This window comes from Anomaloglossus baeobatrachus, chromosome 1, assembly GCF_048569485.1.
Source record: "Anomaloglossus baeobatrachus isolate aAnoBae1 chromosome 1, aAnoBae1.hap1, whole genome shotgun sequence".
Taxonomy (NCBI): domain Eukaryota; kingdom Metazoa; phylum Chordata; class Amphibia; order Anura; family Aromobatidae; genus Anomaloglossus; species Anomaloglossus baeobatrachus.
In genome coordinates this window covers 634344294-634416382 of record NC_134353.1, presented here as the reverse complement: position 1 = coordinate 634416382, position 72089 = coordinate 634344294, and the positions used below count along the sequence as shown (strand labels likewise).

Below are 72089 nucleotides of genomic sequence, written 5' to 3'. Positions count from 1 at the left end.
GTCAGGAGTGCAGGACTTCATCACCACAGGTAATGAACTTTACTAACCTCCTGACGGCAACGCACATCATCCCCACTGCTGTGCGGGCAGATGCTGACACACTGCAGCGCGGGCAGCCGCGAGGCTGGCGCGGGACCAGGACACAGACTGCAGAGGCACCCGACGGAAAGTCACACGGAAGTCCTTCCGTGTGGCTTCCGGGGATTTTGCAGACCCATTGACTTGTTGAGTCATAGTCCGTTATCACGAAACAGAATAGAACATGTTCCATAATAACGGAACTGACCTACGGCATCCGATGTGTTTTTTTGTAGGATCGGATGCACACGGAAGTGCTTCCGTGTGTCATCCGATCCTACACAAAGGACATTAAAAAGATGGTCCGGTCAGTAGGTTCACAAAAAAACAGGAACTAACCAGGACAAACAGAACGGTCATGTGAATGAGCCATTAAAGGAAAGGAAAAAAAAACAAAAAAACACTCCGCCACGTACCGTGGAGGTAAGCCACCTCCACACCCTGGCTTCTGCCAGTGCACACCTCTCGCCTGTGGTTTGTCCTTGCAGCCCCAGCTCTCTCCAGTCGGCTGCAGTCTTTTCAGTCTCCACCAGACTGACTTCCAGAGCATTTTCTGTCTGCTCTTCACCATGGCTGCACGTTCTTTCCAGTCTCTCTCCAGACTGTCTCCCAGAACACGCTCACAGAGCATGTGTCAAACACCGGACTCCATTACATGCCTGTGTAGACCTCCCATGGGCGATGCTATGTAGGTGGCCAGACCCGCCCATCTCTCAGCCACCTGTGAGCCTGCCCTGTGAATACTGAAGCAAAAAGGAAAAAAAAAAAAAAATATGTTGCACTAAAGTGCCAGCATTTTTGAGGCTCACACCACTTGTGTGGTACATACCTCCCATTAATATCACCAGTCACTTTCTTACATTACATAGAAAATCAGTGCATGCAATATGGATTGGCTAATTTATCCCTATGCATCTCAGGAACAGATTATAAAAAAGCTAATGGGTGTAATGCATTCACGTTAAATATTAGAGAAGTACACACACAGTCTAATATATACAATGTCTGAAACGCTTCAAACTAATGTGCGTGTTTAAGGCTAGGATCACACTCATATGGTTGTCTCTGCTGAGCACTATGTCAGGGAACTCTGACGGGGCCATTTAATTAAATTCATTGAAGCTGACAGGGTCACTGTGGACACTGGCCTCCTTTCTGGCAGCACTCACACTTTTTTTGACTTGAAAAGTGGCAGACCATGTTTTTGAGCCTGTTTGAAAAACCGGGTATATTAAAAATGTGTCTTTATTAAAATCTGTTAAAACATACAGACAATATGGAAGCTTGAATGGTACAAGACAACAGATGTTTCACGTGTTCTGGTCTAAATCCATAAGTCTGCAGCCACTCCATGTGTCACTCCACGTCACTGCAGACTTAGGAATCCTCATATCGCACGCACTGCACTATGCGTATTCTCTGATTTCGGCCCCGGGAAGGGCGGTCACGTGGCCACGAGAATGTGCTATACATACTTCTGACCACATTCTATCTAGATCATGGGTCCCCAATTCCAGTCCTCAAGGGCCGCCAACAGTGCATGTTTTCAGGATTTCCTTAGCATTGCACATGTGATAATTTAATCACCTGCACAGTTGATGATTCCAACACCCATGCAATGCTAAGGAAATCCTGAAAACATGCACTGTTGGCGGCCCTCGAGGACTGGAGTTGGGGAACCCTGATCTAGATGGACGCAGTCTCACTCAGTGCAAGTGAATGAGACCGGACAACCCCTTTAGACCCGCAACAGACATCCGTTTAATTTGTACGTGTGCGGTACATATTTGCACGTACCGGAGACACGTACACACGGAGACCCATGTTATTCAATGGTAGATGGCACACACATGTAAAATCACACTGAACGTGTGTCCGTGTGATAAGTACGTGTGTGCGCTTTTCTGCACGGACCACATGTCCGTTTTTGGCCGGCAGCACGCAGGCACGGAGGCGAGGAAGCAAGGCGAGGAACAGCTGTGCAGAGAATGCGCGGCAACAATTACTTTGAATATGCCGGCCGCTCATTAATCAATCTCGTATTCCCTGCTTTCCCCACCCACAGACGCCTGTGATTGGTTCCAGTCAGACACGCCCCCCACGCTGAGTGACAGGTGTCTCACTGCACCCAATCACAGCAGCCGGTGGGCGTGTCTATACTGTGCAGTAAAATAAATAAATAAATAATTAAAAAAAACGGCGTGCGGTCACCTCAATTTTAATACCAGCCAGATAAAGCCATACGGCTAAAGGCTGGTATTCTCAGGATGGGGAGCCCCACGTTATGGGGAGCCCCCCAGCCTAACAATATCAGTCAGCAGCCGCCCAGAATGGCCGCATAGATTAGATGCAACTGTTCTGGGACTGTACCCGGCTCTTCCCGATTTTCCCTGGTGCGTTGACAAATCGGGGTAATAAGGAGTTAATGGCAGCCCATAGCTGCCAATAAGTCCTAGATTAATCATGTCAGGCGTCTCCCCGAGATACCTTCCATGATTAATCTGTAAATTACAGTAAATAAACACACACACCCGAACAATCCTTTATTAGAAAAAAACACTAACAAATTGCCTTGTTCACCAATTTTATAAGCCCGAAAAAGCCCTCCATGTCCGGCGTAATCCAGGATGGTCCAGCGTCGCTTCCAGCTCTGCTGCATGAAGGTGACCGGAGCTGCAGAAGACACTGCCGCTCCTGTCAGCTCCATGCAGCTAATGAAGGGAATAGCGCGATCAGCTGAGCGGTCACTGAGGTTACTCGCGGCCAATGCTGAATACAGCTGATCGCGCTATTCCCTTCATTAGCTGTGTGGAGCTGACAGGAGCGGCGGTGTCTTCTGCAGCTCCGGTCACCTTCATGCAGCAGTGCTGGAAGCGACGCTGGACCATCCTGGATTACGCCGGACATGGAGGGCTTTTTCGGGCTTATAAAACTGGTGAACAAGGCAATTTGTTAGTGTTTTTTTTTCTAATAAAGGATTGTTCGGGTGTGTGTGTTTTTTTACTGTAATTTACAGATTAATCATGGAAGGTATCTCGGGGAGACGCATGACATGATTAATCTAGGACTTATTGGCAGCTATGGGCTGCCAAAAACTCCTTATTACCCCGAATGCCAATGCACCAGGGCAAATCGGGAAGAGCCGGGTACAGTCCCAGAACAGTCGCATATAATATATGCGGCAAATCTAGGCAGCTGCTGACTGATATTGTTAGGCTGGGGGGCTCCCCATAACGTGGGGCTCCCCATCCTGAGAATACCAGCCTTCAGCCGTATGGCTTTATCTGGCTGGTATTAAAATTGGGGGGGACTGCACGCCGTTTTTTTTAATTATTTATTTATTTTACTGCACAGTATAGACACGCCCACCGGCTGCTGTCGTTGGGTGCAGTGAGACAGCTGTCACTCAGCGTGGGGGGCGTGTCTGACTGCAACCAATCATAGGCGCCAGTGGACGGGGAAAGCAGGGAATATGAGATTGATTAATGAGCGGCCGGCATATTCAAAGTAATTGTTGCCGCGCATTCTCTGCACAACTGTTCCTCGCCGCGCTGGTGATCGGGGAGCGGTGAGTATGAGAGACGGCTGCTCACTTCAGTCACTCGGGGGATTAGCGGTCACTGGTGAATCCTTCACAGGTGACCGCTAATCAGTACGCGGCACACAGACAGAGCAGCGGCATGACAATGAAGTCGGGTGAAGTTCACCCGAGTTCATTCTCATCGCGCAACTCTGTCTGCTGTCAGCCAACATGTAGCAACGACATTGTGCAACACACAAACGGACATTCCACATGGACATTCCACGTACACATACACGGGCATTTTACACACAAACACGGACATTTTACACGTACACATGGTTCGCATACGCCATCACACGGATGCAATACGTACCGGAGAAACGCCCCAAAAAAACGGAACACGGACCCGAAAAACGGACCGTGTCACACGGACGTTTTTTATGCGGAAGTGTGTTTTAGGCCTTAAAAGAAGTGCAACTACATCATAGTGCAGTCAGAATCGTAGCAGTGTACTAACACTGGGAACGGTCGTCTGGTTGCACCATTCAAGTTCCCATACTAATGGTACCAAGCCGTCTTTTTTTTTTTTCCTTCTTGTTTTTACACATTATTGTGAAACTAGCTCAAAGCTGTGTGCACATAGATTTTTTGCTGAGGTTTTGGAGCAGAAACTCCAAAAACCATGAGTTTTGATTGGGGAATGTCTGCTCTGAAAACGTGGCAAAACCCTCAATTTGAACAGATTCCTATGGTGCGTGCACACTGCATCTTTAGGTACCCAAACGCCAAAACGCCAGCGTTATTTTTCCTGAAGCGTCTTTGTTGGCTTTTACTCCATTGTTTTTGCAGCTCTGCCACCGGCCTCTTCTTCTTTTTGTTTTTTTCTTTCCTTTTCTATTAATGCTTTACATAATAGGAGGTTTCCATGCAGAAGCCTCCCAAAAATGAATGTGCATCTTATTTTAACCACTTCCTGGCTACTGAAATCTTAAGCGGAAAAAAGTAGTGACAAAAGACGGAAAATATACACAGTAAGGCTGTATGTACACAGTGCGTTTTTTTTTGTTTTTTTTTAGTGCAGTTTTGTCACTAAACTGGATGTAAAGCCTCATGCCAGCAAAGTCAATGAGAATTCTGAATAATTGTGCACATGTTTTTTTCCCTTGCAGATTTCGTGCAGAAATAAATCTACAGCAGGTCAATTCTTTCAGCGTTTTTGCAGCGGTTTTCCACCCCAGAATGCATAGAAAACGCATGAAATAAAAGTGCAGCAAAAATTATATTCCTGTGTATTATGTTCATTTCTTGTAATATTTTTCAGCAGGAATCATACCCTTAGGCTACATGCGCATGCTGCAGTTTTTTCTGCACACAAACCGCAACCAAAACCGCAGCTTGTCACAGAAAGCCTGGAAATGTAAACAAAAACCCGCTTGTAATGTAGGTGCATTTTTGATGCGTTTTTGTTATTGCGTTTTTTAAAGGAGAAACAAAATATGATAGGATAGGATCATTGATAGATAGCTAGAATAGATAGAAAAAAATAGAAAGATACACTCCCTGACAGAAGTTCTGTCGCTTATCGATATTATGTAGATAAAAGCTTATAACCTGACTTTAAATTCATCCATTGGTTTTATAAATTACTCTTTTGAAAGCTGAAACCCTCCCAAATTTGGTTTAGGCTATGAAAATAAAGTTGCTGCAAAGTTGAAATATTGATCATTTAATGAACACAGAAAGGTCAGATTTTGTCAGGTCAAAAGTTTTGTCGCCTTGTCATATAATGCACCCAATCCTAGTTTACATCCTCACCTGTGCTCACTAAATGATCGCTTAATTAGTGGGTGTGTATAAAAAGAAACCCAGCACCCCAGACCTTCACTTGAACTGCAACTTGACCTCTGACAACATGCCAAAAATCCATCCTGCGACCAAAACCTTGATTATCAAGAGGCTGAAGACCAGATCCACTGCAGAGGTGGCTGGCACCTTTAATGTGTCTCAGCGTTAAGTACAAAGAATTAAAAAAAGATTTGCAGAGACTGGAGATGTTTTTGACAAGCCCAGGTCCGGCAGACCCCGCAAGACAACTGCTCAGGAGGAACGTTTGTTGGTTAGAAAATCCAAAGCCAGCCCCTCTTCCACTGCAGCAGAGCTCCAACAGGCCTGGTCACCTCAAGTCCCTGTGTCAACTAGAACAGTTTGTAGGATTCTGTCTCGAAATGGCCACCATGGTCGAATCAGTGCCCAGAAACCATCACTAAACAAAAGGCAATTAAAAAAACGTGTGGCATTTGCCAAGTCCCACAGCCTGCTAAACAGATGGACGCTGGAAAAGTGGCAGAAGGTGGATTTCTCTGTTGAATCTTCAGTTGATTACACTACAGCCACTGCAAATACTGCAGGAGACCTACTGGAGCCCGTATGGATACAAAATACACCCAGAAAACAGTTAGTTTGGTGGTGGAAAGATCATGGTCTGGGGTTACATTCAGTATGGCGTGTGCGAAACATTTGCAAGGTGGAAGGCAATATTAATAGCCTAAAATATCAAAAAGTATTAGCTACCTCTTACATTCCCAATCATAAAAGGGGTCAAATTCTGCAGCAGGATGGTGCTCCATCTCATATATCCATCTCTACAACAAAGTTCCTTCTGGCAAAGAAGATCAAGGTGCTCAAGGACTGGCTAGCCCAGTCACCAGACATTAACATCATTGAGCATGTTTGGAGTAGGATGAAAGAGGGAGCTTGGAAGACAAAACCAAAGAATCTAGATGAACTCTGGGAGGCATGTAAGACTGCATTCTTTGAAATTCCTGATGACTTAATCAATAAATTGTTTGAATCATTGTTGAATCGCATGGATGCAGTCCTTCAAGCTCATGGAAGTCACACAAAATATTAAATATGGCTCTAATAGCACTACAACTTCATTCACCAATGTTATGCAACATATCTTTGTATTAGAAGTTAATTATTTGTTTGAATTTCATATTACTTTCTGTGGGCGACAAAACTTTTGTCTTGCCAAAATCTGACCTTTTTGTGTTCATTAAATGATCAATATTTCAGCTTTGCAGCAACTTTATTTTCGTAACCTAAGCTAAATTTGGGAGGGTTTCAGCTTTCAAAAGAGTAATTTATGAAACCAATGGATGAATTTAAAGTCAGGTTATAAGCTTTTATTTACATAACATGGATAAGCGACAGAACGTCTGTCAGGGAGTGTAGATAGATTGAACATATAGAATAGATAATAAGAAAGAACAGAATACATAGAAAGAAATAACAGAATAGCTTGATAGAGCGATAGCTAGCTTTTTTTTTTTATTTTTGGGGAGAAAAAAAATGATGTGGCGTGCCCTCCATTTTTCATATCTAGCGCAGAAACAGCAGCAGTTGCAGGCTGCAACCCTCAACTGTGTGCTGTACGTTGGATGATTATGAAAAATAGAGGGTATCCCTCACTTTGTTTATAATTATTTGATTTATTTAAAAAAAATAAATGAATTAAAATATATATATATGTATATATATATATATATATATATATATACAGTGCCTACAAGTAGTATTCAACCCCCTGCAGATTTAGCTGGTTTGATAAGATGCAAATAAGTTAGAGCCTGCAAACTTCAAACAAGAGCAGGATTTATTAACAGATGCATAAATCTTAAAAACCAACAAGTTATGTTGCTCAGTTAAATTTTAATAAATTTTCAACATAAAAGTGTGGGTCAATTATTATTCAACCCCTAGGTTTAATATTTTGTGGAATAACCCTTGTTTGCAATTACAGCTAATAATCGTCTTTTATAAGACCTGATCAGGCCGGCACAGGTCTCTGGAGTTATCTTGGCCCACTCCTCCATGCAGATCTTCTCCAAGTTATCTAGGTTCTTTGGGTGTCTCATGTGGACTTTAATCTTGAGCTCCTTCCACAAGTTTTCAATTGGGTTAAGGTCAGGAGACAGACTAGGCCACTGCAACACCTTGATTTTTTCCCTCTTGAACCAGGCCTTGGTTTTCTTGGCTGTGTGCTTTGGGTCGTTTTCTTGTTGGAAGATGAAATGATGACCCATCTTAAGATCCTTGATGGAGGAGCGCAAGTTCTTGGCCAAAATCTCCAGGTAGGCCGTGCTATCCATCTTCCCATGGATGCGGACCATATGGCCAGGCCCCTTGGCTGAGAAACAGCCCCACAGCATGATGCTGCCACCAACATGCTTGACTGTAGGGATGGTATTCTTGGGGTCATATACAGTGCCATCCAGTCTCCAAACGTCACGTGTGTGGTTGGCACCAAAGATCTCGATTATGGTCTCATCAGACCAGAGAACCTTGAACCAGTCTGTCTCAGAGTCCTCCAAGTGATCATGAGCAAACTGTAGACGAGCCTTGACATGACGCTTTGAAAGTAAAGGTACCTTACGGGCTCGTCTGGAACGGAGACCATTGCGGTGGAGTACGTTACTTATGGTATTGACTGAAACCAATGTCCCCACTGCCATGAGATCTTCCCGGAGCTCCTTCCTTGTTATCCTTGGGTTAGCCTTGACTCTTCAGACAAGCCTGGCCTCGGCACGGGTGGAAACTTTCAAAGGCTGTCCAGGCCGTGGAAGGCTAACAGTAGTTCCATAAGCCTTCCACTTCCGGATGATGCTCCCAACAGTGGAGACAGGTAGGCCCAACTCCTTGGAAAGGCTTTTGTACCCCTTGCCAGCCTTGTGACCCTCCACAATCTTGTCTCTGATGGCCTTGGAATGCTCCTTTGTCTTTCCCATGTTGACCAAGTATGAGTGCTGTTCACAAGTTTGGGGAGGGTCTTAATTAGTCAGAAAAGGCTGGAAAAAGAGATAATTAATCCAAACATGTGAAGCTCATTGTTCTTTGTGCCTGAAATACTTCTTAATACTTTAGGGGAACCAAACAGAATTCTTGTGGTTTGAGGGGTTGAATAATAAATGACCCTCTGAATAAACTTTTCACAATTTAAAAAAAAATAAAAAAAGAAATAACATTCTTTTTTGCTGCAGTGCATTTCACACTTCCAGGCTGATCTACAGTCCAAATGTCACAATGCCAAGTTAATTCCGAATGTGTAAACCAGCTAAATCTGCAGGGGTTGAATACTACTTGTAGGCACTGTATATATATATATATATATATATATATATATATATATATATATGTATATATATATATATATAAAATGTGGGGTCAGCCCCATTTTTCTAATACCAGCCAACGTACAGCGGACAACTGGGGGCTGATATTATTAGGGTGGGAAGAGCCATCGTTATTTGGCCCTTTTCAACCTAACAATAGCAGCCCACAGCTGCCCCAGAAGTGGCGCATCCATAAGATGCTCCAATTCTGGTGCTGGACCCAGCTCTTCACGATTGCCCTGGTGCAGTAGCAATCAGGGTAATAAGGAGTTAATGGCAGCCCATTGGTGCCACTAAGCCCTAGGTTAGTGATGGCAGGTGTCTGAGACCCCCATCTCTAATCTGTAAGTGAAAGTAAATGACCACAAACAGACAAAAAATCCTTTATTTGAAATAAAATAAAAAGCACCCTCTTTCAACACTTTATTAACCCCCAAAACCCCTCTAGGTCCGAAGTAATCCACAAGAGGTCCCACGGCAATTCAGATGTGCTACATCCCTGTCCTGTCACAGTGAGCGCCATAGAACATGACTGCCCGCTGTGAGTGCAGACAGAGCTGCAGTGATCAAACTGGGGTGGACCCCTGACATCACAATTACGGGTCCCACAGTACGGCGTGTGTCCCAGCAGTAAGTTCCCGGGTTCACTGCTGTGAGGTTCAGGCCGCTACTGAAGTGACCTGCGCGATCAGCGGTGCCGTCACTCACGTGAGTCCTCCAGCTGCAGCTCACTTCAGTCGTGGCCTGATTTGCGCTCACAGGTGGAGGACTCCAGCTGTGACCACAAATCACCTGACGGCACCGCTGATCGCACTGCTCACTTCAGTCACTCTGGTGATTTGCTGTCACAGGTGGAGGACTCCAGCTGTGGCTGAGGCTAACCTGAGTGATATCATTACTGATAGCGTGACTCACTTCAGTTGCTGCGTGGAGCTCACAGCGAGCAGTCTTGTTCTATGGCGCTCGCTGTGTCAGATATAGCAGTGCTGGAAGCGTCATAGGACTTTGTGTGGATTACAGCGGACCTGGAATGTTTGGGGTGTTAATAAACTGGTGAAAGAGGATTTTTTTTGTCTTTTATTTCAAATAAAGGATTTTTTGGGTGTTTGTGTTTATTTACTTTCACTTACACATTAGTAATGGGGGGGTGTCTCATAGACACCTGCCATGACTAATCTAGGACTTAGTAGCCGCTATGAGCTGCCATTAATTTTTTATTACCCTTATTGCCACTGCACCAGAGTAATCGGGAAGAGCCAATGGATGCGGCAATTCCGGGCGGCTACTGACTGATATTTTTAGGATGGGGGCTCCCAATAACATGGGTTTCCCCAGCCTGAAAATACCAGCCCTCAACTTTAAGGCTTTATCTTGGCTGGGTATCAAAATTGCAGGGACCACAAGGCTTTTTTTAATTATTTATTTATTGTACTGTACAATGTAGACACGCCCATCGGCGGCTGTGATTGGTTGCAGTCAGACAGCTGTCACTCACCATGGGGGCGCGTCTGACTGCAACCAATCACAGATGGGGAGGAGTGAATATGTATGAACCTAATAAGCGGGTGCAGTGAATATGTAATGAGGCTAATGAGCAGTGTGACAGCCGCGTGCGCCGGTGATCGGTGAGTATGAATCGCTTGGAAAGAAAGAGGGAGAGAGACAGAGAGACAGAGAGAGATCAGTGCAGTTTTTTGAGCCAAAAGCAAAAATGGACTAAAGCGGAATGGGAAATATAAAGTAAGGACCCATATACTTCTCCTTTATGCTGGATTAACTTCTGACTTTGACTCAAAAGACTGCATTGGCATTTTTCCAATAAGCCTTGAGTTTATGTAGCCTGACCTGCAGACTTTGTTATGGATTTTGTGTCGGATTACAACCCAATGGATTTCAATTAACTTAAATAATTCTGTACTGGGTTTTAGAATTCTGTTCGTATACTTAAATTGTAAATCAGAGCTTACATGTTGGTTTCCAGTTTTCAATCAATTGTTCCAAACTGGCTCGAAGTTATCTAAACAGGATAGGTAAGTGTCTAGCTGCTAGGAGACCCACCCCTTGGATTTACCATGAAATTTACAACTGTTGTCCTGAGCCCACTATTTGACTGCAAGGGGTATTCCCATGTCATACATACAGTTGAAACCAGAAGTTTCCATCCACTATCTAAAAAGACATATCTGCATTTTTTCTCACTATTTGACATGTAATCAGAATAAACCTTTCCCGTAAGAATTTGAGCTAATTCCTCCTGACAAAAATGGTGTAACTGAGCCATGTTTGTAGGTCGGCCTGCACCTCGCACCTGCCTCTTCAGCTTTGCCCAAAAATGTTTAATAGGATTGCGATTGGGGATTTGTGATGGCCACTCCAAAACATTGACTTTGTTATCCATAGAGAAACTCAACTATCAGGATTTTCATATATAAAGCTAAGCCAGTGTTATACTGGAGCTTGGATGCTGAATCTAAGCATACCTTTTGTTCAGAGATTGGTTGTTTTATTTTAAAAATATGTGCAAGTAAAGTTCCAGCAATGTACTGCTATTTGATTGACAGGTGCAACAGGAAGAAACATTCTAGGTTGTATCTTGCTATCTATTCCCACCCATGTCTGTTTGCCTGCACCGGAATTATTGTCTATGACGACGACAGAGGGAGGAAGACCAAGCAGGCAGACAGGGGCGGGAATAAATAACAAAATCCGGCTCACATATTCCCTTCCTGTTGCACCTGTCAAATAGCAGTGCATTGCTGTTAGAATTAGCATACAGTGCTGGCCAAAAGTATTGGCACCCCTGCAATTCTGTCAGATAATACTCAGTTTCTTCTTGAAAATGATTGCAATCACAAATTCTTTGGTATTATTATCTTCATTTAATTTGTCTTCAATGAAAAAAAAAAAAGTCATAAAGCCAAATTGGATATAATTCCACACCAAACATAAAAAAGGAGTGCACAATAGTATTGGCAATGTTTGAAAAATCATGTGATGCTTCTCTAATTTGTGTAATTAACAGCACCTGTAACTTACCTGTGGCACCTAACAGGTGTTGGCAATCACTAAATCACACTTGCAGCCAGTTGACATGGATTAAAGTTGACTCAACCTCTGTCCTGTGTCCTTGTGTGTACCACATTGAGCATGGACAAAAGAAAGAAGACCAAAGAACTGTCTGAGGACTTGAGAATCCAAATTGTGAGGAAGCATGAGCAATCTCAAGGCTACAAGTCCATCTCCAAAGACCTGAAAGTTCCTGTGTCTACGGTGCGCAGTGTCAACAAGAAGTTTAAAGCCCATGGCACTGTGGGTAACCTCCCTAGATGTGGAAGGAAAGAAAAATTGACGAGAGATTTCAACACAAGATTGTGTGGATGGTGGATAAAGAACCTCGACTAACATCCAAACAAGGTCAAGCTGCCCTGCAGTCCGAGGGTACAACAGTGTGAACCCGTACTATCCGTCGGCGTCTGAATGAAAAGGGACTGTATGGTAGGATACCCAGGAAGACCCCACTTCTTACCCCGAGACATAAAAAATCCAGGCTGGAGTTTGCCAAAACTTACCTGAGAAAGCCTAAAACGTTTTGGAAGAATGGTCTCTGGTCAGATGAGACAAAAGTAGAGCTTTTTGGGAAAAGCCATCAACATAGAGTTTACAGGGAAAAAAAAGAGGCATTCAAAGAAAAGAACACGGTCCCTACAGTCAAACATGGTGGAGGTTCCCTGATATTTTGGGGTTGCTTTGCTGCCTCTGGCACTGGACTGCTTGACCGTGTGCATGGTATTATGAAGTCTGAAGACTACCAACAAATTTTGCAGCATAATGTAGGCCCCAGTGTGAGAAAGCTGAGTCTTCCTCAGAGGTCATGGGTCTTCCAGCAGGACAATGACCCAAAACACACTTCAAAAAGCACTAGAAAATGGTTTGAGAGAAAGCACTGGAGACTACTAAAGTGGCCAGCAATGAGTCCAGACCTGAATCCCATAGAACACCTGTAGACAGATCTCAAAATGGCAGTTTGGAGAAGGCACCCTTCAAATCTCAGGGACCTGGAGCAGTTTGCCAAAGAAGAATGGTCTAAAATTCCAGCAGAGCATTGTAAGAAACTCATTGATGGTTACCGGAAGCGGTTGTTCGCAATTATTTTGGCTAAAGGTTGTGCAACCAAGTATTAGGCTAAGGGCGCCAATACTTTTGTCTGGCCCATTTTTGGAGTTTTGTGTGAAATGATCAATGATTTCATTTTTGTTTCATTCTCTTTTGTGTTTTTTCATTGCAAGCAAAATAAATGAAGATAATACCAAAGAATTTGTGATTGCAATCATTTTCAAGAAGAAACTGAGTATTATCTGACAGAATTGCAGGGGTGCCAATACTTTTGGCCAGCACTGTAAGTATTATACCATCGATTTAACTTTTCATGAGGAAGGACCTGAGTGATGTCATACCAATGTGACCTGGTATCCATCTTTGTTGGCTGAGGCCACGCCCCTTCTGGTCACATGGGTATGACCTCACACAGGTCCTGTAACAGTGAATCATTTGTATAATACTTATTCTAACAGAGGGAGGGGATAACTATGAATATATTATCTGCTCCATTGCAACTGCCACTCAACAAGCAGCTAATTTTATAAACTTTACTTTTTTGGATTTCAAAACTGAAACATCCGAGATGACCACTAGAGGTATGTAAAGAATCAGCCTGATAGTGCCAGTATAGCACTGGCTTTAGCTTATACACTGTGTGCAAAATTATTAGGTAAATGAGTATTTTGATCACATGATAATTTTTATACATGTTGTCCTACTCCAAGCTGTATAGGCTTGAGAGACAACTACCAATTAAGTAAATCAGGTGATGCATCTCTGTAATGAGGAGGGGTGTGGTGTAATGACATCAACACCCTATATAAGGTGTGCTTAATTATTAGGCAACTTCCTTTCCTTTGGCAAAATGGGTCAGAATAGAGATTTGGCAGGCTCTGAAAAGTCCAAAATTGTGAGATGTCTTGCAGAGGGATGCAGCAGTCTTGAAATTGCCCAACTTTTGAAGCGTGATCACCGAACAATCAAGCGTTTCAATGCAAATAGCCAACAGGGTCGCAAGAAGCATATTGGGAAAAAAGGGCGCAAAATAACTGCCCATGAATTGAGGAAAATCAAGCGTTAAGCTGCGAAGATGCCATTTGCCACCAGTTTGGCCATATTTCAGAGCTCCAATGTTACTGGAGTATCAAAAAGCACAAGGTCTGCCATACTCAGGGACATGGCCAAGGTAAGGAAGGCTGAAAAACGACCACCTTTGAACAAGAAACATAAGATAAAACGTCAAGACTGGGCCAAGAAATATCTTAAGACTGATTTTTCAAAGACTTTATGGACTGATGAAATGAGAGTGACTCTTGATGGGCCAGATGGATGGGCCAGAGGCTGGATTAGTAAAGGGCAGAGAGCTCCACTCCGACTCAGACGCCAGCAAGGTGGAGGTGGGGTACTGGTATGGGCTGGTATCATCAAAGATAAACTTGTGGGACCTTTTCGGGTTGAGGATGGAGTGAAGCTTAACTTCCAGACCTACTGTCAGTTTCTGGAAGATAACTTCTTCAATCAGTGGTACATGAAAATGTCTGTATCATTCAAGAAAAACATGATTTTCATGCAGGACAATGCTCCATCACATGCATCCAACTACTCCACAGCGTGGCTGGCCAGTAAAGGTCTAACAGATGAAAAAATAATGACATGGCTCTCTTGTTCACCTGATCTGAACCCCATAGAGAACAAGTGGATCCTCATAAAATGTAAGATCTATAGGGAGGGAAAAGAGTACACCTCTCAGAACAGTGTCTGGGAGGCTGTGGTGGCTCCTGCACACAATGTTGATCGCAAACAGATCAAGCAACTGACAGAATCTATGGATGATAGACTGCTGAGTGTCATAATAAAGAAAGGTGGCTATATTGGTCACTAATGTTTTTGGGTTTTGTTTTTGCATGTCAGAAATTTTTATTTCTAAATTTTGTGCAGTTATATTGGTTTACCTGGTGAAAATAAACAAGTGAGATGGGAATATATTTATTTTCTATTAAGTTGCCTAATAATTCTGCACAGTAATAGTTACCTGCACAAACAGATATCCTCCGAAGATTGCCAAATCTAAAAAACAAACTTCTGTTGGGTCTTTTGGGTTAATTGAGAACATAGTTGTTGATCAATAATAAAAAAAATCCCCTAAAATACAACTTGCCTAATAATTCTGCACGCAGTGTATACGAAAATCCTGGTGATTGGTTCCCTTTCAGCCACTTTGTAACCAGTTTTGCAGTATGCTTCAGGTCATTGTCCATTTGGAAGACCCATTTCCACCCAAGCTTTAAGTTCCTAGCTGATGTCTTGAGATGTTGCTTCAGTATTGCCACATAATCTTTCCTTATGATGGCATCTATTTTGTGAAGTCGACCAGTCCCTCCTGCAGCAAAACAACCCCACAACATAATGCTGCCACCCCCGTGTTTCACAGTTGGGATGGTGTTCTTAAGCTTCAAAGCTTCTCTCTTTTTCCTCCAAACGAAACGATGGTCATTATGGCCAAACAGTTTCAATAGACCACAGGACATTTCTCCAAAAATTAAGGTCTTTCTTCCTGTGTGCATTTGCAAACGTTAATCTGGCTTTTTTAGTTTCTTTTGGAGTAATGGCTTCTTCCTGGCAGAGGTGGCCTTTCAGCCCATATTGAAATAGTACTCATTTCACTATGGATAATGACACAATCTTACCAGCTTCCCCGCCAGCATCTTAACTTAGTCTTTTGCTTTTGTTCTTGGGTTGATATGCACATGTCTGACCAAAGCACATTCATCTCTGGTACACAAAACTCGGCTCCTTCCTCATTGGTATGATGGCTGTCCATTCCCACCTTGTTTGTACTTGCATATAATTGTTTATACAGATTGAATGAGGCACCTTCAGGTATCTTGAATTTGCACCCAAGGATGAACCAGACTGGTGCAAGTCCATAATTCTCTTCCTCAGATCTTGGCTGATTTATTTTGACTTTCCCATGATCCTACACAAAGAAGCAGTGTGTTTCAGGTGTGCATTAAAATATATCCACAGTTGTGTCTGTAATTAACTCAGATGTTGTCAATAAACCTATCAGAAGCTTCCAAAGACATGACATCATCATATGTCCCATATTGTTTAAAGGCATAGTACTCTTAGTGTATGTAAACTTTTGGCTTTGCAGAAAGTAATAAAAATGCCTTAAAACATTCTCTCTCTCATTATTCTGACATTTGGGAAATATAAATAATTTTGGTTCCTAATTGACCTAAAACACGAAAGGTTTATTATGATTTCATGTCAGATAGTGAGGAAAACATGCATATGTGTCTTTTCAGATAGTGTATGTAAACTACTGATTTCAACTGCACGTATAACCCCAGGATAGGCCATAACTATATAGCAGATACACATCCCACCAACAAAACCAGCATCTCTCCTTAGAATGGGGCCCAATGTCAATGGAGAGGGGCTCAGAATTCCCACTGGTTTGGGAATTTCCACCACTACTGATGAGCAAGCACTACCATGCTCAGGTGCTTGGTAGTTGAAATGAGCAGTTGGACAGGCTCGACTCAAGTACTGAGCACAATGGAAATTCATGGGAAATTCAAACATTTTTCTGGAAGATTTACTTCCATTATATTGGATAGTCGAGTCGAGCCCATCCGACTGTCCAACTACTAATTACAAGTACTGAGCATGGTGGTGCCATCATTACCCACCAGCTGGTCCTATTGGTGGGACTTGCATCTACCACACATGTGACATTTCCTGTCAAGGCACCATAAATCTCTGAACACCCCTTTCCCTATGTGACTACAGTGATAACGTTGGGGCCGCCATCAATCGTGCACAACACTGCACCAAAGAAATGTTAAGGAACAGGTGGAGACTCCCCAACAGTGCGCATGCATGAAGTATAACCGTCATCTGTACGGTGCCGCTGTGTGATAAATGTCTATTGTGGGACCACCGCTTTACACGGTATTATTCTAGGAAAACTGTAAAGACAAGCACTTGGATATGGTTTCCATCAGTTCCAGCTTTGCTCGGGCTGAGCTGCCTCTGTGTACACGTATCTGTCCCTCCGTCTGACTTTGGAGAGGCCCTCTCCCCGCTGACCATGATGGCACTTCTGCTGGGGACATGTTTGGACCTGCCAATCATACTGTAGCTCAGAGCCAGGGCTTGAGTCCTGTGAGCTCATGAGAAGACAAGGTTTATCAGTCAGTTTGGCCAGTAGACATTTTACTCCTTTGGAATCCATTAAGGGTGTCTCTGGAATCATACAAGACTAGGTATATAAGAGGAATGTAATACCAAGTGCTCAGCCCCTGAATCCCAGCACTTCATCACCACTGGCGTTACCCTGTACCCTCACTAGGTGATGACGTCATGTCCATCAGTCACTTGACCACTGCAGCCAAACATCACCAGAGGTGAGTGATTGGCTGTAATGGTCAGGTGACTGCTGGACGTGACGTCATTATTTCGTTACTAGGGTAAGGCATTAGTATCACCCACATTTTCCTTCGTTAGGACCCATTCCAGTGAAACTCCTCTAACATAATGTAACTGCAGTTCATGTAGTGAGTCACGATATTAGTGTATTATGAGACTGAGCTGACAACACTGCCGTGACTCACAATGTGAACACACTGGACCTCCCGAATGAACACGCAGCGCTGCAGGCTGCCGCCATTTTTCCGTAGTGCAGGAAGGGACATAACAGTTGCCGGTAGCGCTCCCTCTAGCGACCATGCTCGGAGAAGTGACGTCAGTTTGAATCTTTCCCGCCGCTTGTGTGTAAATGGTCCAAGATGTATAACTAATAACGGGGGAAAGTGAGAGAAGTGCGAGCAGACCCGGCGGAGACTGCGCAGTGTGGAGATGGCGTCCCGGAGCCTGCAGTACGGTGAGGACAGATATGCTCCACGTTCGTTATGTGTCTGGGTGTCCTTATTTCAAAGAAAGTCCCATATGCAAAAAAGCTGTCATACGCCCTGCGGTCAGGTGACCTGCATCGCCTATGCATCTACCGATTACTGTAAGGTGGAGTGAGTGCGCATGCGCGGCCACTTCTCATGGATCATCTGGGCATCAGCTGAATGTAGCTTTCCTCCCAGAATGGATTGGTCCCTGTGGACAAGGACTCTCCATGTATTATGACAATCGGCCATCCATTTTAATGCTGGCTAGTTGCTGAGGATGATGAGTGGGCTGTGACCACGCTGATTTCCATTAAAAAGTGTGTCTTCATCAGATCATCTCTTTACTGTGACTGATATATGAAATACCACTGCAAAACTCAGCAGCGCCACACTTCTTCATGTGGCAATGTCTGGTACTGCGCATTAGCTGCAAATAAATCCCAGTTATATCAATGGGGCTGAGATCCAGTACCAGACACCACCCCATGATGGCGTTACACTGTTGTGCTTCTTGTTGTGCACTGAGGCTAGTTATTTGTGAATCACAAAAATGTTTTTCAGCTCACCTGCAACCCGGACTGCTGTTCCTTGCGGGTGCCTGGAATCCACCGGTAAGTCCAACCGGTAAAGGCAGAAACATAGAAAGAAAGGAAAGGATCCGGCACCAATTTCTTCTTAAAATCATGCAAAGTTTATTGGATTCTTAAAAAATTCCTGTGGAAACCAAGGGAGGGGGGGTACCAGGCATGGGAACTTTACGCGTTTCGGACTCACATTAAAAACACAAAAAGTCCTTATTCAACCAAGGGAGGGGGGGTACCAGGCATGGGAACTTTTACGCGTTTCGGACTCACATTAAAAACACAAAAAGTCCTTATTCATAATGAATAAGGACTTTTTGTGTTTTTAATGTGAGTCGGAAACGCGTAAAGTCCCCATGCCTGGTACCCCCCCCTCCCTTGGTTTCCACAGGAATTTTTTAAGAATCCAATAAACTTTGCATGATTTTATTTTAAGAAATTGGTGCCGGATCCTTTCCTTTCTTTCTATGTTATTTGTGAATCAGCCTCTGATGATGGGGTTGGAGTGACTCAAATTGTGCGTCTTCTTCCTTTGGCCATCACAGAGGTCTGTGGCTGCAGCAGAGTGGTTCTTTATTGATTAGCTGGCCCGGTGTGACCTCACTTTCGGTAGACCGCACTAATGACATCACGGTAGGCCAACTAATCCAAGAGCGGTGGATGTCGGCAGGTAAGAGGCGGTACTGCTAGCCACAGACCAGTGCCATGGCTATTGGATTGGCTCGTGGGAATCTATTTGAACCAATTCTAGCCTGTGTTACCTGGAGGTCATGGAAAAGCTCAGCTCTTTCCACCAGTCCCACTGATGGCCAATGTAAAGTGCGGAACGTCGGCTTCTTCATTCAAACCCTTCTCAAGGCTTTGGACCCCAGACACTGACACATCCTGCGAATACAAACACTGCTTCTACAACCTCCCATTTTCAATAAAAAGCACAGGTGTGGGATTTTAGGTCGTCCAGAAGTTGCCATCTTACTAATAAAAGTATCTTTCCTTTTAGTGAATTCCCGTATCCCAATGCTTCACTTAGTGGAAGAAGATCTGGAGAGGAATCCTCTGTTTAGTAAACTACTACTAGAGTTATGCCAAATTGTGGATCCAAGTGGGGCTAGTGCCAGTCTCTGCCATCAGCTGGAGGAGGTAATCACACCGCTGACCCCGCGCCCCCTGAGAATGTACCTGACCCTCCACAGGATGACGTACTCACTGTCATGGAGTAAACCTTCCACCTTTATATTAGTGGATTGATTAGATGGGGGTTTTTGGTAAATGTTTTTCCATTGTTTTATGATCCTTTTTAGGTAATTTTGTTGCTGATCCTTTCCATTTTGGTTAGAAATGACCCAAGCTAGTTATTACGGTTAAACATGGCACAAATGGTAACATCACAGTTGTACATTGGAGATTGTGGTAGGCATCTGTCTTATGGATATTTCCTTGGTGCCAACTGCCAGCGATGTGATCCTGACCTGGTAAATGCTAATTTTTAGCACCATATTTATAAAATAGTGCAGCTGCCAATAGCTGAGAGGATTCTGATGTATGATCATTAAAGGGAACCAATCATCAGGATTTTCGTATATAAGGTAAAGCCAGTGCTATACTGGCACTATCAGGCTGATTCTATACATACCTTTAGTCGTCAGCTCGGATGTTTAGGCTTTCAAATCCAACATAGTAAAGTTTAAAAAAATCAGCAGCTGCTTGAGTGGCAGCTGCAATGGAGCAAATTATATCTGGGTGGGTATTCATATGGATTCCCGCCCTCTGCCTGTTGTTCCTCCCTCTCTCTGTTCTCTATGCTAAGTTTACTATTCACTAATTTCATCACTAAGATGGCGTCGGAGTTGGCGCCTGCGCATAGCTCTTATCTCTGGTGCGATCTTTGTGAAGAATGTGTTACCTCCTGCTATTCTATTCTTGCGGCTGAGAGGGCGGCGCATGCGCCCTCGCTTCTGCTCTCGTGCCCACGGGAGTGTGCACGTTCACAACAGAAGTGGAGAACAGCTGATCGGAGGATGCGATTAGCTGCAGAAGAGGACACCGTGCCAGTACAGCGGCACTGACGTCACGGGGTTAGGTGAGGCCATTGTGAACTTACCTCCCCTGACCCCGTGCGATCCGATGTCTCTGGCATGCTGCTGTCGGCTTGTTCCGCCGGTTTGTTGCGTCCTCCGATCAGCTGTTTCAGGGGGCAGTCTCCACTTCTGTTTTGACCGCGCGCGCTCCCGCAGTCACAACAAGAGCAGAAGAAGCGAGGGTGCATGCGCCACCCTTTCAGCCACAAGATTAGAATAGCAGGGGGTAACACGATCTTCACAAAGATGGCGCCGGAGATAAACGCTATGTGCAGGCTCCAACTCCTATGCCATCTTAGTGAAGAAATTAGTGAATAGTAAAATTAGCATAGAGAACAGAGAGAGGGAGAAACAGGCAGGGGGTGGGAATCCATATGAATACCCACCCAGATATTATCTGCTCCATTGCAGTTGCCACACAAGCAGCTACTGATTTTTTAATCTTTACTTTGATGGATTTGAAAGCCTAAACATCCGAGCTGACCACTAAAGGTATGTATAGCATCAGCCTGATAGTGCCAGTATAGCACTGGCTTTAGGTTATATACGAAAATTCTTTGTTGGTTCCCTTTTAAATGGGTATTTCTATCTCTTACATTTATTATATACTAGCTGTAGTACCCGGGCGTTGCCCGGGATCGTAACTGTCTCTTTGTCTCTCTCCCAGTCTCTGTCTGTGTGTCGCTGTCTGTCTCTGTCTCTGTCTGTCTGTGTCTATCTGTGTGTGTGTCTGATCTGTCTCTTTCCCCGGTCTGTCTCTCTCTCTCTATCCATCTCCCCACCGACATCATATTACCTCACACATAAGCTTCTTATACTAAAACTCTTTTGTTCCTATAGCAACCAATCACAGCTGCTATTAAAACCAGTAGTTCCAGGCTCCATTTACTTTAATGGAGGCATGTTTTTTAGGAGAGTAAAGGGTGCTTTACATGCTGCAACATCGCTAATGATATATCGTCTGGGTCACGGTGTTTGTGACGCACACCCAGCGTCGTTAGCAATATCACAGCGTGTGACAGCTAGGAGCGACGATCAATGATCACAAAGACGGCAAAAATCGTTGACACGTCGCTCCTTTTCATAATATCGTTGCTGCTGCAGGTACGATGCTGTTCGACGTTCCTGCGGCATCACACATCGCTATGTGTGACACCGCAGGAACGACAAACATCTCCTTACTTGCATCCACCGGCGATGAGGAAGGAAGGAGGTGGTTGGGATATTCCGCCCGCTCCTCTCCGCCGCTGCGCTTCTATTGGACGGCTGCCGTATGACGTCGCTGTGATGCCGCACGATCCGCCCACATAGAAAGGAGGCGGTTCGCCGCCTACAGCGACGTCGCAGGAAAGATAAGTCCGTGTGACGGGTGTAAGCGATGTTGTGCGCCACAGGCAGCGTTTTGCCCGTGTCGCACAATCGACGGGGGCGGGTACGCTCGCTAGCGATATCGATTGCAATATTGCAAGTCTAATGCCCCCTTAACTGTAAAGCGTGGGGTTATATTTTCCTGTCAAAACATAGTTTACGACGTTCCCTGGGTCACATGTGGCGTCTGTGCAAAATTTCGTGATTGTAAATGCGACGGTGCAGATTCCTTTAGCAGACACACACACACCTACCTTTATATATTAGATACCATAAATGTATAGAATATATCTCAAGATCAGGGCCTCCTTGGGAGGTGTTTGTTTTTTTTCGGTGGAAGGAGCTCTTAGGGTACGTTCCCACGGTCAGTGTCCGCAGCCTAGAATGCATTGTCATCCGGATCGTGGTCACCTATCCTTATAGTTCTGAGCACCTTCTCCGTTGACTGCAGCATGCATCAGGAACCCGTTCTAGGTCTTGAGATGCAGGCTTCGTTGGTGGGATCTGCATTTCCTATATATTCATGGCATATCCTGTGGATATATCATATATGTATGAGATGGCAATACCGCCACATCTTCAACCATAAGCAAAACTTCAGAACTAGTGATGAGCGAGCACTATCATGCTCGGGTGCTCGGTACTTTTAATGAGCAGTTGGATGCTTAGAATGGCATGACTCTAGTACCCATATATAATGGAAGGCAATGGGGAACTCGAGCATTTTTCCAGATAATCTAAGACAATTTCTTGGAGGAAATCCTACATTTATAAATGGTGTTGCAGCCTGACCCGGTATATGACATTTTTTTTGGAGAGACCCCGCATCACAAAGTAGGTGCTCAGGAGAAAATTAGAACAAAAAAGAAAAAGAACTCCGGCACTCATAGAACCCCAATAAGTAAAACAGGGAATGGAATTTCTTATAGATTCTTTATTCAGTGAAAATAGGTGTAAAACAGTCCGTAAACAGTTTTTGACGTTTCGGCCCCAGGCCTTTATCAAAATCTGACCATCAGATGGATTAATTCCATATTCTCTGTGTTATCATCGCTGAACGACCTGTAAAGAGGCTAGGTGGTGTATATGATAGGTAGGTGTATTAGTAGGTACACAGGTAACGGGTGTCGCTATAGTAACCAACAGCCTATAGAGGCTTAATGAGATGTATGCGAGTCCAGAATATGGACGACAGGGTCCTAATAATGTCAAGGAATGGGTTAATAGTGCCCCGGGTATATCAGGGATCCAGTGTTGCCTGGATAATGACCTAAACCTGCGCATGGCAGGAGATTCCAGGACTGTTTCACTATGGCATGAGACCTCTTCACAATACAAGGCGATAACTCCCCTCCAGCCATTACATGCTCCAATAGCACAGAAATTGACCTTGTCCTGATTCCTATGTTTAAACTTCCCCTTCTCTATACCTACAAGGTGGCACTTATTAGGTTTTGGTCATTATCCAGGCAACACCGGATCCCTGGTATACCCGGGGCACTATTAACCCATTCCTTGATATTAATATTAGGTCCTGGTAGCATAGGAAGAGTAAAGAGTTTAAAGGGTACCTGTCGCCAGATTTGATGACTGTAACCTGCGGCCACCACCAATGAGCTCCTACATACAGCATTTCAGAATATTGTATATAAGAGCCCAGGCCGCTCTGTGGAACGTAATAAAACACTATTAACTTAACCAGGGGGAAGTCCGGTCCGATAAATGTCACTGCTCTCCGGTCCAGCGCCTCCTCTTTGCGGTGATCGCGGTCCTCCTTCAGCCCAGTATGGATGACTTGTCCTACATCAGCCACACAAGCCGGCATTGCAGTCCTCCGCAGGCGGACTTTGATCTGCCCTCAGTAAGGCAGATCAAAGTACTGTAAAGCGAAGGCACAAGGAAAGGTTAAAGACCGCTCGCGCATGTGCACTACAATACTTTGATGTGCCCTCAGCAGAGCAGATCAAAGTGCGCATGCGCAGGACTGCAATGCCGGCTTGTGTGGATGATATAGGTTACGTCATCTATACTGGGCTTGGTCGAAGGAGGACCGCAATCACTGCAGAGAGGAGCGACACCCATCGGACTGGGACTGCCCTCTAGGTGAGTATTGTAAAGGTTTTTTTTACGTTATACAGAGCGGCCTGGGCTCTTATATACAGTATTCTGGAATGTTATGTATAAGAGCTCACTGGTGGTGGCCGCAGGTTACAATCGCCAAATCTGGTGACAGGTTCCCTTTAATTTCTGCTGCATTGAGAATGTAACCCCTGTACCTACAACTGCACATAATCGCCTGTCATCACGTTTTAGCAACATTTATAATCTTGCAAGGTCATCTTTAATTATACCATAACTCTGTGTAACGTGCATAGGTGGTATCTGACGTGCTATCCTCTCCATCCTCTGCACCCTGAGATACGGGGCGCCTCTGTGTCGCCTATCCTTGAATATAGTTGTGATTAACTGAGAGCACTATTTTTGGTGGCACGATGTGCCTTGACTAATGTGCCTCCCTTGCTGGTTTCTGTCGGCCACATTTCTCCAGCACAAGGTAACAGTGAAATCTCTGCCTTTAAGACATTTTTATAGGAGTAAATAATGATTACAAGGACAGCGAACTGTACAGAGCAATCTTAAGTCACGGCGACAGAAAATTGGTAGCTCCATCATTTCCGTCCCGGAACACATCTGGGTGGTGCGGCTGAGAGTCTGGTGGGTGTCACTGATTGATGACTATCTTTTTACATGATTTCCCCCTACCTCAAAATTTTCTACACTTATTTTTTTCTTTTAAGACACAAAGAGAGCTACGACTGCAGAGGAAGTTTTGGCTGAGGGTAGAAGTTATTCATCGGCTGGTACAGGAGATGTTGCTAGACTTGCAGGTGAAGAAGCAGGAGGAAGGAATAACCGAGGAGGACAATAAGGTTGGTGTATTACGTCTGTTCTTTCTTCCCAGCAGTGGGAATGATGAGCGATGTTTTACCTTTTTAGTTTTATATATTCTTGTCTTTTCTCTTTCACATATCCGCTCCACCATGTCCAGTTTGAGGTGTGCCTGCAGAACTGCTTGCTGGTCTCGGAGTGCAAGCGTCTCCTGCCCTCTTCTGCTGAGCCTGCCTATGTACCTCTTCTTGGATTGCGGAGGAAAGACATGCATGAGCTTCTGCCATCACAGGCGGTAACAAACCCTCCTCTCTCTTGTAATACTACATACCATCCTGTTATTTTATATTACATCTGGATGGTCCTGTCACTTCAGGATATTATTTGGATGAGAGGACGATTGCGCAAGCAGCTGGAAGACGCCCTGCGAAAGAAATGCTTTACCTTTTTGTCTTTTCATCAACCAGAAACAGGTGGGCTCTCATTTATTATCTTTAATGCTTTACGATCTGTAAGGTTTTCTCTCGGGATAAGGCGATTTTGGTCATCGGCATTAAAGCCCGCTTTACACACTACAATATATCTTACGATGTGTCTGGGTCACGTCGTAAGTGACGCACATCCGGCATCGTAAGGTACATTGCAGTATGTGACAGGTACGTGTGATTGCAATTGAACGGTAAAACGTTCATCGCATACACATCGTACCTTTCTCTAGAATTGCACGTCAGGTTGTTCATCGTACCTGGGGTAGCACACATTGCAGTGTGTGACACCCCAGGAACGATGAACAGATCTTACCTGCTTCCCGCGGCTCCCGCCAGCAATGCGGAAGGAAGGAGGTGGGCGGGATGTTGACGTCCCGCTCATCTTCGCTTTTATTGGCCGGCTGCCGCGTGACGTTGATGTGACGCCGAACGTCTCTCCCACTCCAGGAAGTGGACGTTCGCCGCCCAAATCGAGGTCGTATGGACGGGTAAGTACGTGTGATGGGCGTTAATCATTTGCGCGGCACATTCAACAAAATTGAACGTGGCGCACATACGATGGGGGCGGTTACGATCGCATACAATATCGTATGCAGAATCGTAACGTGTAAAGCAAATTGTGCAATTGTCTTCTACAACTTGGGAGAAAGTAACAATAAAAACACGAACAAATTGCAGATAAAACAGCAAATTCCTTGTGAATCTCACAATTTTATATAGTCCTTTTATGTTGGCATAGTCTTGGGCGACATGCAACAAAAAATACGGCATACAGACCTTTGGCATCAGACACATCATACAAGTCCTCACCAACCATTATTAGATGCAGTGTTGGGATTTTCACATATCTCTATCCTAAATGTTAATGTGTATAATCGCCCACAGTAGAATATATGTATGGCCTATATAATTGATTTGTATGTATACTTGTGAAGAGCTTGGTATTCCAGCTCCGTACAATCTATGCGTAAATGGATGCCGCACGGACATGGAGACCCATAGCGGTGATATCCATTTACAGTGCTTTTATGCCAGGAACCATACAGTGCAAGCCTTGTGTGTGAATCTGAGTAAGGTCAAGTGACCGAAACGTTATGTTTATATTTCACACATCTCTATGCTTGTTAATAAAAATTCTTGAATTTTCTATCAGTTTCTGTGCTGGATTTATAATACTTCTAAGGTACCAAGTATCTGACTCCCACAATTAGGGTATTAGGATGAGCTGTGGAAATGAAAGGGTTAACATATTATGATACCCAACGCAGATAAAGCCTACAGCTGTAGGCTGCAGCCTCCAGCCCTGCACTTATCTTGGCTGTGTATCAAAATAAGAGGAACCACATGTTTATTTGTTTTTGTTTTTTTGGGGTTTTTTTTGCTTTTTTTTATGTAAATAAATAATTTTTAAAAAATGGCATGTGGTCCCCTTTAATTTTGATACTCAGCCATGATAAAGCCCAACAGCTGGGGCCTAGTATTCTCAGGGGAAAAAAAAGGGTTTTCAGCTCACCAGTTTGTTGAAAATTCAGCTGGATGAAAGCTCCTGGACGGTGCTCAGTAGAACAAGGGAGGCTGTAGAACAATCAAGTAAGGAGGTGCTCCGGCACAAAACGTCCATGCAGACAGAATTGTTAGAGATTAAAAAAACTTCTTTAATTCCTAATAGTTAAAAAACATGGTGAGTATAAAATTTCCCATGATTGATGCGTTTCAGACGCTGGGGTCTTTAGTCATAATCAACCTAGCCTAGTATTCTCAGCCTGGGGCGTCCCATGGTTATTGGGACCCACCCAGGCTAAGAACAGCAGCCTACAGCAGCCCCAGAATTGACGCACCCATTAGATGCGACAAGCCTGGCGCTTTACCTCTTTCTTCCCGATTGCCCTGGTGCGGTTGTAATCAGGGTAATAGGGGTTATTTACATGCACAACTATCATCAAGCCCAGAATAAGTGATGGGCACAGGTCTATGAGAAACCACCCCCCCCCCATCACTAATTCTTTTTAAATAACATACAGCATCCTCTTTATTAACCCCAAAAAGACCCTTGAAGCTTCGCTGTAATCCACACAACGTCCCATGATGGTCCTGGCTCTGCTACGTCTGAGCCTGGAGAGACTGAAAACATGGCTGATCTCTCCAGGCACCGGGAAACACTGACACGGGGGACTAGCAGTGACATCACTCAGTTCACCGGAGGTCATACCCGGGTTCCCACGGTATGATCTCTGGAGACCTGAAGCATTCTGGCTTAAAGTGTGGGGCCGTGCTCCGCACCTTGCCTGCTCTTTAATAGTGACGGTGCCAGTCGGGGAGTACGGTCACAGGTGGAAGACTCCACTTGTGACTGCAACAAATCTGAGTGATGTTACCGCTGATCGCCGTGACTCATTCATTCTCTGGAGCTCACAGCGGGCAGTCATGTTCCATGATCATGCGCGGTGAGGTTCAGATGTAGCAGAGCTGAATCATCGTGGGACCTTGTGTGGATTACGTGGGACCTGCAGGGGTGTTTTGGGGATTAATAAAGTGGTGAATGAGGGTGTTTTTTTTTTTTTTTTTTCCTAAATAAAGGATTTTTCTCAGTGTTTGTGTTTTATTTACTTTCACTTAAAGATTAGTGATGGTGAGGTGTCATAGGTGGCTGCCATTACTAATCTAGAGCTTAGTGATGACAGCTGTGGGCTGTTATTAACCCCTTATATTACCGCGATTGCCACCGTACCAGGGCAATTTGTAAGAGCTGGGTAAAGTGCCGGGCTTGTCGCATCTAATGGACAATGCGATAATGCCAGGGCGGCTGTAAGCTGCTATTCTTAGCCTGGGGTGGTTCGAATAACCTTGGGACTCCCCAGGCTAAGAATGCCAGCCCCCAACTGTTGGGCTTTATTATGGCTGGGTATCAAAATTGGAGGGGATAGCACACTTTTTTTTTTTTTTTAAATTTATTTAAATAATTAAAAAAAAAAAAAAAAAAATAACCACATGCATATTTTTATTTTAATACACAGCTCAGATAAGCGCAGGACTGGGGGCTGCAGCCTGTAGCTGTAGGCTTTATTTATCTGTGCTGGGTATCATAATATAGGGGGACCATGCATCAATTGTTTTATTTTTATAGCACGATACTGATCCGCAGACAGTTGCTCTGCTTTCCCCGCCCACCGGCCGTCCTGGCGCCTGTGATTGATTGCAGTCAGCTGACGCTGCCACTCAGGGTGGGGGTACATCTGAGTGCATTCAATCACAGGCGCCAGTGGGCGGGGAAAGCAGTGAATATAAAATGAGCCTGATGTGCTGCACCGGAAGTGAATGTGCGGCCTGGGAGCAGCGTACAGCCGTGCCAGTGTCTCGGGAAGTGCAGCACGCTTACTTCCACCTACTCTATCCCGTCTACCCCCATTTTTAATTGCTGGATTCTTGTCCCCATAGACTTTGGCTCGGTATCAAATTTTAGAAACCGGATTCCCGAGATCAGCCGGTCTCAGTTATCTGCGAGTCCACTCATCACTAATCTTCAATGAACCTTTAAAGTTTTTGCTCCTATACAGCAGTGCGGTGTTAACCTTTTCATTTCCACAACTGAGCCTAATTATCTTTTATGGCATCCGGATACTCTGTATTCATGCGTCTATAGTTGTTGTGACTTTCACAACTACCTCACATGAGTGGCACTCACCCCAACTGCATATTACCCCCACCCAGGTAATATCCTATCTGCGCCTTTTGTCTTTTCAGCTCCTACAATCCTAACAAATAGGATTCTGAAATATCCTCAGGATAGGTAATCAATATTTTAATACTGGACAAGCCCTTTAATTACAACAGCAACTCAATAGACAAAAATCAAATGTTTAATTTTATTTATTAAATGATTTACTCCTATCAGTGTCTGACATTGGAGCTTTTTCATTCTCTTCCCTTGCTGTTTTTGAAGTTTTATACAAAAGTCGATTTTAAGATATTTGTTTTTTAAAATCTATTTTCTTTGTCGCTCCTAATTGGGAGACCCAGACAATTGGGTGTATAGCTACTGCCTCCGGAGGCCACACAAAGCATTACACTTAAAAGTGTAAGGCCCCTCCCCTTCTGCCTATACACCCCCCGTGGGATCACGGGTTCCTCAGTTTTCAAGCTTTGTGCGAAGGAGGTCAGACATCCACGCATAGCTCCACTGTTTTAGTCAGCAGCAGCTGCTGACTATGTCGGTTGGAAGAAAAGAGAGCCCATACTTGGGCCCCCAGCATGCTCCCTTCTCACCCCACTTTGTGTCGGCGGTGTTTGTTAAGGTTGAGGTACCCATTGCGGGTACAGAGGCTGGAGCCCACATGCTGCATCCTTCCCCATCCCCCTTTGGGCTCTGGGTGAAGTGGGATTTACCGGTCTCCAGGCACAGAGACCGTGCTCCGTCCACAGCCCCTGGGGAATCTGCTGGATATGGAGCGGAGTTTCGTCAGGGACAGGGCCCTGCTACGCCAAGGTACTCCGTGTCCCCGTACAGACCGCGCACACACTGCAGCATTGCTGGGTGTGTTGGTGCGCCGGGGACAATAGCGCTGCTGCGCTTGTGCCACACTTCCACAGCTTGCTAAGGGAGTTAGTGTGTGGGGAACTGCCGCGCCGGCCCCTGCTGACAGTTTTTACTGCGACGCGGCTGGGACTTGTGGTGCGCCGGGGACATCCGCGCTGGCCGTGCAGATTTGTCGGCTGCGCTTTTTACTAGAGTCCCCGGCTTTTGCGGCCTAGTTCCGTTTCGTTCCCGCCCCCAGGCCTGCCAGTCAGGGGAAGGGCGGGACGCGATACAGAAAGTCAGCGCCGAGGGCTGGAATCTGCTTTACATACTCCAGCCCTCACATTGAGCACAGTGGGAAGCCAGTTTCCCGCTCTTGGTCTGAGGCACGCCCACGGTCCGCCCCTCTTCACAGAACGCCGGCAGCCATTCCTGATGTGCAGGCTGAGCTGGAAAGGGGAGACAAGTTCTGGGACACCCAGGCACGGGATTCTGGCGACTACACACCCGCTCTTAGCGGGCGGTAAGCGGCACCCTCCGGTGCTGACCCCACTAGTGAAAGTGTTCATTTGTATTTTTATGCATGCATGCTATACATTGCACTAAGTCGCTGGTGATTCTTGGCTATATACCCTCCTGGAGGAGAATACAGCATGTCGTCCGCAAAAAACAGGGGTGCCAAGGCACAGGCTTTTTATGCTGCTTGCACCGCTTGTGAGGCTGTTCTACAGGCAGGTTCCACTGACCCCCATTGTGTGCAGTGTTCGGTCCCTGTGCTCCCTGCTCGGCCAGGGCCTCTGCTGGAGGTGTCCCAGAGAGATCCACCTGTGAATACTGTCCAGGTGACGGGGACAGAGTTTGCAATTTTTGCGGATAGATTATCTGTGACTATGTCTCAGATTCTAGAAACTTTGCAGTCTAGACCAGTAACTCAGACCATGGGCACTGTTGATTCATTGCTCCCTGGCCCCCCTCAGTTGGAACAGCTCCGGGGGTGTCCCACGCATCCCAGGGTGATGGCTCTGACACGGACGACAGTCCCAGACAGCCTAAGAGAGCTCGCTATGAGGGCCCTCTACATCATCTCACTGGTCAGGCTCTCAGCAGGAGGATTCTCTGTGTGATGAGACGGAAATAGCTGATCAGGATTCTGATCCTGAGACCGCTCTCAATCTAGATACTCCTGATGGTGACGCCATAGTGAACAATCTTATCGCGTCCATCAATAAAATGTTGGACATTTCTCCCCCTGCTCCTCCTGTGGAGGAGTCAGCTTCACAGCAGGAGAAATTCCATTTCAGATTTCCCAAGCGGAAATTAAGTACTTTTCTGGACCATTCTGACTTTAGAGAGTCAGTCCAGAAACACCACGCTTATCTAGATAAGCGTTTCTCCAAACGGCTTAAGGATACACGTTATCCCTTTCCTCCTGACGTGGTCAAGAGCTGGACCCAGTGTCCCAAGGTGGATCCCCCTATCTCCAGGCTTGCGGCTAGATCCATGGTTGCAGTGGAGGATGGGGCTGCACTTAAAGATGCCACTGACAGACAGATGGAGCTCTGGTTGAAATCCATCTATGAGGCTATCGGCGCGTCGTTTGCTCCTGCATTCGCAGCCGTATGGGCACTCCAAGCTATTTCAGCTGGTCTTGCACAGATTGACACGGTCACACGTACATCTGTTCCGCAGGTGGCATCCTTAACCTCTCAAATGTCTGCATTTGCGTCTTACGCGATTAATGCTGTCCTGGACTCTACGAGCCGTACGGCAGTGGCATCTGCCTACTCCGTGGTTTTACGCAGAGCCTTGTGGTTAAGGGAATGGAAAGCAGATTCTGCTTCCAAAAAATGTTTAACCTGTTTGCCATTTTCGGGTGACCGGCTGTTTGGTGAACGCTTGGATGAAATCGTTAAACAGTCCAAGGGTAAGGATTCATCCTTACCTCAGCCCAGACAAAACAAACCCCAACAGAGGAGGGGACAGTCGGGGTTTCGGTCCTTTCGAGGTTCGGGCAGGTCCCAATTCTCCTCGTCCAAAAGGACTCAAAAGGATCAGAGGAGTTCAGATTCTTGGCGGGCTCAGTCACGCCCAAAAAAGACAGCCGGAAGACCCGCTACCAAGGCGGCTTCCTCATGACTTCCGGCCTCCTCTCTCCGCATCCTCGGTCGGTGGCAGGCTCTCCCGCTTTGGCGACATTTGGCTGCCACAGGTCCAAGACCGTTGGGTGCGAGACATTCTGTCTCACGGGTACAGGATAGAGTTCATTCTCGTCCTCCAACTCGATTCTTCAGAACGTCTCCGCCTCCCGACCGAGCCGATGCTCTCCGGCAGGTGGTGTGCACTCTAAAGGCGGAAGGAGTGGTGATCCCTGTTCCTCTTCAAGAGCAAGGTCACGGTTTTTACTCCAATTTGTTTGTGGTACCAAAAAAGGACGGGTCTTTCCGTCCCGTTCTGGACCTAAAACTTCTCAACAACCACGTGAGAACCAGACGGTTCCGGATGGAATCCCTCCGACCCGTCATCGCCGCAATGTCTCAAGGAGATTTCCTAGCATCGATAGACATCAAGGATGCTTATCTCCACGTACCGATTGCTCCAGAGCATCAGCGTTTTCTACGCTTCGTTATAAGAGACGAACACCTTCAGTTCGTAGCCCTGCCTTTTGGTCTGGCGACAGCCCCACGGGTCTTCACCAAAGTCATGGCAGCTGTAGTTGCAATCCTACACTCTCAGGGACACTCCGTGATCCCTTACTTAGACGATCTGCTGGTCAAGGCGCCTTCTCAAGAGGCATGCCAACACAGCCTGAACGTGGCGCTGGAGACTCTCCAGGGTTTCGGGTGGATCATCAACTTTTCCAAGTCGAATCTAACCCCGACCCAGTCGATAACATATCTTGGCATGGAGTTTCATACTCTCTCAGCGGTAGTGAAGCTTCCGCTTGTCAGATAGCGTTCATTGCAGACAGGGGTGCAATCTCTCCTTCAGGTCAGTCACACCCCTTGAGACGCCTCATGCACTTCCTAGGGAAGACGGTGGCAGCAATAGAGGCAGTCCCTTTCGCGCAGTTTCATCTGCGTCCACTACAATGGGACATTCTCCGCCAATGGGACGGGAGGTCGAAGTCCCTCGACAGCAACGTCTCTCTCTCTCTCAGGCGGCCAAGGATTCTCTTCGATGGTGGCTGCTTCCCACCTCATTGTCGAAAGGGAAATCCTTCCTACCCCCATCCTGGGCGGTAGTGTCGACAGATGCGAGTCTGTCAGGGTGGGGAGCAGTCTTTCTCCACCACAGGGCTCAAGGTACGTGGACTCAGCAAGAGTCCACTCTTCAGATCAACGTTCTGGAGATCAGAGCAGTGTATCTTGCCCTACCAGCCTTCCAGCAGTGGCTGGAAGGCAAGCAGATCCGTATTCAGTCGGACAACTCCACAGCGGTGGCATACATCAACCACCAAGGAGGAACTCGCAGTCGGCAAGCCTTCCAGGAAGTCCGGCGGATTCTGACGTGGGTGAAAAGCCACGGCCTCCACCATATCCGCAGTTCACATCCCAGGCGTGGACAACTGGGAAGCAGACTTCCTCAGTCGCCAGGGTATGGACGCAGGGGAATGGTCTCTTCACCCGGACGTGTTTCAAGAGATCTGTCGCCGCTGGGGGATGCCGGACGTCGACCTAATGGCGTCCCGGCACAACAACAAGGTCCCAGCTTTCATGGCACGGTCTCACGATCACCGAGCTCTGGCGGCAGACGCCTTAGTTCAAGATTGGTCGCAGTTCCCGCTTCCTTATGTGTTTCCACCTCTGGCTCTGTTGCCCAGAGTGCTGCGCAAGATCGGGTCCGACTGCCGCCGCGCCATCCTCGTCGCTCCAGACTGGCCAGGGAGGTCGTGGTACCCGGATCTGTGGCACCTCGCGGTAGGCCAACCGTGGGCACTACCAGACCGACCAGACTTGCTGTCTCAATGGACGTTTTTCCATCAGAATTCTGCGGCCCTGAACCTGACTGTATGGCCATTGAGTCCTGGATCCTAGCGGGTTCAGGATTGTCTCAAGAGGTCATTGCCACCATGAGACAGGCCAGGGAACCTACCTGCGCCAAGATATACCACAGGACGTGGAAAATATTCTTGTCTTGGTGCTCTGCTCAGGGAGTCTCTCCCTGGCTATTTAGTTTGCCTACTTTTCTTTCCTTCCTGCAATCCGGGTTGGAAAAAGGTTTGTCGCTCAGCTCCCTCAAGGGGCAAGTCTCAGCGATATCTGTATTTTTTCAGAAGCGCCCAGCACGACTTCCTCAGGTACGCACGTTCCTGCAAGGGGTCTGTCATATCGTCCCTCCTTACAAGCGGCCGTTAGAGCCCTGGGATCGGAACAGGGTTCTAATTGTTCTTCAGAAGCCGCCTTTCGAGCCTATGAGGGATGTTTCCCTTTCTCGCCTTTCACAGAAAGTGGCCTTTCTAGTAGCGGTCACGTCTCTCCGGAGAGTGTCCGAGCTAGCAGCGCTGTCATGCAAATCTCCCTTCCTGGTGATTCACCAGGACAAGGTGGTTTTGCGCCCTTTTCCGGAGTTTCTCCCTAAGGTGGTATCCCCGTTTCATCTTAATCAGGATATCTCCTTGCCTTCCTTGTGCCCTCATCCAGTTCATCAATTGAAAAGGATTTGCATTTGTTGGATCTCGTGAGAGCGCTCAGGATCTACATTTCCCGCACGGCGCCCCTGCGCCGCTCGGATGCACTCTTTGTCCTTGTCGCTGGTCAGTGCAAAGGGTCGCAAGCTTCCAAATCCACCCTAGCTCGGTGGATCAAGGAACCAATTCTTGAAGCCTACCGTTCTGCTGGGCTTCCGGTTCCCTCAGGGCTGAAGGCCCATTCTACCAGAGCCGTGGGTGCGTCCTGGGCATTACGACACCAGGCTACGGCTCAGCAGGTGTGCCAGGCGGCTACCTGGTCGAGTCTGCACACTTTTACCAAACACTATCAAGTGCATACCTACGCTTCGGCGGACGCCAGCCTAGGTAGACAAGTCCTTCAGGCGGCGACGGCCCACCTGTAGGGTAGGGCTGTTTTTACGGTCCTATCACGAGGGGTTATTATACCCACCCAGGGACTGCTTTTGGACGTCCCAATTGTCTGGGTCTCCCAATTAGGAGCGACAAAGAAGAAGGGAATTTTGTTTACTTACCGTAAATTCCTTTTCTTCTAGCTCCAATTGGGAGACCCAGCACCCGCCCTGTTTGCTTAGGGATTTTTGTTTGTTCAGGTACACATGTTGTTCATGTTGAATGGTTTCGGTTCTCCGATGTTCCTTCGGATTGAATTTGTTCTTAAACCAGTTATTGGCTTTCCTCCTTCTTGCTTTGGCACTAACACTGAGGAACCCGTGATCCCACGGGGGGTGTATAGGCAGAAGGGGAGGGGCCTTACACTTTTAAGTGTAATGCTTTGTGTGGCCTCCGGAGGCAGTAGCTATACACCCAATTGTCTGGGTCTCCCAATTGGAGCTAGAAGAAAAGGAATTTACGGTAAGTAAACAAAATTCCCTTCTTCCCTATACAGTATTATGTTACTGTATATTCCCAAAAACAAGTACATCATTAAGTGCAGAATGATCAGGACAGGCCTATAGGACACACGAGTTTCATTTATATGGGTCGTTATATGAACCAATATTAATTTTAGGTGGGGGAGGTAAAATATCTTTGCTTAATACGGTTTTATTTGGTTTTAATCAGTAGATTTACCTGGCATGGTTCACTATAACCAATGTGCATTTATGCCTTATTACTCAGATGAGGAAGGTGAAGCTCTCCGTGCTGCGAAAGCTCTTCGCCTGGCCACGACACTTGAGGATGAAAAAAGAAGGTTAAAAAATGAAGAAGAAAAACATGCTGAAATGGAGGCTTTACTTGAAAAACAAATGGAGTTTTATCCTTCGGTAAGTTAAGAGGATCATCTACATTATTAGTCTATGCCACGAGATCTGGCCGTAGATAACAACTATACAATACAACTTCCCTTTAGGCGTCTGTCATCTCATCTCTAGTGATGAGTGAACAGTAAGATGGTCGAGTTCTTGGTACTCCGATCGAGCAGGTTGGAAGCTCAGACGGGCTTGACTCGATTACCGAGATTAATAGAACTTAATGAGAAACTTGAGCATTTTTCGGAAGACTCTTTCAAGAAAAATGCTGGAGTTTCCCAATGACTTTCATTATACTCGTTACTCAAATCAAGCCTCGTACCGATCACTCATTCATCTTACTGCTCGCTCATCACTTCTTATGTCATCTTGAACATCACATTCCAGTATCAGAACCACTCTGTTGGGGCCAACTGTTGCGTGACAGTGTAAGACTCTTATTTTTTTTGTGTATTGTATGAAAATTCAGCTTCTCTTCTCAAAGATGTTCTCTGCATCCACTCTGCGTACTATAAACTGCTCTTCCTGCTGTACAGTGTCAATTGTTCAGTTTTTATATTTTACTCGATCAAACTTTCTTGGGTACAATATGACAAGCATAGAAAACTCCAGCATCCAGTCCAGATAGTAAAATTTAGTTATTTTCTTTATTAAATTTTCATTAAAAAAGCCATTGATATGGCGTGGTGCCAACCATACATGAAGACGCGTTTCGGACGTCGCAGCGTCCTTGATCTCATGTGATCAAGGACGCTGCAATGTCCGAAACGCGTCTTTTCCTGTATGGTTGGCACCACGCCATATTGATGGCTTTTTTAATGAAAATTTAATAAAGAAAATAACTAAATTTCTTTGTCGCTCCATTGGGAGACCCAGACAATTGGGTGTATAGCTTCTGCCTCCGGAGGCCACACAAAGTACTACACTTTAAAAAGTGTAACCCCTCCCCTCTGCCTATACACCCTCCCGTGCATCACGGGCTCCTCAGTTTTATGCTTTGTGTGGAAGGAGGCACACATCCACTCATGCATTCTCATTTTAGTTATATCGGTTGGAAGAAAAGTGGGCCCCCACGGGGCCCCCGGCATGTTCCCTTCTCACCCCACTACGTCGGCGGTGCTGTTAAGGTTGAGGTACCCATTGTGGGTACAAAGGCCGGAGCCTCATGCCGTTTTCCTTCACCATCCCTTAGCGGCTCTGGGAGAAGTGGGATCCTGACCGGTCATCCAGTTACTGGGACCGTGCTGCCTCCGCAGCCCCTGTGGGAATCTGCCGGACAGCAGTCTATTTATCCTCAGGGACCGGGCCCTGCATCTCTAAGGTACTCTGTGTCCCCATGGGGACTGTGCAGGGAGCGCCTTCCTCCCGGACGCTGCAGCAGCTGCTGATTTGTGAAGACTGGACTGGATGCTGGAGTTTTCTTCACTTGGATCTAGGAGTGGCCTCTCTTCCGTGCACCGTCTGGGATTATCTCCACTGGGTGAGCTGGTTTTCCTGTATACATGGAATATGACAAGCATGTATTCTTTTTATTAGGGGGGGGGTGATTTAAACAGGTGTCGTGTTTTTTTTTGTTTTTTGTTATTTTTTTAAAAGTCTTTATTGAAAGAAAAAAAAGCAAGGTACACAGACATATCCAAGATAAAATAAAAGGAAATACCGTATTTTTCGCTTTATAAGACGCACCTGATTATAAGACGCAGCCCCAAATTTGGTGAAGGAAAAGAGATTTTTTTTTTTTTAATGTTAAATTGGGTCCATCTTATGCCAGTGTCCGTCTAACAAATCATATAGGGTATATGTCTCTTATAGCCCCCCCATCCTAAAATTAGCCCCCCTTAATCTGGATATGGCCTCCTTATATTGAATATAGCCCCCTTGTGCTGGGACACGTCCCCCTGTGCTGCCCATGGCCCCTATAGATGGGACATCTCCACTGTGTTTGATATGGCCCCCATACAGCTGCCCATGGCTTTTATAGATGGCACACCTCCCCTGTGTTAGATATGCCCCCAGGCTGCTACCCATAATAAAATAAAACACTCTTTCCTTACCTTCTCTGCGCTGTCCCTCTGTGTCTCCCACCTCGCAGTTGAGCTCTGGCTTCCTTACTTCCTGGTTCTTGCTGCCGGTCATGTGATCGGCACGGCAGAGTGATATCATCTCTGCCTGCCTTATCACAGACAACAGCAGCAGGAGACCGGTGATCAGCGCTGGAGGTAAGTAAAGCTTTTTTATTTTACTATGGGCAGCAGCACGGGGGCCATATCTAACACAGGGGGGATCATGTGCGATCAAAGGGAGCACAGGCACATATAATATGCCACGCTGCCCCAGCCCCTCAGCGTGATGCAGTTTCAGCACCACACTGCTGGACAGCGGCTGTGCATATTATATGAGCCCGAGCAGGAGATCTAACGCTGCCGCCCGCAGCTTTCCCTGACCCCAGCAGCGCTCCAGAGCGGACCCTATGTATATATGTGTGTGTGTGTGTGTGTATATAATATATATATACACCCCCCCCCCCCAATATATTCGGTTTATAAGACGCACCCCCTACTTTCCCCCAAAATTTGGGGGAACAAAAGTGCGTCTTATAAAGCGAAAAATACGGTAGTTTGTCAGTAGTACAACAAAAAAAAAAGGAAGATTAGACAGCATATATTAAGTACTAGATGTACTACCCGGCTTCGCCAGGGTTAATAACTGTTGTTGACAAAATAGAATGTATTAACAAAAAATGTATTCTGCACACAAACACCACAAAACAAATTAGAAATGTAATTATTAAAAGGCAAAAACTAAGCTAATAGAAGCATTTCACAACATATATTTCAATACCACAGATATTCCAGACACATTTTAACTAAATTGGCCAAGTAATGTGCTCCGGTCTGTCTCTTTTCCGGTCTGTCTCTCTTTTCCGGTCTGTCTCTTTCTTTTCCGGTCTGTCTCTTTCTTTTCCGGTCTGTCTCTTTCTTTCCAGGTCTGTCTCTTTCTTTCCAGGTCTGTCTCTTTCTTTCCAGGTCTGTCTCTTTCTTTCCAGGTCTGTCTCTTTCTTTCCAGGTCTGTCTCTTTCTTTCCAGGTCTGTCTCTTTCTTTCCAGGTCTGTCGTTGTTGCATCACAGAATCTGTGACTCGGCAGCGATTTCGCTAGCGATCTCGATATGTGTGAAGGTACCTTTTAGTCCCCATATGGGCATTAATGGAAATTAAATTTAAAGGGTGCTCTCTAATGTCTACTGGGATAACCCTTAACACCTAGTCTACATAAAGTCTGATCTGGACGTAAGTAAAATTATCGCCCGCCAGGATCGGATACTTAGGGGAACTTTACACGTTGCGACATCGCTACCGATATATCGTCGGGGTCACGTCGTTAGTGACGCACATCCGGCGCCGGTAGCAGCATGGCAATGTGTAAATACTAGGTGCGACGATGAACAAGCACAGAAGCGTACAATATCGCTGATCTGTGTAACGTTGTTCATTTCCATAATGTCGGTTCGACCGCAGGTACGATGTTGTTTGTCGTTCCTGCAGCTCCACACATTGCTGTGTGTAAACCCGCAGGAGCGACAAACCTCTCCTTACCTGCGTTCCGACGGCAATGCGGAAGGGAGAAGGTGGGCGGGATGTTATGTCCCGCTCATTTCCGCTTCTATTGGCCGGCCGATGAGTGACGTCGCTGTGACACCGAACGCACCTCCCCCTTGAAGGAGGGATTGTTAGGCAGTCACAGCGACGTCGCCGAGCAGGTAAGTGCGTGTGAAGCTGCCGTAGCGATAATGTTCGCTACGGCAGCAATCACCACATATCGCATGTACGACGGGGGCGGGTGCTATCGCGCTGGACATCGCTAGCCATTGCTAGCGATGTCGCAACGTGTAAAGCCCGCCTTCATGGCAATGTCCTCTGAGGTAAGAGGGCGTTGTTTATCAGACAGCAAATTACAAACTAATCGACAGCTATTATTCCCAAGTACACAATAGACAGGAGGTGGCTTACCCTGCAAAAAGTAGAGATTGCTCTGAAAAGGAAGAACTGAGATGTGAGGGTAGAGTCCACCAAGTTGTCTTGCAAAGCACCAACCCAGAACAACTGACCATAGTAAGGGGTTCTCTTTAACCTCTATGGGGACATCAACTGGTCGCAGATGGAGAAAAGAAGGGAGACTAAAGGGTCCACACAGAGCCTCATCTATTGGGGTATTAGTAAAGTGAGTGGAAGCACTGATCCAATCCAGAGAATGTCAAAAGATGACCACAATACTGTAAAGGCCACCCAAAAATGTTGTTTGTAACTTAAAAATACTAGTTCTGGAACCCCATTCTGAAATCCAAAAAAATTGATGGAAGGCCCTCGTTAGAAGCCGGTCGTTGGCTTTAGATAGCAAAACCAGCTATGTTTGTCATTGAAAAAGAAGTTTAGGGAAAGAAATAATTTTAATAAGATGGGCCTTAACTGCAAAGGACAGTTTAAGGGATTTCCAGGATTGAATTTCCGTCCGCACAAAGTTGAAAACAGTAAAGCCAAACAATCCATACTTAAGGGTTCGTATAAGATGAGACCATGATGCTCGATCGAAGGCTTTATCAGCAACAAGACTGACCAGTATATTTTGCTTGGCTTCATTTTGACGACTATGTGTAATGGCAACCAATAGATATTAAAGGTAATAGACCGGCCATGAAGAAAACCTGTTTGAGATGGAGTAAGAATATCTGGAAGCATGGACTGCAGCCTATTAGCCATAATTTTAGTAAGCAGTTTAAAACCAACATTTAGAAGGGAGATTGGGCGATATGAGGCAGGAGAAGTGGGTCTTTGCCTGGCTTCAACAACAAGGACAAACCAGACTCATTAAATTGGTCAGCCAGAGAACCAGAATTAACAATATGATGAAAGAGAGAGGTTAGGTGATCTGAACGGTTTTGAGATTATTTATTTTTTTTAATGTATTTATTAGTCCTCGTAGGGGACTTAAACCTGAGCGCTTGTGCTAGATACAGCAATACTACAGAATTGCTTTATATAGTAAAAATCTGTCTCCTTTTAAAGCTCACCTACGTGATGGGTTATTCTTATTAGGCTATGTGCCCACGGGACAATGTACTCGCGGAATTTGCCGCGGAAAAACCCGCAGATTTATCTGTATTTTCCAGATAAATCCGCAGGTTTAAGCAAGCACAGACACTCCCTATGTTACCCTATGGGATTTGGGGAGTGCTGTATCAATGCTGCGGTATGTGCGGCTGCGGAAAATGCTGCGGATGTCCCGCAGCCGCACGTAACTGCATGTCAATTATTCATGCAGAAATATCTGCTGAATTCCTGGCTTTCCACTATGGAGATAGAGGCCGGGAATTCCGCAGATATTTTTGCAGTTGTCCTGCAGGTTTACTGCAACAAAAATGCTCAAATCCCACAGCAATTGATAGCTGCAGATTCCGGGGAGCAGCTGCGGGAAACCTGCGGAAAAAATCCGCGAGTACATTGTCCCGTGGGCAGATAGCCATAATAATAATATTATTAGTTATTATAGCGTCATTTATTCCGTGGCGCGTGTGTGTGTGTGTATGTGTGTATATGTATATGTATATGTATACGCATTAGCAACTCGGCTACGCCCCGCCCCCTCACGCATTGCACGCTCGCTCTGGCCCCGCCCCCTGCATGCATTCCCCGAAACGACACGGAGCCCCGACTCCCAGGTGAGTGCTGTACCCCCGGGAGCCCACATCAGCGTACGCCGCCGTGAGTGCTGTACCCCCGGGAGCCCACATCAGCGTACGCCGCCAACCCGGCCGACACATACCCTCGCATTGCTGGGGTTGCCGCCATATGCTGGTGTGGGCTCCCGTGCGAGCGGGGGGCGGGGTACGCTGGTAACCATGTAATATTGTGTAGCATGGTTACCAGCGTACACCGGCTCCCAGGTGAGCGCATCAAGGTCCTGCAGCGGCGGAACACACACACACGCGCACACATAAGAACAGACACACACACACACACACACATCAGATCACACTCACTCTCACACACACCTCACACACACATCAGATCGCATCCACACACTCACAACATCCCGTGATATCGCTTGCTTCTCGGCGGCGATCCTCTGTGTGCAGTGACCTTCCAGGACCTGCCGGAGGATCACCTGGCCAGAAGCATGTGGTATCTCTGGATGTTGTGAGTCTGTGAGCGCGTATGTGCGATATCGTCAGTGTGTGTGTGCGTGTATGCGATCGGGTGTGTGCGTGTATGCGATCGGGTGTATGCGATCGGGTGTGTGCGTGTATGCGATCGGGTGTGTGCGTGTATGCGATCGGGTGTGTGCGTGTATGCGATCGGGTGTGTGAGTGTATGCGATCGGATGTGTGCGTGTATGCGATCGGATGTGTGCGTGTATGCGATCGGATGTGTGCGTGTATGCGATCGGATGTGTGCGTGTCGGTAGAAGGCAGAGGAGCACGGCGTGCAGCACAGCTGCTGGGACCGCACGCCAGAGGGGTGCACAGCATGGGGGATGGAGCACGATGGGGAGTGCGCAGCATGGGGATGGAGCACGTTTGGGAGTGCGCAGCATGGGTGATGGAGCACGATGGGGAATGCGCAGCATGAGGGATGGAGCACAATGGGGAGTGCGCAGCATGGGGGATGGAGCACAATGGGGAGTGCGCAGCATGGGGTATGGAGCACGATAGGGGGTGCAAACCTCCCCTCCAAAACACACACACACACACACACACACACTGCACAACACACCACACACACACTGGGAACCACAAACACCGCCTACACAGACACCCACACACACAGACAACGCCGCACACACACAAACACCGCGGCACACACAAATATACGCACATGCCGCAAAACACACACATTGCACAAAACATACCTCCCACCAAAACACACACACACACACACACCCCACACCCACACAAACCGCGCAACACACACACACACACACACAACGCTACAGACACACAGCGCTCCACAAACAACGCAACACACACAACGCAACACACAAACACCGCTCTCACCCACCCCCACACCCAGACAACACCCAAAACATGTACAGCGCCCCACACAAACACTTGGTAACTACACACAACAACATCATATATATATTATAACAAAAATCATACATTAACTACACAATACGTAAATTCTAGAATACCCGATGCGCAGAATCGGGCCACCTTCTTGTGTGTGTGTGTGTATGTGTGTGTGTGTATATATATATATATATATATATATATATATATATATATATATATATATATATATATATATATATATATATATTTCTGAGATTATTGTATACATAAACACAAGTACAATAATCATGAATATTACAAAAACAGACTGGTACAGGAGGAGAGAGGATCCTGCCCGCGAGGGCTCACAGTCTACAGGGGATGGGTGAGGATACAGTAGGTGAGGACAGAGCTGTTTGCGCAGTGGTGTACTGGTCTGAGGGTTGTTGTAGGCTTGTCAGAAGAGGTGGGTCTTCAGCTTTCAAAGAAGCTCCATGATGACCGGTATAGAGGTCTTCAATGCACCCTCCCAGCTGTCGGAGCAACCCATCGGCACCCCACGTTGGCATCACGGATGCCGATGGGCACATATGAGTCGGTAAACCAAACCTTCGACTCTGACTCCTACATACAGTTAGGTCCAGAAATATTTGGACAGTGACACAAGTTTTGTTATTTTAGCTGTTTACAAAAACCTGTTCAGAAATACAATTATATATATAATATGGGCTGAAAGTGCACACTCCCAGCTGCAATATGAGAGTTTTCACATCCAAATCGGAGAAAGGGTTTAAGAATCATAGCTCTGTAATGCGTAGCCTCCTCTTTTTCAAGGGACCAAAAGTAATTGGACAAGGGACTCTAAGGGCTGCAATTAACTCTGAAGGCGTCTCCCTCGTTATCCTGTAATCAATGAAGTAGTTAAAAGGTCTGGGGTTGATTACAGGTGTGTGGTTTTGCATTTGGAAGCTGTTGCTGTGACCAGACAACATGCGGTCTAAGGAACTCTCAATTGAGGTGAAGCAGAACATCCTGAGGCTGAAAAAAAAGAAAAAATCCATCAGAGATAGCAGACATGCTTGGAGTAGCAAAATCAACAGTCGGGTACATTCTGAGAAAAAAGGAATTGACTGGTGAGCTTGGGAACTCAAAAAGGCCTGGGCGTCCACGGATGACAACAGTGGTGGATGATCGCCGCATACTTTCTTTGGTGAAGAAGAACCCGTTCACAACATCAACTGAAATCCAGAACACTCTCAGTGAAGTAGGTGTATCTGTCTCTAAGTCAACAGTAAAGAGAAGACTCCATGAAAGTAAATACAAAGGGTTCACATCTAGATGCAAACCATTCATCAATTCCAAAAATAGACAGGCCAGAGTTAAATTTGCTGAAAAACACCTCATGAAGCCAGCTCAGTTCTGGAAAAGTAGTCTATGGACAGATGAGACAAAGATCAACCTGTACCAGAATGATGGGAAGAAAAAAGTTTGGAGAAGAAAGGGAACGGCACATGATCCAAGGCACACCACATCCTCTGTAAAACATGGTGGAGGCAACGTGATGGCATGGGCATGCATGGCTTTCAATGGCACTGGGTCACTTGTGTTTATTGATGACATAACAGCAGACAAGAGTAGCCGGATGAATTCTGAAGTGTACCGGGATATACTTTCAGCCCAGATTCAGCCAAATGCCGCAAAGTTGATCGGACGGCGCTTCATAGTACAGATGGACAATGACCCCAAGCATACAGCCAAAGCTACCCAGGAGTTCATGAGTGCAAAAAAGTGGAACATTCTGCAATGGCCAAGTCAATCACCAGATCTTAACCCAATTGAGCATGCATTTCACTTGCTCAAATCCAGACTTAAGACGGAAAGACCCACAAACAAGCAAGACCTAAAGGCTGCGGCTGTAAAGGCCTGGCAAAGCATTAAGAAGGAGGAAACCCAGCGTTTGGTGATGTCCATGGGTTCCAGATTTAAGGCAGTGATTGCCTCCAAAGGATTCGCAACAAAATATTGAAAATAAAAATATTTTGTTTGGGTTTGGTTTATTTGTCCAATTACTTTTGACCTCCTAAAATGTGGAGTGTTTTTGTAAAGAAATGTGTACAATTCCTACAATTTCTATCAGATATTTTTGTTCAAATCTTCAAATTAAACGTTACAATCTGCACTTGAATTCTGTTGTAGAGGGTTCATTTCAAATCCAATGTGGTGGCATGCAGAGCCCAACTCGCGAAAATTGTGTCACTGTCCAAATATTTCTGGACCTAACTGTATATTGCTTATAGTTAGGTGAACAATTTATTGTAGTACATGAACATGTGTATGTGAACATCAGACATTTAATAATTTTTATGAAACAATAATCAAGATATTTGGATAGAACATAAAATATATTTATTGGATTACAACTTTAGAACACAAACTGTAATAAATTGCAAATATGTAATATATATGTAATTTACTGTATATTACATAGTGTATCGTGTGTATGTATGTGTATAATATATATATATATATATATATATATATATATATATATATATATATTATACACATACATACACACACACACGAAATATATGTAATTTACTGTATATTACATAGTGTATTACATATTTGCAATTTATTACAGTTTGTGTTCTAAAGTTGTATTCCAATAAATATATTTTATTTTCTATCCAATTATACTAAATGTTATTATTTAGTAAAATATTCAGCACATTCTGCATTGCACTACTGTCCCCAATTTATGATATATTTTAGGGGTCGGAGTTGGTGCATTTTATACCGACTCCGACTCCTCCAAAATGAGCTCTGACTCCGACTCCACAGCCCTGCATGCCGGCATACTATTAATGCCGCTGTCACAGTTTGACAATGGCATTTAGGTGAACAGTCGTGGGCAGAGCTTCAGTCCACTCGCAGCTATTAGAGGCAAGTGCTGGCTGTGTGTCACAGCCATTATCTACTGCAGGGGTGGGGAACCTCCGGCCCGCGGGCCGCATGCGGCCCGCCATGACCTTATATGTGGCCCCCGGGCAGATTCCCGGGGGAGGCAGTGCTGGTGCTGTCACCGCAGTTTGCTGCCGCCGGCCCTTTAAATCCACACATTGCTGTTTGTGCTGCAATGTGTTCTCCCGTCGGCCAGTGCCAATTGTGGGCGGGTCTACAGCAGCCTCAGCTTCCAGCTTTGTGTGTCCGCCCCCTGCCCTCCGGAGATCAGTGCCTGCCTTCTCCTTCTGATGCAATGTCCGGCTCCTGCACTCCGGTGATGTGAGTGCAATGCTGCTGTGAGTCCAGTGCCGACCCTCTGCTGCTATGTGCCCTGCCCAATGCTTTGTGCCTCCTCACACCAGTTCTGTAAACCCTCACCCCCAGAGTTGCATGAAACTCTCAGCGCAGTGTGGCCCCCAATGTCGTGTGTGCACCCCTCCCCCAGTCCTGTGTGCAGCCCATCACCCAGTAGTCCTGTTTGCACCCCCCCAATCCTGTGTGCACCCCTCCCCCAGTCCTGTGTGCAGCCCCCCAATGTCCTGTGTGCACCCCCACACAATCCTATGTGCAGCCCATCACCCAGTCCTGTGTGCACCCCCCAGTCCTGTGTGCACCCCCCAGTCCTGTGTGCACCCCCTCCAGTCCTGTGTGCACCCCCCCAGTCCTGTGTGCACCCCCCCAGTCCTGTGTGCACCCCCCCAGTCCTGTGTGCACCCCCCCAGTCCTGTGTGCGCCCCCCCAGTCCTGTGTGCGCCCCCCCAGTCCTGTGTGCGCCCCCCCAGTCCTGTGTGCGCCCCCCCAGTCCTGTGTGCGCCCCCCCAGTCGTGTGTGCGCCCCCCCAGTCCTGTGTGCGCCCCCCCAGTCCTGTGTGCGCCCCCCCAGTCCTGTGTGCGCCCCCCCAGTCCTGTGTGCGCCCCCCCAGTCCTGTGTGCGCCCCCCCAGTCCTGTGTGCGCCCCCCCAGTCCTGTGTGCGCCCCCCCAGTCCTGTGTGCGCCCCCCCAGTCCTGTGTGCGCCCCCCCAGTCCTGTGTGCGCCCCCCCAGTCCTGTGTGCAGCCCCCCCCAGTCCTGTGTGCAGCCCTCCCCAGTCCTGTGTGCAGCCCCCCCCAGTCCTGTGTGCAGCCCCCCCCAGTCCTGTGTGCAGCCCCCCCCAGTCCTGTGTGCAGCCCCCCCCAGTCCTGTGTGCAGCCCCCCCCAGTCCTGTGTGCAGCCCCCCCCAGTCCTGTGTGCAGCCCCCCCCAGTCCTGTGTGCAGCCCCCCCCAGTCCTGTGTGCAGCCCCCCCCAGTCCTGTGTGCAGCCCCCCCCGTCCTGTGTGCAGCCCCCCCCAGTCCTGTGTGCAGCCCCCCCCAGTCCTGTGTGCAGCCCCCCCAGTCCTGTGTGCAGCCCCCCCCAGTCCTGTGTGCAGCCCCCCCCAGTCCTGTGTGCAGCCCCCCCCAGTCCTGTGTGCAGCCCCCCCCAGTCCTGTGTGCAGCCCCCCCCAGTCCTGTGTGCAGCCCCCCCCAGTCCTGTGTGCAGCCCCCCCCAGTCCTGTGTGCAGCCCCCCCCAGTCCTGTGTGCAGCCCCCCCCAGTCCTGTGTGCAGCCCCCCCCAGTCCTGTGTGCAGCCCCCCCCCCAGTCCTGTGTGCTGCCCCCCCCCAGTCCTGTGTGCTGCCCCCCCCAGTCCTGTGTGCTGCCCCCCCCCAGTCCTGTGTGCTGCCCCCCCCCCAGTCCTGTGTGCTGCCCCCCCCCAGTCCTGTGTGCTGCCCCCCCCAGTCCTGTGTGCTGCCCCCCCCAGTCCTGTGTGCTGCCCCCCCCAGTCCTGTGTGCTGCCCCCCCCAGTCCTGTGTGCTGCCCCCCCCAGTCCTGTGTGCTGCCCCCCCCAGTCCTGTGTGCTGCCCCCCCCAGTCCTGTGTGCTGCCCCCCCCAGTCCTGTGTGCTGCCCCCCCCCAGTCCTGTGTGCTGCCCCCCCCAGTCCTGTGTGCTGCCCCCCCCCAGTCCTGTGTGCTGCCCCCCCCCAGTCCTGTGTGCTGCCCCCCCCCAGTCCTGTGTGCTGCCCCCCCCCAGTCCTGTGTGCTGCCCCCCCCAGTCCTGTGTGCTGCCCCCCCCAGTCCTGTGTGCTGCCCCCCCCAGTCCTGTGTGCTGCCCCCCCCAGTCCTGTGTGCTGCCCCCCCAGTCCTGTGTGCTGCCTCCCCAGTCGTGTGTGCAACCCCCCCCAGTGATGTCTGTGCCTCCCCCCAGTGATGTCTGTGCCTCCCCCCCAGTGATGTCTGTGCCTCCCCCCAGTGATGTCTGTGCCTCCCCCCCAGTGATGTCTGTGCCTCCCCCCCAGTGATGTCTGTGCCTCCCCCCCAGTGATGTCTGTGCCTCCCCCCCAGTGATGTCTGTGCCTCCCCCCCAGTGATGTCTGTGCCTCCAGCCCCTCCAGTGGTGTCTGTGCCTCCAGCCCCTCCAGTGGTGTCTGTGCCTCCAGCCCCTCCAGTGGTGTCTGTGCCTCCAGCCCCTCCAGTGGTGTCTGTGCCTCCAGCCCCTCCAGTGGTGTCTGTGCCTCCAGCCCCTCCAGTGGTGTCTGTGCCTCCAGCCCCTCCAGTGGTGTCTGTGCCTCCAGCCCCTCCAGTGGTGTCTGTGCCTCCAGCCCCTCCAGTGGTGTCTGTGCCTCCAGCCCCTCCAGTGGTGTCTGTGCCTCCAGCCCCTCCAGTGGTGTCTGTTCCTGCAGCCCCTCCAGTGGTGTCTGTGCCTCCAGCCCCTCCAGTGGTGTCTGTGCCCCCAGCCCCGCGTGTGGTGTCTGTGCCCCCAGCCCCGCGTGTGGTGTCTGTGCCCCCAGCCCCATGCCCCCAGTTAATTAATTGCTTCACCCAATATAGCAGGGTCATTTAAACATTGATAATTTTGTGCGGCCCCCGAAGGTTGGTAGAAATTTCCAAATGGCCCCCGACAGAAAAAAGGTTCCCCACCCCTGATCTACTGGATATGGTGCGGATGTCGGTAAAGGCTTAAAATCACAGGAGAATTTGGTGAACTTTTTAAATGGCTCTCAGATGGATTAATTTGTTATTTAGCCATAAAACATTTTGGTGACCCCAATTATAGAAGAGCATGTATCTGGCATGATAGCGTAACACGATATCTCAAAGGTTAATTGAGCTTTGGGAGAATCTCTTTTTCCGACAAAATGTTCATAAATGATAAAATATTTATCTGGATTTCCTTGGGCAGGAACCTAAGCAAGACTCTACTAATGGTGCAGATTTGCCAAGGGACATATCTAGAATATAACCTAGTGAAAACCCTATGGTAAACCTAAAACTTACAAGATCTCATTGGCTCCTGTTGTGATTTTTAGGTTCTCTTTCGTTGCCTCTTGCTCCTCCGGCAGGCTGCCTCCAATCTCCGTCTTCAGGCACAGTCTGACATAGACAAGATAAATGTCGAATACCTGGAAACAAAGAGTAGCGCATTGTTCCTAAAACTACGGTAAGAGTTGTGGCGCTTCTACTCCTCTCGCACAGGCACATCCTCACCATCTTTCTTCTCTCTCACAGGATGGAAGAGCTCCAAGTTCTCACTGACACGTACACTCCTGAGAAGGTAGAAGTTCACAAATACATCAGGTAAAGGAGGGGAACAAATGCTCTACAACTGGGTAATATAACTGCTCCTTGCTCACTTTTTTCCCATCTTCTAGGTCCAGTTTGGAGGCTGCTGTGAAATCTGAAAAGACTGAACTGGCGGCATCTAAACAGATCCTCGCCTCTTATGAATTCCTGGGCACAGAATTTGAGGAGATGGTTCAAGAATATACTCGCCTAAGAGATAAGATTAAGGACAATCGCTGGGCCATTCAGGAGCTCAGTAAAACTTTACCGTGAGAGATGATGGATTTGAGGTTATTAATTCCACTTATTCTAGACGGGAGACAAAGACTTTATTTCTTCCACTGAGCTCAGCCTTGCAGGAGTAGAAATGATCTGTTTTCTTTGTGTAATGTGATGTTTGATGTCTACAAAGGAAGTTGCTGATCAACACATGTTCTCTGATTTTCTTTACGCCATCTGTTTCTTTTTCTGTACATTATATATAATTTAAAACTGGTTTGAAACCTTTTTAAAGGGAACTTGTCATGTTAAATCCATTAACCTGCAGAAATGGGGTTAATCTGCAGGTTAATGGCATTCTAAAACTGCACGGCCGCCCCACTTAACACATGGCTATCGGTAGGAAATTAACTTTATTCCTCACAGCAGCCTTGGGCTTTCAGTCATGGAGTTGCTGCCGGTGTGGCTACAGTCACCACTTAGCACATAGTGGCAGCCCCAGCTCTCACTGACATCCAGCGCTGTAGTAAATCAGTGCTGAGTCTGCTGTCAGTCAGTCCTGAGGTTGTGGTTACAGTTACTGCTCACCTATTTACTGACCAGTGACTGAAACCTTTGACTGAAAGCCGGAGGAATAAAGTTCATTACCTCCCAGAAGCTGGACTTTCTCCTCGATATCCACGAGGCTTTAGAATGCTATTAACCTGCAGATTAACCCCATTTCTGTAGTTTAGTCGTGTTTTTTTTTTTTGTTTTTTTTTTTTTTTTAAAAACACGACAGGTTCCCTTTTAAATTATTCTATTATGCAAGTGTATTTCCTTCATATATGATGGATTAAGCCTAATAACACTGCAGAACATTGGTCGTCATCTTTATATAGGGGGAATAGTTACTGGCTTTGAATAAACCATACAGAGATGTCACATCATCGGAATCACTCTCACTTGATGAGCTTGGGGTTTTTAATGTAATTCTATAATCTACTTCTAGTACTTTAATCCACAGATTCATTTAATAAATCTGTACATAATGTTTATTTTTTTCTAATGGTAATTATGTAACTTAATGCACTATGAAATACTTTAAAATAAAAATTGTTATAGACAGATACCTGGATTTAAGATGTGATGACTTATTCTGCATAATTTCCTAGGTAGATAACAGAAAGCACAAGAGAGAGGTGTTCAATGCCGCGCCAATAGATCACTTCAGGAGATGTTCAGATCAGTGTCACTTTATTGTCATTCAGGTCGACGCGTTTCTGGAGCATCTGCCCCCTTCATCAGGACCACCAGGAATAGAAATAACATCCAATCCAAGAGATTGGATGTTATTTCTATTCCTGGTGGTCCTGATGAAGGGGGCAGATGCTCCAGAAACGCGTCGACCTGAATGACAATAAAGTGACACTGATCTGAACATCTCCTGAAGTGATCTATTGGCGCGGCATTGAACACCTCTCTCTTGTGCTTTCTGTTATCTACCGTTTTTGGTGGCTGCAGCCCTGGATCTTTTGATACATGCGATTATAGTAGTTGTGGCTTCTCACAACTACAATTGGTGAGTAGGTTTACTCCCCCCTCCCCACCCCTTACATATTGGGGTAAGACCCTATTGCGCTTGTTTTTCCACAGCTGTTTTCCCTAATTTCCTAGGTAGAAAGTAAAGGGCACAAACAGATGTAATATGATATCTGTACCACAGTCCTCTGTAAAAAGGCAGACATAAAGGCTATTAAATCCCATTAAAACGCTCTTGTGATCAACAGATTACTGTGTGTGGGGGAAAAAAATTGTAAATGAAGAGATTCAATTCTAGACCCACATGTCTTCTTTTCCCAGACCTACATAAGATATGTATGGCATGTGTCTCCTGCTATTATATTCCACGGGGGAACACTATTCTCCTTAAGGAGACTTTGCAAGCCAGTCTGGCTGCCAGGTAAGGGGACTTATAGCTGCAATGCCCCTAAAATTCCACGGGGGAACACTATTCTCCTTAAGGAGACTTTGCAAGCCAGTCTGGCTGCCAGGTAAGGGGACTTATAGCTGCAATGCCCCTCTGGGAAATATTCAAATTGTCTCTCCAGTAAAGGAGACAAACTCTAGCACAGCGCCACCTATTGGAAGTAGCGATCCTAAAAGTCACAAGTGGATTTTCGACAATCCTTTGCAATATGACTCAGGATATATAAGCCAGATCAGAATCCCAATTTGCAGACACGGTGTTTCGGGGTGCTTGCCCCTCGTCAGTGCAAAGTATGGGGGTGTCTGATCTGGCTCATGAGAAAGCTATGTGGGGACCACGGGGGAACACTATTCTCCTTAAGGAGACTTTGCAAGCCAGTCTGGCTGCCAGGTAAGGGGACTTATAGCTGCAATGCCCCTAAAATTCCACGGGGGAACACTATTCTCCTTAAGGAGACTTTGCAAGCCAGTCTGGCTGCCAGGTAAGGGGACTTATAGCTGCAATGCCCCTCTGGGAAATATTCAAATTGTCTCTCCAGTAAAGGAGACAAACTCTAGCACAGCGCCACCTATTGGAAGTAGCGATCCTAAAAGTCACAAGTGGATTTTCGACAATCCTTTGCAATATGACTCAGGATATATAAGCCAGATCAGAATCCCAATTTGCAGACACGGTGTTTCGGGGTGCTTGCCCCTCGTCAGTGCAAAGTATGGGGGTGTCTGATCTGGCTCATGAGAAAGCTATGTGGGGACCACGGGGGAACACTATTCTCCTTAAGGAGACTTTGCAAGCCAGTCTGGCTGCCAGGTAAGGGGACTTATAGCTGCAATGCCCCTAAAATTCCACGGGGGAACACTATTCTCCTTAAGGAGACTTTGCAAGCCAGTCTGGCTGCCAGGTAAGGGGACTTATAGCTGCAATGCCCCTCTGGGAAATATTCAAATTGTCTCTCCAGTAAAGGAGACAAACTCTAGCACAGCGCCACCTATTGGAAGTAGCGATCCTAAAAGTCACAAGTGGATTTTCGACAATCCTTTGCAATATGACTCAGGATATATAAGCCAGATCAGAATCCCAATTTGCAGACACGGTGTTTCGGGGTGCTTGCCCCTCGTCAGTGCAAAGTATGGGGGTGTCTGATCTGGCTCATGAGAAAGCTATGTGGGGACCACGGGGGAACACTATTCTCCTTAAGGAGACTTTGCAAGCCAGTCTGGCTGCCAGGTAAGGGGACTTATAGCTGCAATGCCCCTAAAATTCCACGGGGGAACACTATTCTCCTTAAGGAGACTTTGCAAGCCAGTCTGGCTGCCAGGTAAGGGGACTTATAGCTGCAATGCCCCTCTGGGAAATATTCAAATTGTCTCTCCAGTAAAGGAGACAAACTCTAGCACAGCGCCACCTATTGGAAGTAGCGATCCTAAAAGTCACAAGTGGATTTTCGACAATCCTTTGCAATATGACTCAGGATATATAAGCCAGATCAGAATCCCAATTTGCAGACACGGTGTTTCGGGGTGCTTGCCCCTCGTCAGTGCAAAGTATGGGGGTGTCTGATCTGGCTCATGAGAAAGCTATGTGGGGACCACGGGGGAACACTATTCTCCTTAAGGAGACTTTGCAAGCCAGTCTGGCTGCCAGGTAAGGGGACTTATAGCTGCAATGCCCCTAAAATTCCACGGGGGAACACTATTCTCCTTAAGGAGACTTTGCAAGCCAGTCTGGCTGCCAGGTAAGGGGACTTATAGCTGCAATGCCCCTCTGGGAAATATTCAAATTGTCTCTCCAGTAAAGGAGACAAACTCTAGCACAGCGCCACCTATTGGAAGTAGCGATCCTAAAAGTCACAAGTGGATTTTCGACAATCCTTTGCAATATGACTCAGGATATATAAGCCAGATCAGAATCCCAATTTGCAGACACGGTGTTTCGGGGTGCTTGCCCCTCGTCAGTGCAAAGTATGGGGGTGTCTGATCTGGCTCATGAGAAAGCTATGTGGGGACCACGGGGGAACACTATTCTCCTTAAGGAGACTTTGCAAGCCAGTCTGGCTGCCAGGTAAGGGGACTTATAGCTGCAATGCCCCTAAAATTCCACGGGGGAACACTATTCTCCTTAAGGAGACTTTGCAAGCCAGTCTGGCTGCCAGGTAAGGGGACTTATAGCTGCAATGCCCCTCTGGGAAATATTCAAATTGTCTCTCCAGTAAAGGAGACAAACTCTAGCACAGCGCCACCTATTGGAAGTAGCGATCCTAAAAGTCACAAGTGGATTTTCGACAATCCTTTGCAATATGACTCAGGATATATAAGCCAGATCAGAATCCCAATTTGCAGACACGGTGTTTCGGGGTGCTTGCCCCTCGTCAGTGCAAAGTATGGGGGTGTCTGATCTGGCTCATGAGAAAGCTATGTGGGGACCACGGGGGAACACTATTCTCCTTAAGGAGACTTTGCAAGCCAGTCTGGCTGCCAGGTAAGGGGACTTATAGCTGCAATGCCCCTAAAATTCCACGGGGGAACACTATTCTCCTTAAGGAGACTTTGCAAGCCAGTCTGGCTGCCAGGTAAGGGGACTTATAGCTGCAATGCCCCTCTGGGAAATATTCAAATTGTCTCTCCAGTAAAGGAGACAAACTCTAGCACAGCGCCACCTATTGGAAGTAGCGATCCTAAAAGTCACAAGTGGATTTTCGACAATCCTTTGCAATATGACTCAGGATATATAAGCCAGATCAGAATCCCAATTTGCAGACACGGTGTTTCGGGGTGCTTGCCCCTCGTCAGTGCAAAGTATGGGGGTGTCTGATCTGGCTCATGAGAAAGCTATGTGGGGACCACGGGGGAACACTATTCTCCTTAAGGAGACTTTGCAAGCCAGTCTGGCTGCCAGGTAAGGGGACTTATAGCTGCAATGCCCCTAAAATTCCACGGGGGAACACTATTCTCCTTAAGGAGACTTTGCAAGCCAGTCTGGCTGCCAGGTAAGGGGACTTATAGCTGCAATGCCCCTCTGGGAAATATTCAAATTGTCTCTCCAGTAAAGGAGACAAACTCTAGCACAGCGCCACCTATTGGAAGTAGCGATCCTAAAAGTCACAAGTGGATTTTCGACAATCCTTTGCAATATGACTCAGGATATATAAGCCAGATCAGAATCCCAATTTGCAGACACGGTGTTTCGGGGTGCTTGCCCCTCGTCAGTGCAAAGTATGGGGGTGTCTGATCTGGCTCATGAGAAAGCTATGTGGGGACCACGGGGGAACACTATTCTCCTTAAGGAGACTTTGCAAGCCAGTCTGGCTGCCAGGTAAGGGGACTTATAGCTGCAATGCCCCTAAAATTCCACGGGGGAACACTATTCTCCTTAAGGAGACTTTGCAAGCCAGTCTGGCTGCCAGGTAAGGGGACTTATAGCTGCAATGCCCCTCTGGGAAATATTCAAATTGTCTCTCCAGTAAAGGAGACAAACTCTAGCACAGCGCCACCTATTGGAAGTAGCGATCCTAAAAGTCACAAGTGGATTTTCGACAATCCTTTGCAATATGACTCAGGATATATAAGCCAGATCAGAATCCCAATTTGCAGACACGGTGTTTCGGGGTGCTTGCCCCTCGTCAGTGCAAAGTATGGGGGTGTCTGATCTGGCTCATGAGAAAGCTATGTGGGGACCACGGGGGAACACTATTCTCCTTAAGGAGACTTTGCAAGCCAGTCTGGCTGCCAGGTAAGGGGACTTATAGCTGCAATGCCCCTAAAATTCCACGGGGGAACACTATTCTCCTTAAGGAGACTTTGCAAGCCAGTCTGGCTGCCAGGTAAGGGGACTTATAGCTGCAATGCCCCTCTGGGAAATATTCAAATTGTCTCTCCAGTAAAGGAGACAAACTCTAGCACAGCGCCACCTATTGGAAGTAGCGATCCTAAAAGTCACAAGTGGATTTTCGACAATCCTTTGCAATATGACTCAGGATATATAAGCCAGATCAGAATCCCAATTTGCAGACACGGTGTTTCGGGGTGCTTGCCCCTCGTCAGTGCAAAGTATGGGGGTGTCTGATCTGGCTCATGAGAAAGCTATGTGGGGACCACGGGGGAACACTATTCTCCTTAAGGAGACTTTGCAAGCCAGTCTGGCTGCCAGGTAAGGGGACTTATAGCTGCAATGCCCCTAAAATTCCACGGGGGAACACTATTCTCCTTAAGGAGACTTTGCAAGCCAGTCTGGCTGCCAGGTAAGGGGACTTATAGCTGCAATGCCCCTCTGGGAAATATTCAAATTGTCTCTCCAGTAAAGGAGACAAACTCTAGCACAGCGCCACCTATTGGAAGTAGCGATCCTAAAAGTCACAAGTGGATTTTCGACAATCCTTTGCAATATGACTCAGGATATATAAGCCAGATCAGAATCCCAATTTGCAGACACGGTGTTTCGGGGTGCTTGCCCCTCGTCAGTGCAAAGTATGGGGGTGTCTGATCTGGCTCATGAGAAAGCTATGTGGGGACCACGGGGGAACACTATTCTCCTTAAGGAGACTTTGCAAGCCAGTCTGGCTGCCAGGTAAGGGGACTTATAGCTGCAATGCCCCTAAAATTCCACGGGGGAACACTATTCTCCTTAAGGAGACTTTGCAAGCCAGTCTGGCTGCCAGGTAAGGGGACTTATAGCTGCAATGCCCCTCTGGGAAATATTCAAATTGTCTCTCCAGTAAAGGAGACAAACTCTAGCACAGCGCCACCTATTGGAAGTAGCGATCCTAAAAGTCACAAGTGGATTTTCGACAATCCTTTGCAATATGACTCAGGATATATAAGCCAGATCAGAATCCCAATTTGCAGACACGGTGTTTCGGGGTGCTTGCCCCTCGTCAGTGCAAAGTATGGGGGTGTCTGATCTGGCTCATGAGAAAGCTATGTGGGGACCACGGGGGAACACTATTCTCCTTAAGGAGACTTTGCAAGCCAGTCTGGCTGCCAGGTAAGGGGACTTATAGCTGCAATGCCCCTAAAATTCCACGGGGGAACACTATTCTCCTTAAGGAGACTTTGCAAGCCAGTCTGGCTGCCAGGTAAGGGGACTTATAGCTGCAATGCCCCTCTGGGAAATATTCAAATTGTCTCTCCAGTAAAGGAGACAAACTCTAGCACAGCGCCACCTATTGGAAGTAGCGATCCTAAAAGTCACAAGTGGATTTTCGACAATCCTTTGCAATATGACTCAGGATATATAAGCCAGATCAGAATCCCAATTTGCAGACACGGTGTTTCGGGGTGCTTGCCCCTCGTCAGTGCAAAGTATGGGGGTGTCTGATCTGGCTCATGAGAAAGCTATGTGGGGACCACGGGGGAACACTATTCTCCTTAAGGAGACTTTGCAAGCCAGTCTGGCTGCCAGGTAAGGGGACTTATAGCTGCAATGCCCCTAAAATTCCACGGGGGAACACTATTCTCCTTAAGGAGACTTTGCAAGCCAGTCTGGCTGCCAGGTAAGGGGACTTATAGCTGCAATGCCCCTCTGGGAAATATTCAAATTGTCTCTCCAGTAAAGGAGACAAACTCTAGCACAGCGCCACCTATTGGAAGTAGCGATCCTAAAAGTCACAAGTGGATTTTCGACAATCCTTTGCAATATGACTCAGGATATATAAGCCAGATCAGAATCCCAATTTGCAGACACGGTGTTTCGGGGTGCTTGCCCCTCGTCAGTGCAAAGTATGGGGGTGTCTGATCTGGCTCATGAGAAAGCTATGTGGGGACCACGGGGGAACACTATTCTCCTTAAGGAGACTTTGCAAGCCAGTCTGGCTGCCAGGTAAGGGGACTTATAGCTGCAATGCCCCTAAAATTCCACGGGGGAACACTATTCTCCTTAAGGAGACTTTGCAAGCCAGTCTGGCTGCCAGGTAAGGGGACTTATAGCTGCAATGCCCCTCTGGGAAATATTCAAATTGTCTCTCCAGTAAAGGAGACAAACTCTAGCACAGCGCCACCTATTGGAAGTAGCGATCCTAAAAGTCACAAGTGGATTTTCGACAATCCTTTGCAATATGACTCAGGATATATAAGCCAGATCAGAATCCCAATTTGCAGACACGGTGTTTCGGGGTGCTTGCCCCTCGTCAGTGCAAAGTATGGGGGTGTCTGATCTGGCTCATGAGAAAGCTATGTGGGGACCACGGGGGAACACTATTCTCCTTAAGGAGACTTTGCAAGCCAGTCTGGCTGCCAGGTAAGGGGACTTATAGCTGCAATGCCCCTAAAATTCCACGGGGGAACACTATTCTCCTTAAGGAGACTTTGCAAGCCAGTCTGGCTGCCAGGTAAGGGGACTTATAGCTGCAATGCCCCTCTGGGAAATATTCAAATTGTCTCTCCAGTAAAGGAGACAAACTCTAGCACAGCGCCACCTATTGGAAGTAGCGATCCTAAAAGTCACAAGTGGATTTTCGACAATCCTTTGCAATATGACTCAGGATATATAAGCCAGATCAGAATCCCAATTTGCAGACACGGTGTTTCGGGGTGCTTGCCCCTCGTCAGTGCAAAGTATGGGGGTGTCTGATCTGGCTCATGAGAAAGCTATGTGGGGACCACGGGGGAACACTATTCTCCTTAAGGAGACTTTGCAAGCCAGTCTGGCTGCCAGGTAAGGGGACTTATAGCTGCAATGCCCCTAAAATTCCACGGGGGAACACTATTCTCCTTAAGGAGACTTTGCAAGCCAGTCTGGCTGCCAGGTAAGGGGACTTATAGCTGCAATGCCCCTCTGGGAAATATTCAAATTGTCTCTCCAGTAAAGGAGACAAACTCTAGCACAGCGCCACCTATTGGAAGTAGCGATCCTAAAAGTCACAAGTGGATTTTCGACAATCCTTTGCAATATGACTCAGGATATATAAGCCAGATCAGAATCCCAATTTGCAGACACGGTGTTTCGGGGTGCTTGCCCCTCGTCAGTGCAAAGTATGGGGGTGTCTGATCTGGCTCATGAGAAAGCTATGTGGGGACCACGGGGGAACACTATTCTCCTTAAGGAGACTTTGCAAGCCAGTCTGGCTGCCAGGTAAGGGGACTTATAGCTGCAATGCCCCTAAAATTCCACGGGGGAACACTATTCTCCTTAAGGAGACTTTGCAAGCCAGTCTGGCTGCCAGGTAAGGGGACTTATAGCTGCAATGCCCCTCTGGGAAATATTCAAATTGTCTCTCCAGTAAAGGAGACAAACTCTAGCACAGCGCCACCTATTGGAAGTAGCGATCCTAAAAGTCACAAGTGGATTTTCGACAATCCTTTGCAATATGACTCAGGATATATAAGCCAGATCAGAATCCCAATTTGCAGACACGGTGTTTCGGGGTGCTTGCCCCTCGTCAGTGCAAAGTATGGGGGTGTCTGATCTGGCTCATGAGAAAGCTATGTGGGGACCACGGGGGAACACTATTCTCCTTAAGGAGACTTTGCAAGCCAGTCTGGCTGCCAGGTAAGGGGACTTATAGCTGCAATGCCCCTAAAATTCCACGGGGGAACACTATTCTCCTTAAGGAGACTTTGCAAGCCAGTCTGGCTGCCAGGTAAGGGGACTTATAGCTGCAATGCCCCTCTGGGAAATATTCAAATTGTCTCTCCAGTAAAGGAGACAAACTCTAGCACAGCGCCACCTATTGGAAGTAGCGATCCTAAAAGTCACAAGTGGATTTTCGACAATCCTTTGCAATATGACTCAGGATATATAAGCCAGATCAGAATCCCAATTTGCAGACACGGTGTTTCGGGGTGCTTGCCCCTCGTCAGTGCAAAGTATGGGGGTGTCTGATCTGGCTCATGAGAAAGCTATGTGGGGACCACGGGGGAACACTATTCTCCTTAAGGAGACTTTGCAAGCCAGTCTGGCTGCCAGGTAAGGGGACTTATAGCTGCAATGCCCCTAAAATTCCACGGGGGAACACTATTCTCCTTAAGGAGACTTTGCAAGCCAGTCTGGCTGCCAGGTAAGGGGACTTATAGCTGCAATGCCCCTCTGGGAAATATTCAAATTGTCTCTCCAGTAAAGGAGACAAACTCTAGCACAGCGCCACCTATTGGAAGTAGCGATCCTAAAAGTCACAAGTGGATTTTCGACAATCCTTTGCAATATGACTCAGGATATATAAGCCAGATCAGAATCCCAATTTGCAGACACGGTGTTTCGGGGTGCTTGCCCCTCGTCAGTGCAAAGTATGGGGGTGTCTGATCTGGCTCATGAGAAAGCTATGTGGGGACCACGGGGGAACACTATTCTCCTTAAGGAGACTTTGCAAGCCAGTCTGGCTGCCAGGTAAGGGGACTTATAGCTGCAATGCCCCTAAAATTCCACGGGGGAACACTATTCTCCTTAAGGAGACTTTGCAAGCCAGTCTGGCTGCCAGGTAAGGGGACTTATAGCTGCAATGCCCCTCTGGGAAATATTCAAATTGTCTCTCCAGTAAAGGAGACAAACTCTAGCACAGCGCCACCTATTGGAAGTAGCGATCCTAAAAGTCACAAGTGGATTTTCAGACACCCCCATACTTTGCACTGACGAGGGGCAAGCACCCCGAAACACCGTGTCTGCAAATTGGGATTCTGATCTGGCTTATATATCCTGAGTCATATTGCAAAGGATTGTCGAAAATCCACTTGTGACTTTTAGGATCGCTACTTCCAATAGGTGGCGCTGTGCTAGAGTTTGTCTCCTTTACTGGAGAGACAATTTGAATATTTCCCAGAGGGGCATTGCAGCTATAAGTCCCCTTACCTGGCAGCCAGACTGGCTTGCAAAGTCTCCTTAAGGAGAATAGTGTTCCCCCGTGGAATTTTAGGGGCATTGCAGCTATAAGTCCCCTTACCTGGCAGCCAGACTGGCTTGCAAAGTCTCCTTAAGGAGAATAGTGTTCCCCCGTGGTCCCCACATAGCTTTCTCATGAGCCAGATCAGACACCCCCATACTTTGCACTGACGAGGGGCAAGCACCCCGAAACACCGTGTCTGCAAATTGGGATTCTGATCTGGCTTATATATCCTGAGTCATATTGCAAAGGATTGTCGAAAATCCACTTGTGACTTTTAGGATCGCTACTTCCAATAGGTGGCGCTGTGCTAGAGTTTGTCTCCTTTACTGGAGAGACAATTTGAATATTTCCCAGAGGGGCATTGCAGCTATAAGTCCCCTTACCTGGCAGCCAGACTGGCTTGCAAAGTCTCCTTAAGGAGAATAGTGTTCCCCCGTGGAATTTTAGGGGCATTGCAGCTATAAGTCCCCTTACCTGGCAGCCAGACTGGCTTGCAAAGTCTCCTTAAGGAGAATAGTGTTCCCCCGTGGTCCCCACATAGCTTTCTCATGAGCCAGATCAGACACCCCCATACTTTGCACTGACGAGGGGCAAGCACCCCGAAACACCGTGTCTGCAAATTGGGATTCTGATCTGGCTTATATATCCTGAGTCATATTGCAAAGGATTGTCGAAAATCCACTTGTGACTTTTAGGATCGCTACTTCCAATAGGTGGCGCTGTGCTAGAGTTTGTCTCCTTTACTGGAGAGACAATTTGAATATTTCCCAGAGGGGCATTGCAGCTATAAGTCCCCTTACCTGGCAGCCAGACTGGCTTGCAAAGTCTCCTTAAGGAGAATAGTGTTCCCCCGTGGAATTTTAGGGGCATTGCAGCTATAAGTCCCCTTACCTGGCAGCCAGACTGGCTTGCAAAGTCTCCTTAAGGAGAATAGTGTTCCCCCGTGGTCCCCACATAGCTTTCTCATGAGCCAGATCAGACACCCCCATACTTTGCACTGACGAGGGGCAAGCACCCCGAAACACCGTGTCTGCAAATTGGGATTCTGATCTGGCTTATATATCCTGAGTCATATTGCAAAGGATTGTCGAAAATCCACTTGTGACTTTTAGGATCGCTACTTCCAATAGGTGGCGCTGTGCTAGAGTTTGTCTCCTTTACTGGAGAGACAATTTGAATATTTCCCAGAGGGGCATTGCAGCTATAAGTCCCCTTACCTGGCAGCCAGACTGGCTTGCAAAGTCTCCTTAAGGAGAATAGTGTTCCCCCGTGGAATTTTAGGGGCATTGCAGCTATAAGTCCCCTTACCTGGCAGCCAGACTGGCTTGCAAAGTCTCCTTAAGGAGAATAGTGTTCCCCCGTGGTCCCCACATAGCTTTCTCATGAGCCAGATCAGACACCCCCATACTTTGCACTGACGAGGGGCAAGCACCCCGAAACACCGTGTCTGCAAATTGGGATTCTGATCTGGCTTATATATCCTGAGTCATATTGCAAAGGATTGTCGAAAATCCACTTGTGACTTTTAGGATCGCTACTTCCAATAGGTGGCGCTGTGCTAGAGTTTGTCTCCTTTACTGGAGAGACAATTTGAATATTTCCCAGAGGGGCATTGCAGCTATAAGTCCCCTTACCTGGCAGCCAGACTGGCTTGCAAAGTCTCCTTAAGGAGAATAGTGTTCCCCCGTGGAATTTTAGGGGCATTGCAGCTATAAGTCCCCTTACCTGGCAGCCAGACTGGCTTGCAAAGTCTCCTTAAGGAGAATAGTGTTCCCCCGTGGTCCCCACATAGCTTTCTCATGAGCCAGATCAGACACCCCCATACTTTGCACTGACGAGGGGCAAGCACCCCGAAACACCGTGTCTGCAAATTGGGATTCTGATCTGGCTTATATATCCTGAGTCATATTGCAAAGGATTGTCGAAAATCCACTTGTGACTTTTAGGATCGCTACTTCCAATAGGTGGCGCTGTGCTAGAGTTTGTCTCCTTTACTGGAGAGACAATTTGAATATTTCCCAGAGGGGCATTGCAGCTATAAGTCCCCTTACCTGGCAGCCAGACTGGCTTGCAAAGTCTCCTTAAGGAGAATAGTGTTCCCCCGTGGAATTTTAGGGGCATTGCAGCTATAAGTCCCCTTACCTGGCAGCCAGACTGGCTTGCAAAGTCTCCTTAAGGAGAATAGTGTTCCCCCGTGGTCCCCACATAGCTTTCTCATGAGCCAGATCAGACACCCCCATACTTTGCACTGACGAGGGGCAAGCACCCCGAAACACCGTGTCTGCAAATTGGGATTCTGATCTGGCTTATATATCCTGAGTCATATTGCAAAGGATTGTCGAAAATCCACTTGTGACTTTTAGGATCGCTACTTCCAATAGGTGGCGCTGTGCTAGAGTTTGTCTCCTTTACTGGAGAGACAATTTGAATATTTCCCAGAGGGGCATTGCAGCTATAAGTCCCCTTACCTGGCAGCCAGACTGGCTTGCAAAGTCTCCTTAAGGAGAATAGTGTTCCCCCGTGGAATTTTAGGGGCATTGCAGCTATAAGTCCCCTTACCTGGCAGCCAGACTGGCTTGCAAAGTCTCCTTAAGGAGAATAGTGTTCCCCCGTGGTCCCCACATAGCTTTCTCATGAGCCAGATCAGACACCCCCATACTTTGCACTGACGAGGGGCAAGCACCCCGAAACACCGTGTCTGCAAATTGGGATTCTGATCTGGCTTATATATCCTGAGTCATATTGCAAAGGATTGTCGAAAATCCACTTGTGACTTTTAGGATCGCTACTTCCAATAGGTGGCGCTGTGCTAGAGTTTGTCTCCTTTACTGGAGAGACAATTTGAATATTTCCCAGAGGGGCATTGCAGCTATAAGTCCCCTTACCTGGCAGCCAGACTGGCTTGCAAAGTCTCCTTAAGGAGAATAGTGTTCCCCCGTGGAATTTTAGGGGCATTGCAGCTATAAGTCCCCTTACCTGGCAGCCAGACTGGCTTGCAAAGTCTCCTTAAGGAGAATAGTGTTCCCCCGTGGTCCCCACATAGCTTTCTCATGAGCCAGATCAGACACCCCCATACTTTGCACTGACGAGGGGCAAGCACCCCGAAACACCGTGTCTGCAAATTGGGATTCTGATCTGGCTTATATATCCTGAGTCATATTGCAAAGGATTGTCGAAAATCCACTTGTGACTTTTAGGATCGCTACTTCCAATAGGTGGCGCTGTGCTAGAGTTTGTCTCCTTTACTGGAGAGACAATTTGAATATTTCCCAGAGGGGCATTGCAGCTATAAGTCCCCTTACCTGGCAGCCAGACTGGCTTGCAAAGTCTCCTTAAGGAGAATAGTGTTCCCCCGTGGAATTTTAGGGGCATTGCAGCTATAAGTCCCCTTACCTGGCAGCCAGACTGGCTTGCAAAGTCTCCTTAAGGAGAATAGTGTTCCCCCGTGGTCCCCACATAGCTTTCTCATGAGCCAGATCAGACACCCCCATACTTTGCACTGACGAGGGGCAAGCACCCCGAAACACCGTGTCTGCAAATTGGGATTCTGATCTGGCTTATATATCCTGAGTCATATTGCAAAGGATTGTCGAAAATCCACTTGTGACTTTTAGGATCGCTACTTCCAATAGGTGGCGCTGTGCTAGAGTTTGTCTCCTTTACTGGAGAGACAATTTGAATATTTCCCAGAGGGGCATTGCAGCTATAAGTCCCCTTACCTGGCAGCCAGACTGGCTTGCAAAGTCTCCTTAAGGAGAATAGTGTTCCCCCGTGGAATTTTAGGGGCATTGCAGCTATAAGTCCCCTTACCTGGCAGCCAGACTGGCTTGCAAAGTCTCCTTAAGGAGAATAGTGTTCCCCCGTGGTCCCCACATAGCTTTCTCATGAGCCAGATCAGACACCCCCATACTTTGCACTGACGAGGGGCAAGCACCCCGAAACACCGTGTCTGCAAATTGGGATTCTGATCTGGCTTATATATCCTGAGTCATATTGCAAAGGATTGTCGAAAATCCACCTTGTGACTTTTAGGATCGCTACTTCCAATAGGTGGCGCTGTGCTAGAGTTTGTCTCCTTTACTGGAGAGACAATTTGAATATTTCCCAGAGGGGCATTGCAGCTATAAGTCCCCCTTACCTGGCAGCCAGACTGGCTTGCAAAGTCTCCTTAAGGAGAATAGTGTTCCCCCGTGGAATTTTAGGGGCATTGCAGCTATAAGTCCCCTTACCTGGCAGCCAGACTGGCTTGCAAAGTCTCCTTAAGGAGAATAGTGTTCCCCCGTGGTCCCCACATAGCTTTCTCATGAGCCAGATCAGACACCCCCATACTTTGCACTGACGAGGGGCAAGCACCCCGAAACACCGTGTCTGCAAATTGGGATTCTGATCTGGCTTATATATCCTGAGTCATATTGCAAAGGATTGTCGAAAATCCACTTGTGACTTTTAGGATCGCTACTTCCAATAGGTGGCGCTGTGCTAGAGTTTGTCTCCTTTACTGGAGAGACAATTTGAATATTTCCCAGAGGGGCATTGCAGCTATAAGTCCCCTTACCTGGCAGCCAGACTGGCTTGCAAAGTCTCCTTAAGGAGAATAGTGTTCCCCGTGGAATTTTAGGGGCATTGCAGCTATAAGTCCCCCTTACCTGGCAGCCAGACTGGCTTGCAAAGTCTCCCTAAGGAGAATAGTGTTCCCTCCGTGGTCCCCACATAGCTTTCTCATGAGCCAGATCAGACACCCCCATACTTTGCACTGACGAGGGGCAAGCACCCCGAAACACCGTGTCTGCAAATTGGGATTCTGATCTGGCTTATATATCCTGAGTCATATTGCAAAGGATTGTCGAAAATCCACTTGTGACTTTTAGGATCGCTACTTCCAATAGGTGGCGCTGTGCTAGAGTTTGTCTCCTTTACTGGAGAGACAATTTGAATATTTCCCAGAGGGGCATTGCAGCTATAAGTCCCCTTACCTGGCAGCCAGACTGGCTTGCAAAGTCTCCTTAAGGAGAATAGTGTTCCCCCGTGGAATTTTAGGGGCATTGCAGCTATAAGTCCCCTTACCTGGCAGCCAGACTGGCTTGCAAAGTCTCCTTAAGGAGAATAGTGTTCCCCCGTGGTCCCCACATAGCTTTCTCATGAGCCAGATCAGACACCCCCATACTTTGCACTGACGAGGGGCAAGCACCCCGAAACACCGTGTCTGCAAATTGGGATTCTGATCTGGCTTATATATCCTGAGTCATATTGCAAAGGATTGTCGAAAATCCACTTGTGACTTTTAGGATCGCTACTTCCAATAGGTGGCGCTGTGCTAGAGTTTGTCTCCTTTACTGGAGAGACAATTTGAATATTTCCCAGAGGGGCATTGCAGCTATAAGTCCCCTTACCTGGCAGCCAGACTGGCTTGCAAAGTCTCCTTAAGGAGAATAGTGTTCCCCCGTGGAATTTTAGGGGCATTGCAGCTATAAGTCCCCTTACCTGGCAGCCAGACTGGCTTGCAAAGTCTCCTTAAGGAGAATAGTGTTCCCCCGTGGTCCCCACATAGCTTTCTCATGAGCCAGATCAGACACCCCCATACTTTGCACTGACGAGGGGCAAGCACCCCGAAACACCGTGTCTGCAAATTGGGATTCTGATCTGGCTTATATATCCTGAGTCATATTGCAAAGGATTGTCGAAAATCCACTTGTGACTTTTAGGATCGCTACTTCCAATAGGTGGCGCTGTGCTAGAGTTTGTCTCCTTTACTGGAGAGACAATTTGAATATTTCCCAGAGGGGCATTGCAGCTATAAGTCCCCTTACCTGGCAGCCAGACTGGCTTGCAAAGTCTCCTTAAGGAGAATAGTGTTCCCCCGTGGAATTTTAGGGGCATTGCAGCTATAAGTCCCCTTACCTGGCAGCCAGACTGGCTTGCAAAGTCTCCTTAAGGAGAATAGTGTTCCCCCGTGGTCCCCACATAGCTTTCTCATGAGCCAGATCAGACACCCCCATACTTTGCACTGACGAGGGGCAAGCACCCCGAAACACCGTGTCTGCAAATTGGGATTCTGATCTGGCTTATATATCCTGAGTCATATTGCAAAGGATTGTCGAAAATCCACTTGTGACTTTTAGGATCGCTACTTCCAATAGGTGGCGCTGTGCTAGAGTTTGTCTCCTTTACTGGAGAGACAATTTGAATATTTCCCAGAGGGGCATTGCAGCTATAAGTCCCCTTACCTGGCAGCCAGACTGGCTTGCAAAGTCTCCTTAAGGAGAATAGTGTTCCCCCGTGGAATTTTAGGGGCATTGCAGCTATAAGTCCCCTTACCTGGCAGCCAGACTGGCTTGCAAAGTCTCCTTAAGGAGAATAGTGTTCCCCCGTGGTCCCCACATAGCTTTCTCATGAGCCAGATCAGACACCCCCATACTTTGCACTGACGAGGGGCAAGCACCCCGAAACACCGTGTCTGCAAATTGGGATTCTGATCTGGCTTATATATCCTGAGTCATATTGCAAAGGATTGTCGAAAATCCACTTGTGACTTTTAGGATCGCTACTTCCAATAGGTGGCGCTGTGCTAGAGTTTGTCTCCTTTACTGGAGAGACAATTTGAATATTTCCCAGAGGGGCATTGCAGCTATAAGTCCCCTTACCTGGCAGCCAGACTGGCTTGCAAAGTCTCCTTAAGGAGAATAGTGTTCCCCCGTGGAATTTTAGGGGCATTGCAGCTATAAGTCCCCTTACCTGGCAGCCAGACTGGCTTGCAAAGTCTCCTTAAGGAGAATAGTGTTCCCCCGTGGTCCCCACATAGCTTTCTCATGAGCCAGATCAGACACCCCCATACTTTGCACTGACGAGGGGCAAGCACCCCGAAACACCGTGTCTGCAAATTGGGATTCTGATCTGGCTTATATATCCTGAGTCATATTGCAAAGGATTGTCGAAAATCCACTTGTGACTTTTAGGATCGCTACTTCCAATAGGTGGCGCTGTGCTAGAGTTTGTCTCCTTTACTGGAGAGACAATTTGAATATTTCCCAGAGGGGCATTGCAGCTATAAGTCCCCTTACCTGGCAGCCAGACTGGCTTGCAAAGTCTCCTTAAGGAGAATAGTGTTCCCCCGTGGAATTTTAGGGGCATTGCAGCTATAAGTCCCCTTACCTGGCAGCCAGACTGGCTTGCAAAGTCTCCTTAAGGAGAATAGTGTTCCCCCGTGGTCCCCACATAGCTTTCTCATGAGCCAGATCAGACACCCCCATACTTTGCACTGACGAGGGGCAAGCACCCCGAAACACCGTGTCTGCAAATTGGGATTCTGATCTGGCTTATATATCCTGAGTCATATTGCAAAGGATTGTCGAAAATCCACTTGTGACTTTTAGGATCGCTACTTCCAATAGGTGGCGCTGTGCTAGAGTTTGTCTCCTTTACTGGAGAGACAATTTGAATATTTCCCAGAGGGGCATTGCAGCTATAAGTCCCCTTACCTGGCAGCCAGACTGGCTTGCAAAGTCTCCTTAAGGAGAATAGTGTTCCCCCGTGGAATTTTAGGGGCATTGCAGCTATAAGTCCCCTTACCTGGCAGCCAGACTGGCTTGCAAAGTCTCCTTAAGGAGAATAGTGTTCCCCCGTGGTCCCCACATAGCTTTCTCATGAGCCAGATCAGACACCCCCATACTTTGCACTGACGAGGGGCAAGCACCCCGAAACACCGTGTCTGCAAATTGGGATTCTGATCTGGCTTATATATCCTGAGTCATATTGCAAAGGATTGTCGAAAATCCACTTGTGACTTTTAGGATCGCTACTTCCAATAGGTGGCGCTGTGCTAGAGTTTGTCTCCTTTACTGGAGAGACAATTTGAATATTTCCCAGAGGGGCATTGCAGCTATAAGTCCCCTTACCTGGCAGCCAGACTGGCTTGCAAAGTCTCCTTAAGGAGAATAGTGTTCCCCCGTGGAATTTTAGGGGCATTGCAGCTATAAGTCCCCTTACCTGGCAGCCAGACTGGCTTGCAAAGTCTCCTTAAGGAGAATAGTGTTCCCCCGTGGTCCCCACATAGCTTTCTCATGAGCCAGATCAGACACCCCCATACTTTGCACTGACGAGGGGCAAGCACCCCGAAACACCGTGTCTGCAAATTGGGATTCTGATCTGGCTTATATATCCTGAGTCATATTGCAAAGGATTGTCGAAAATCCACTTGTGACTTTTAGGATCGCTACTTCCAATAGGTGGCGCTGTGCTAGAGTTTGTCTCCTTTACTGGAGAGACAATTTGAATATTATATTCCAAGCATTAAAATCTGCTACAGGTAAAGTGCAGGAGGTCTTCAGCGCTGACATTTTCTGGGGTTCTTTAACCCCTTCAGCCCCCGGGTGCTTTCCGTTTTTGCGTTTTTGTTTTTCTTCGGCGCTCCATTGGGAGACCCAGACGATTGGGTGTATAGCTACTGCCTCCGGAGGCCACACAAAGCATTACACTAAAAAGTGTAAGGCCCCTCCCCTTCTGGCTATACACCCCCAGTGGGATCACTGGCTCACCAGTTTTCTGCTTTGTGCGAAGGAGGTCAGACATCCACGCATAGCTCCACTGTTTTTAGTCAGCAGCAGCTGCTGACTATGTCGGATGGAAGAAAAGTGGGCCCATATGGGGCCCCCAGCATGCTCCCTTCTCACCCCACTTTTGTCGGGTGTTTGTTAAGGTTGAGGTACCCATTGCGGGTACGGAGGCTGGAGCCCACATGCTGTTTTCCTTCCCCATCCCCCCTCAGGGCTCTGGGCGAAGTGGGATCTTACAGGTCTCCAGGCACTGAGACCGGGCTCCATCCACAGACCCAGAGAACCTGCTGGATATGGAGCTGAGTATCGTCAGGGACAGGCCCTGCTACATTAAGGTACTCTGTGTCCCCGGGCAAGCGCGCACACACACACCAGCATTGCTGGGAGTGTTAGTGCGCCGGGGGTAACAGCGCGGTGCGCTCGTGCTATTATTCACTGCAGCTTAGCTGAGTGAATTTATGTATTGGGAACTGCCGCGCCGGCCGCTGCTGGGTGTTTTTTACATTGTGGCGCGGCTGGGACTTGTGGTGCGCCGGGGACTTCCGCGCTGGCCGTGCACATGGACGGCCGCGCTTATTACTCGAGTCCCCGGCTTTGCGGCCTAGTTTTCGTTTCGTTCCCGCCTCCAGCCCTGCCAGTCAGGGGAGAGGCGGGACGCTGTACAGACAGTCAGCGCCGAGGGCTGGAGTCTGCTTTGCATTCTCCAGCCCCCTTCACTGGACACAGTGGGAAGCCAGTTTCCCGCTCTTGTCTGGGGCACGCCCACGGCCCGCCCCTCGTCACACGAGCTGGAGAAGGACGCCGGCAGCCATTCCTGCACGCAGTCCGAGCTGGGGAACGGAGACATGCTCTGGGCAACCAACACAGGGCTATGGCGACCACACACCCGCGTTATAGGCGGGCGGTAAGCAGCACCTGAAGTGCTGACCCCACTAAATACCGAAGTGTCCATTTGTATTTTATGCTTGTATGCTATACACTGCACTGTAGGTCGCTATCTTTGGCTATATGCCCTCCTAGATGGCGAGATAACAGCAGCAAAAAAGCAAGGGTGCTAAGGCACAGGTTTTCTAGGCTGCTGGTATTGCATGTGCTGAAGTGTTCATTTGTACTTATGCTTGTATGTTATACATTGCACTGTACGGTCGCTACTCTTGGCTATATTCTCCTAGAGGGCTGGACAGCAGCAGCAAAAAAGCATGGGTGCCAAGGCACAGGCTTTATAGGCTGCTTGTATTGCAGGTGCTGAAGTGTTCATTTGTACTTATGCTTGTATGCTATACATTGCACTGTACGGTCACTACTCTGGGCTATATTCTCCTAGATGGCTGGACAACAGCAGCAAAAAAGCAAGAGTGCCAAGGCACAGGCTTTCTATGCTGCTTGTATTGCATGTGCTGAAGTGTTTATGCTTGTATGCTATACATTGCATAGATGGTTTGAATACAGCAGCAAAAAAGCAACAAGGCTTCCTATGCTGTTTTTCCTGCATGCGATACTGTTCCACCGGCAGGTTCCACTGACCCCCATTGTGTGCAAGCTCCCCTGTAGCACTTGGTCAGCCGGGGTCTCTACTAGAGGTGGCCAAAGGAACCATCCGTGAACCCTGTCCAGGGACAGGGACGGAGTTGCAGTTTCGGCTGATGGATTGTCATAGGATAGAGACTTTGCAGTCCAGACAGGCCATGGGCAATCTTGATTAATGCTCCCTGGCCACCCTCATTTGGAACGTAATCAGTGCTCCGGGGGGGTCCCAGGCATTCCAGGGTGAAGGCTCTGACACGGACGGCAGTCCCAGACAGCCTAAACTAGCTCGCTGGGTGCGGCGCTCGGCTTCATCACTGGTCAAGGTCCTAGCAGGAGGACTCTCTGTATGATGAGACAGACGTAGCTGATCAGGGCTTTGGTCCTGACACCGCTCTCAATCCGGATACACCGGATGGTGACGCCATAGTGAATGATCTTATAGCGTCCATCAATGGAATGTTGGATATTTCTCCCTCAGCTCCCCCATTGGAGGAGTCAGCTTCACAGCAGGAGAAATCCTTTTTCAGTACTCATGCGTATATTGCGTATTTTTCTGGCGCTGCCTTCAGAGAAGCAGTTCAGAAACACCACGCTTACCAGATAAGCGTTTTCTCCAAACGTTTTAAGGATACACGTTATCCCTTTCCCCTGACGTGGTAAAGCGCTGGACCCAGGGTCCAAAGGTGGATCCCCCAATCTCCAGGCTTGCGGCTAGATCCATAGTTGCAGTGGAGATGGGACTTCACTTAAAGATGCCATTGACAGACAGATGGACCTCTGGTTGAAATCTGTCTGTGAAGCTATCAGCGTGTCGGTTGCTCCGGCATTCGCAGCCGTATGGGCACTCTAACCTATTTCAGCTGGGCTTGCGCAGCTGGTCTTGAGCACATGTACATCTGTGCCGCAGGTGGTGTCCTTAACCTCGCAATGTCTGCATTGCGACTTACCCTAGTAATGCTGTCCTGGAGGGACAGTCGAGGTTGGTCCTTCCCAGGCTCGGGCAGGTCCCAATTGTCCTCGTCCAAAAGGGCTCAAAAGGCTCAGAGGGGCTCAGATTCCGGCGGGGCTCAATCACGCCCAAGGAAGGCAGCAGGAGGAACCGCTACCAAGGCGGTCTCCTCATGACTGTCAGCTCTCTCTCTCCGCATCCGCGGTTGGTGGCAGAATCTCCCGCTTGGGGACATTTAGCTGCCACAGGTCACAGACCGGTGGGTGAGAGACATTTTGTCTCACGTGTACAGGATAGAGCTCTGTTCTCGTCCTCCGACTCGATTCTTCAGCACTTCCCCCCCCCTCCCCCCACCGAGCCGATGCTCTTCTGCAGGCAGAAGAAGTGGTAATCCCTGTTCCTCTTCAGGAACAAGACACGGTTTTTTCCTCCAATCTTATTGGGGTGCCAAAAAAGGGGTGGCTCTTTCCGTTCCGTTCTGGACCTAACACTGCTCACAAGCACGTGAAGGCCAGGCGGTTCCGGATGTAACCCTCCGCTCCGTCATTGCCTCAATGTCGCAAGGAGATTTCCTAGCATCAATAGACATCACGATGCTTATCTCCACGTGCCGATTGCTCCAGAGCACCAGCGTTTGCTACGTTTTTCGTTATTGAAGACGAGCATCTTCAGTACGTAGCCCTGCCCTTCGGTCTGGCGACAGCCCTACGGGTTTTCACCAAGTTCAGGGCAGCAGTGGGTGCAGTCCTGCACTCTCAGGGTCACTCTGTGATCCTTACTGGGACGATCCACTTGTCAAGGCACCCTCTCAAGAGGCATGCCAACACAGCC

General features: G+C 47.6%; 1 protein-coding gene across 1 annotated transcript; it reads left to right on the top strand.

Moving 5' to 3' along the window:
- The first annotated feature begins 17498 nt into the window (after nt 1-17498).
- Nucleotides 17499-50561, top strand: HAUS4 (HAUS augmin like complex subunit 4). The gene is made up of 9 exons (XM_075340961.1): nt 17499-17764; nt 19362-19501; nt 24606-24737; nt 24857-24991; nt 25073-25169; nt 35486-35631; nt 48987-49117; nt 49186-49254; nt 49329-50561. Exons 1-9 carry the CDS (start codon nt 17740-17742, stop codon nt 49510-49512), a joined length of 1059 nt encoding a protein of 352 aa, XP_075197076.1. The 5' UTR covers nt 17499-17739; the 3' UTR covers nt 49513-50561.
- The last annotated feature ends 21528 nt before the right edge of the window (nt 50562-72089 follow it).

Excerpts from the sequence above, each read along its gene's own strand:
- HAUS4 (XM_075340961.1), top strand. The coding sequence starts at position 17,740 with ATGGCGTCCCGGAGCCTGCAGTACG. Across the intron at positions 24,738-24,856 it reads TAACCGAGGAGGACAATAAG|TTTGAGGTGTGCCTGCAGAA; the intron begins GTTGGTGTATTA and ends CACCATGTCCAG. Across the intron at positions 24,992-25,072 it reads AGCTTCTGCCATCACAGGCG|GATATTATTTGGATGAGAGG; the intron begins GTAACAAACCCT and ends CTGTCACTTCAG.